The sequence below is a fragment of the Salvelinus alpinus genome, chromosome 27, assembly GCF_045679555.1.
Source record: "Salvelinus alpinus chromosome 27, SLU_Salpinus.1, whole genome shotgun sequence".
Lineage (NCBI taxonomy): Eukaryota > Metazoa > Chordata > Actinopteri > Salmoniformes > Salmonidae > Salvelinus > Salvelinus alpinus.
The window spans coordinates 42092670-42164087 of NC_092112.1; the positions used below are offsets into that span (position 1 = coordinate 42092670).

Consider the following 71418-nt stretch of genomic DNA (forward strand, 5'->3'; position numbering starts at 1 on the left):
CACTTTGGGATTCTGAAAATAAAGGCAAGTTACAAATCAAATGTATTATTACTAAAATGTCTAATAAAAACGAAATAAACTTCTGGATAGATCCATCGTCCAAGTCACGGACTCAAGCAGACAGACCTTGAATCTAGTGTTACTGCTGGGCTGTAAAAATCATGGGCTGACGCACACCCAAAACATTTGGTAGAGGTTCTTACTAACAGAGAGTAAATTGTCAAAAAAGAAAACAAGTTGCACACTATATATAGCAGGGGTACTCAAGTACTATTTGAGAAAGTCCAGTCACACAAATATCCTAGGTGGCAAAGGTCCAAATGGATACTGCCATATATCGGTTTAATAACAAACACGCACCTCGCAACTCATAGGACCCCAAACTGTTAACACCCCATATCTTATGTTCATATACCTGAGTAACGCAACAAAATCAATGGGGACCCCCTAGGGGTCATAGCCCCTAGGCACGTACTCTGGCCATACAAGATCTGGATAGCTGATTAGCTAACATGGGCTAGTTGATCAACTGGAAATTTCTGTCAGGGAATAAAGAGCACTAAGGTCTGTCAGCGATATAGTAGGCCTGCTGTTTCTGAATCTCTCGTGGACAGATGACGTAACAAATAGTACCGTAATCGTTCTTAAATCGAGCATCTGAACAAAAATCACACAAGATTTTAGTTCTGGGTTAGTCGAGAATCCCTGACACAGCTGGTGGTGTGGCAGCATTGTTGATCTAACACTCTGCACAGGATCAGGGAAAAGCCTCTGTTCCATTAACACTCAGTGTGTGTGTGTGTGGGAGGGGGGCATACTCTCTCGGGGGGGGGGGGGGGGGGGGGCTTCCAGACAGGAGCAAGGAGCGTATGTTCACAAGATAACTTTAGCTTAGCAAAGAAAATGGAGGAAGGACATACCACAAAACAATTAAATCAAACAAAAACAGGTTCCAGTGCAGGGAAAGTATTTCAACATTATCATTAACTTAAAGCATCATTTAATAAAAAATAAACAATGCTTCCAAAGCAGCTCTGCCCCAGCTTCACCACAACTGTCGCTTCCCTCTCACCTGCACCTTTCCCTGGGCAGCCACACCACAACCAAAAGAAAGGTTATGAAGGGGCGAGGAAGCACAGTGAGCAAATCACATCGCTCAATGAATCAAGCAATAAACTAGCTCTCAATTAAAAGCACATGGGCAGAATCAGGCACAGTAATTAAGAGCATTCGTCACACCTGTGACATTTATAATACTTGTATGCCCTATAAACAATAATGAGTCGGTAGGACGTCATGAAATGGTAGCCTAAAGTCGTCATGGTCACCTGGAGGTTTTGTCTAGTTCCCGGTTGGTCACGGGGATGTCCCAGAGGATATTTTTAGGACTTTCTTTGGCTATTGTGTCATGGTCCCCTAAAGGTCTCCTGAACATTTGTGGGACGTTGTGTCCCCTGGAGGTTTTTGTCTAGTTCTCGGGTTGTCCCAGGGATGTAACCTGATGGTCACAAAGAAACTAACCCCCCCAAAAATCTAACATTTTACCCAAGGCACGTGCACCCTAGTTTCATTACACATCACCCCTTGTTACTGTTGCCAAGCCCATCAAGGCCCTGATTAATGAATGACTAATCCAGTCACAGTTCAATTTCTTTTGGCAATGCTAGGGACATCATGTAACGGCTGTTGGAAGGAGAGGACCAAGGTGCAGCGTGGTACGTGTCCATATTTAAGAAATGAACACTGAAATAACAAAGAATAACAACCGAAACAGTTCTGGCTGGTGCAGACACACAACAGGAAACAGAAAATAACTACCCACAAACACAGGTGGGAACAGGCTACCTAAGTATGGTTCTCAATCAGAGACAACGATAGACAGCTGCCTCTGATTGGGAACCATACCAGGCCAAACACATAGAAATACAAAACATAGAACAACATAGAACACCAGACATAGAATGCCCACCCAAACTCACGCCCTGACCAACCAAAATAGAGACATAAAAAAGATCTCCAAGGTCAGGGCGTGACACATCAACACACACACAAACAGTGATTTTAATGTACATATTGGACACACTTTGACATACAACATTACATTGTGTACAGTGTCTTCAGAAAGTATTCACACCCCTTGACTTTTTCCACATTTTGTTGTGGTACAGCCTGAATTTAAAATTGTTCCAATTTAGATTTTGTGTCACAGGCCTACATACAATACCACATAATGTCAAAGTGCTATTATGTTTTTCTAAATGTTTTCAAATTAATAAAAAATGCTGAAATGTCTTGAGTCATTAAAGGAAACGGAACGGAGCTAAGCACAGACTAAATCCTAGAGGAAAACCTGGTTCAGTCTACTTTCCAACCGACACTGGGAGACAAATTCACCTTTCAGCAGGACAATAACCTAAAACACAAGGCCAAATATACACTGGAGTTGCTTACTAAGATGACAGTGAATGTTCCTGGGTGGCCTAGTTACAGTTTCACTTAAATTGTCTTGAAAATCTATGGCAAGACTTGAAAATGGCTGTCTATCAATAATCAACAACCAACTTGACAGAGCTTGAAGAGTTTTTTTAATAATAATCTACACATGTTGCACAATCCAGGTGTGCAAAGCTCTTAGAAACTTACCAAGGTAAAACAGCTGTAATTGCTGCCAAAGGTGCTTCTACAAAGTATTGACTCATGGGTGTGAATACTGATGTGAGATATTTCTGTATTTGATTTTCAATGTATTTGCAAATACTTCAAAAAACATGTTGTCACTTTGTCATTATGGGGTATTGTGTGTCGATCGGGTTGGAAAAAGAAAAAGAAAATCTACTTAATCAATTTTGAATTTAGGCTGTAACACACATGTCAAACTCATTCCACGGAGGGCCGAGTGTCTGTGGGTTTTCGCTCCCACCTTATCCTTAATTTAAGAATTAAGGTCACGGGTTAGTAAGGAACTCCCCTCACCTGGTTGTCTAGGTTTTAACCGAAAGAAAGGAACAAAAAACAGCAGACACAAGGCCCTCCATGGAAGGAGTGTGGCACCCCTGCTGTGACACAACTAAATGTGGAATAAGTCAAAGGGTACTTTCTGAAGGTGTATTCATTCAGTAAATATTATTTAACATGTCCTTCCCTGGGACTTCAACTCACAACCGCATTCCAATGTTCCTGCTACTCCACCATGTCTGTATCAATGACTGATTTCACCTATTATACTTATCATAGCAATTCAGAAGTAACATTAAAACAGAATAATATGCCCCACCAACAATAAGACAACTATACTGATAACTAAATGAAATCAATGAGAGACGAGTCAGATTAACCCATAACTAAAATAGCATTTCAGATGGTACTCTCTTCCCAACTGCAGAGATGTATTACAGGTAATTCATGTTTAGGGGACTTCTACAGATCAGCATTCCCCGAATCCAGATGTTGTGAGTTCAAATTCCAGTTGGGATCATATTGAAAAGTCACTAATAAATGATCACGTCAAATACTGTAATTCATTCATGTTTTTTACACTATTTCAGATGAACAGCCTACCACTTATCATAACCCCCCCCCCCCCATACCATTTCATTACTTTACTTATAATGGTTTGGGACACCTGGGGGCCATCAAGTGTTGTCCTAAGGACTAGTAAAATGAAAGTCCTGAGAACATCCTAAAAAAGTCCTGACACGGTCCTCAGTGATGTACTGGTAACTTACAGGGAACTACACAAAGGTCCCCCAGAGAATGTTACCTTTGGACTATCAAGTGACGTTCTCAGAACATCAGTGGGATTACGTTACACCGGAACCTTTACCTAATGGGAACGTCGCCAAATGTCTTCAGGACGTCCCGATTGTTGGGTGTTGCCATGGTGAGGCCTCTCTTAGGATGAAGTTCACCACTTATGAATCATGAACCATGCTGGTGTAACAGTTTAACTTTACGTCCGTCCCCTCGCGAACCAGGGACCCTCTGCACACATCAACAACAGTCACCCACGAAGCGTCGTTACCCATCACTCCACAAAAGCCGCGGCCCTTGCAGAGCAAGGGGAACCACTACTTCTAGGTTTCAAAGCAAGTGACGTAACCGACTGAAAGGCTGCTAGCGCGCACCACCGCTAACTAGCTAGCCATTTCACATCCGTTACACTGGGATGCACCAAGTTCTTTATATTTTGATTTATTGCATTGGGCAATCTTTAAAAAAAAATATGCTAACACTTGCAAAGTTTGTATATAAACAAGACTAGCTTCACATTAATACAATGTGAAATGGTATTTTCTATGGTTCTATTCCACCTGTGCAACTAGAAACGTATACAAAGATCTCCCTCGCCCTCCATTTGGAAATCTGACCATAATTCTATCCTCCTGATTCCTGCTTACAAGTAAAAATTCTAATCAGGAAGTACCAGTGACGTGCTCAATACGGAAGTGGTCCAATGAAGCCGATGGTAAGCTAAAAGACTGTTTCACTAGCACAGACTGGAAGAAGTTCTGGGATTCATCCGATAACATTGAGGAGTTTACCAAATCAGTCACTGGCTTCATAAATAAGTGCATCGACGACGTCCTTCCCACAGTGACCGTACGTACATATCCCAACCAGAAGCCATGGATTACAGGCAACCTCCTCACTGAGCTAAAGGCTAGAGCTGCAGCTTTCAAGGAGCGGGACACTAATCTGGACGCTTATAAGAAATCCTGCTATGACCACCAATGAGCCATCAAACAGTCAAAACATCAATACAGGACTAAGATCGAATCCTACAATTCCGGCTCTAACGTTCGTCGGAAGTGACAGGGCTTGTAAACTATCACGGATTACAAAGGGAAACCCAGCAACGAGATGCCCAGTGACGCGAGCCTACTAGACAAGTTAAATTCAATGCATGAGAGCACCAGCTGTTCCAGATGACTGTGTGATCTCACTCTCCATAGCCGATGTGAACAAGACCTTTAAACAAGTAAACATTCACAAGGCCGTGGGTCCAGACGGATTACCAGGACGCATACTCAGAGCATGCGCTGACCACCTGGCAAGTGTCTTCACTGACATTTTCAACCTCTCTCTGACCCAGTCTGTAATACCTACATGTTTCAAGCGGACCACCATAGTCCCTGTGCCCAAGAACACCAAGGGAACATCTGCAGCCATGAAATGCTTTGAAAGGCTGGTCATGGCTCACATCAACACCATCATCCCAGACACCCTGGACACACTCCAATTCACATACCGCCCCAACAGATCCACAGATGACAAAATCTCTATTGCACTCCACACTGCCCTCTCCCACCTGAACAACAGGAACACCTATGTGAGAACGCTGTTCATTGACTATAGCTCAGCGGTCAACACCATAGTGTCCTCCAAGCTCATCACTAAGTTCAGGACCCTGGGTCTGAACACCTCCCTCTGCAACTGGGTCCTGGACTTCCTGACGGGCCGCCCCCAGGTGGTGAGGGTAGGAAATGACACATCCACCACGCTGGCCCTCAATACCGGGGCCCCTTAGGGGTGCGTGCTTAGTCTCCTCCTGGAGTGCCTGTTCACCCACGACTGAGTGGCCAAACACGACTCCAACACCATCATTAAGTTTGCTGACGACACGACGGTGGTTGGCCTGATCACCAACGACAGCGAGACAGCCCTATACGGAAGAGGTCAGTGACCTGGCAGTCTGGTGCCAAGACAGTAACCTCTCCCTCAACGTCAGCAAGAAAAAGGAGCTAATCGTGGACTACAAGAAACGGAGGGCTGAGCACGCCCCCATCCACATCGACGTGGCTGTAGTGGAGCGCGTCGAGAGCTTCAAGTTCCTCGGTGTCCACATCACTAAGGGATTATCATGGTCTACACACACCAACACAGTCGTGAAGAAGGCACAACAACACCTCTTCCGCTTCAGGAATTGGCATGGGCTCCTTAGATCCTCAAAAGGTTCTACAGCTGCACCATCGAGAGCATCTTGACGGGCTGCATCAGCGCTTGGTATGGCAACTGCTTGGCATCCAACTGCAAGGCGCTACAAAGGGTAGTGCGTACGGCCCGGTACATCACTGGGGCCAAGCTTCCTGACATCCAGAACCTATATACTAGGCGGTGTCAGAGGAAGGCCCCAAAAATTGTCAAGACTCCAGTCACCCAAGTCATAGACTGTTCTCTCTGCTACCGCACGGCAAGCGGTGCCGGAGCGCCAAGTCTAGGACCAAAATGCTCCTTAACAGCTTCTACTCCGAAGCCATAAGACTGCTGAACAATTAATCAAATGGCCACCCATTTGATTAAAGGGCTTGTAAGTAAGCATTTCACAGTAAGGTCTACACCTGTTGTATTAGGCGGATGTAACAAATACAATTTGATTTGATCAAAAATAGAAGTTGAATTGATGTCTGTACAAAGCAGGATGTAGTTGGTGCTTCACTCTGATGGAGGTAATAAAGACTTAACTCCAGTGCTATAAATCTTAGCTATAATACTCCCTGATATCTCCAGTGTGCCGAAAAGTCAGTTCACTCGGTTTAGTCATTCAATGAATACCTGGAAGAGCTATTGAGTGTTACTTTCCATTATCTTCTCAATGCTATCTGATCATAACAAATCCAGCCACCTGCACTCATATTGATCGTATTAATAAGGTAAGTGGTCCCTCTCCATTGTAGCATGTTGAGCTAGCAGGCGCACCCACTAAGCTAAGGTGGCTTTACTGAGCTCTGGCCGAAAGATTGAGGAAGGCCAAAGTTGATAAGACACAACCAGCGAGACGGTTAAGTCACACCAATTACAATTTTTTTATTTAACCTTTATTTAACGAGGCAAGTCAGTTAAGAACAAATTATTATGTACAATGACGGCCTACCGGGGAGCAGTGGGTTAACTGCCTTGTTCAGGGGCAGAACAACAGATTTTTCCTAAACTCTGTTGTGTGGGGGGGGAAGATCTGTGAAAAGAACGTTTCTTTGTGACAACTGTATGGTGTCAAACGGGCTTTGATTGATTGATTAATAATGTTGTTTTGTTCCATATTTTTGGATGATATGCGCTGATTATGCATATGTCTGATGTCTGCATGGATACAGAAATAATTTAGTTAGAAATGTTTTTTAATGTCCCAGATTTACAATCTTCAACAATATTTATTGTTGATATTTTTCTTAAAATGCACTTTAAATAAAGATTACTCGCCTGACGAAAGTGCTCAAACTTCCTAATCCATTTGATCTATCCTTGAGGTTTAGAAAAATCAAACGGCTCTGGAGGCTGTATGCTAAATGTAGCACTTTGGCCTGTATGGGCAAGGATCTGTGCCCCTACCGCCACAATGACATATGTCTTGGACTGTCACCAGCAACGCAAGATAAACATAATGTCTCATCAAGCCTACTAATTTCTACGGGGCACATGTTACGTAGCATGATGGAGACATTTGAATGAACAGACCATCAATATGGCATGAGTGAGGCAGCATAACAAGCAAAGGGACCTGGAAGTGTGAACTCGCATTGTTATCGTTTTAGTTTAATTGCAGGTCTGAACTTTGTTCACAACACTAGGGGATAGAAACAACTCACACCTTCAGAATCAGCTTTCAAAGAACAAAAGGGACCACAACAGTTAGCTGTGTGAGCTGCGTTCAGTACGAAAAAACGCTCAATTAAATGGAAACGGTGCTGTTCTGAACGACTAGTTAAAAACAGGAGGGGTTCATGATTGGGGGAACACTGTCAGCAGGGCCGCTGCACTTTAAATGCGTCAGTCAATGCTTCAAGCCACACCCGCCACACCCACCAAACACACGTACCTCAAAGTCTGCTCAAGAACGTACAGGAACGTTTTGGGAAAGCATGTCATTCAATACAAAACCGTTCCGCAACATGTCAAACGTACACCCCTGTTGTAAAATGGAGGAGAATATAACACCTACACCTTGATAAGGCAATAGGCTAACGCCATGTTATTTTGTGAAATAGGGGTACGCCTAACAAGGCTGGGCAGTTTAGATATGTAAGCCTATCTGCCCTTTTCTAGTCTCAAAATAGAGGGTTATAATCAGATTTGTGAGTGGTTTTCATTTGTAGCCAGAGCTCAGAGCTAAGCAGCTAAATAGATTGTTTTGGTTTTAGTGCAAATATGTACAAAATAAGTCTCTTAGCCTAGCGGTTTTCCTCCTGTACAGAAAGTAGGTCATAGGCCACACGGAAAACAAACAAACTGCCAGCAAGCCTGTCTCTCTGTCACATCCTCTCTTTAGCTAAATGTTCCTATAATGTGCTTCCTTAGGGCTCTCATTGCTTCCTAAACTTCAACTCACTCATCTTCGATCACTCACTGAGAACATGCTTTGCCAGAAATGTAGGCTAACACTCAACACACTTCTTTGAGCCCAGGCAAAATCTTCTATTTTGAGATTGTCTAAGTCTACTCGTTGTTCTAAACAATTTCCATTGCTATCAAATTATTCTCATCAAAACGGTTTTTCTTTTACACAGACCCCAGTGTACTACAGCACAACAGTAGAGTTATTATTGTGCAGTATGTAGGCCATCTGAGGAAGAGAAATGGATCACTTATTTATGTGGTCATTTTTCTTATAGGCGGCGTCGTGTGACACACCAGGGACATTAACTCACTTTAAAGACTATCCCAGATAGGATGACATCCCCCCAGCCTATACCCTATACCTGTGCGTGTGTGTGTGTGTAGGATCAGGAGGCTGATGAGCCATCTGCCTTCAGCCTGTTGCCGGCTTATAGCAGCATTATACTAGTGTTATAGCACCGCTGTATAGGGCTCTCCACAGGGATTTCAGTCTATGCAAACGAAGCTACGGAGCTCTATTTGCATCTGCATCGCTTAAACCGCACCAAATTATGTAGAACTACTGATAGAGCTACACGAATGAACTTCCGTCGAATCCGTTGCCGTTCTGTTGCATAGACAGCGTAGAGCCTTTAAGTATTTTAAGAATCCACTGAAGTGGTTTGCCGGCCTTCCTTTCTGGGGGTCTATTTCTGACAACGACTAAAGCACAAACAGATTTGCTTCCAGGGATGTGCACTTTCAGTAAAGAAGTAGTCGGCTACTTCTGACTAAACATGATTTTTCAGGAGGTGACCATTCGTGCCTCCCTGTTCCACCAGACCTTGTGTAGATTGACAGACACACAGCTGGGAACAATAGGCCTACTAACATGCCTGGCTCTAACCCCTCTATCCCTCTCCTTCCAGACATGGCCCAGCCCATCCAACAGCTCACCTCAGACAGAGAGAGCACAACAGACAGGGAGAAAGCCCCTTTCACACTGGTCAGACGCAAAGAGAAGGTAAGGTAAGCTAAGCTCCTTCTGTGCGCCCTCTGTCGCCATTAGGGAAAGATGGACTAGTCAACAGGCAGTTGCTTTATATAGCCTGTCTTGTATCTGTCACACCCTGATCTGTTTCACCTGTTCTCGTTATTGTCTCCACCCCCTCCAGGTGTTGCTTGTTTTCCCCAGTGTATTTATCCCTGTGTTTCATGTCTCTCTGTCTCTTTGTCTTGTATGTCCAAGCCTACCAGCAGTTTTTCCCAGTTTCCTGCTTTGCCTTTTCTCCTTTTTCTAGTCCTCCTGGTTTGGACCCTTGCCTGTTCTGGACTCTGTACCCACCTGCCTGACCATTCTGCCTGCCCTGATCTCAAGACTGCCTGCCACTCTGTACCTCCTGGACTCTGATCTGGTTATGACCTTTTGCCTGTCCACGACCATTCTCTTGCCTATTCTCCCTTTGGATTTATTACACATCTTAAACTCCAACCATCTGCCTCCTAGTGTCATGATAGTATCCTTGGCTTGAGTTCATTGAGTTTGAGTAAACAGGGGAGAATTGTCAGAGTATTGATGCACGCCTTTGAGCCAGAGAAGATGGCTAGATACAGTATATAGGAACAAATCAGTATCTACAGTACCACTTTCTAGGTCTCTCTCTCTCTCGCTCTATTGCTATCAATCCCTTCTACAGTGCCCTCTGTAAATCATTTTTTATTATTTTGGCTCTATACTCCAAAAGTTTGGATTTGAAACCAAACAATGTAAGGTTAAAGTGACGACTTTCAGCTTTAATTTGAGGATATTTTCATACATATCGGGTGAACCATTTAAAACTTTTTGTATGGATAATTGTGAATAATGATGAGTGAGAACGTTAGACGCACACATCATACCCCAAAGACAAGCTAACCTCTCACCCTTACAATGACAGGGGAGGTTAGACTTGTTGTGGGTCTCCCGAGTGGTGCAGTGGTCTAAGGCACTGCATTGCTGACGTGGTCACAACTGACGTGGTCTTCCTGTCTGGGTTGACGCCCCCCCTTGGGTTGTGCCGGAGATCTTTGTGGGCTTATACTCGGCCTTGTCTCAGGATGGTAAGTTGGTGGTTGAAGATATCCCTCTAGTGGTGTGGGGGCTGTGCTTTGGCAAAGTGGGTGGGGTTATATCCTGCCTGTTTGGCCCTGTCCGGGGGTATCATCGGATGGGGCCACAGTGTTTCCTGACCCCTCCTGTCTCAGCCTCCAGTATTTATGCTGCAGTAGTTTATGTGTCGGGGGGCTAGGGTCAGTCTGTTATATCTGGAGTATTTCTCCTGTCTTATCCGGTGTCCTGTGTGAATTTAAATGCTCTCTCTAATTCTCTCTTTCTTTCTTTCGGAGGACCTGAGCCCTAGGACCATGCCTCAGGACTACCTGGCATGACCTGCTGTCCCCAGTCCACCTGACCGTGCTGCTGCTCCAGTTTCAACTGTTCTGCCTGCGGCTATGGAACCCTGACCTGTTCACCGGACGTGCTACCTGTCCCAGACCTGCTGTTTTCAACTCTCTAGAGACAGCAGGAGCGGTAGAGATACTCTCAATGATTGGCTATAAAAAGCCAACTGACATTTACTCCTGAGGTGCTGACCAGTTGCACCCTCGACAACTACTGTGATTATTATTATTTGACCATGCTGGTCATTTATGAACATTTGAACATCTTGGCCATGTTCTGTTATAATCTCCACCCGGCACAGCCAGAAGAGGACTGGCCACCCCTCATAGCCTGGTTCCTCTCTAGGTTTCTTCCTAGGTTTTGGCCTTTCTAGGGAGCTTTTCCTAGCCACCGTGCTTCTACACCTGCATTGCTTGCTGTTTGGGGTTTTAGGCTGTGTTTCTGTACAGCACTTTGAGATATCAGCTGATGTAAGAAGGGCTATATAAATCAATTTGATTTGATTGCAGTTGCAGTTGCTAGCTGTGCCACTAGAGATCCTGGTTTGAGTCCAGGCTGTCGCAGCCGGCTGTGACCGGGAGACCCATGGGGCGGCGCACCATTGGCCAGCGCCGTCTGGGTTAAGGGAGGGTTTGGTCGGCAGGGATGTGCTTGTCCCATCGCGCTCTAGCGACTCCTGTGGCGGGCAGGGTGCATGCACGCTAACACGGTCACCAGCTGTATGGTGTTTCCTCCGACACATTGGTGTGGCTGGCTTCCGTGTTAAGTGGGCATTGTGTCAAGAAGCAGTGCTGCTTGGTTGGGTCGTGTTTCGGAGGACGCATGGCTCTCGACCTTCGCCTCTCCCGAGTCCGTACGTGAGTTGCGGTGATAAGACAAGACTGTAACTACCAATTGGATACCACGAAATTGGGGAGAAAAAGGGGCAAAAATATATTTTTTAAAATAAGAATTTTCTAAAATATAAAAAAGTTTTAAAAAATTGGTGGAGGTATTATATTAGTGCATCTAACTTTCTCACTCATCATTATTCACGATTCATTCAGGATTATCCGTAATCATGGTAGCATCTACATTCATGTATAAGTGTTAAGAAACATATTATATTCTTATTTACAATACATGTGACTCCAAAATGACACAATACATTATTTATCATTCATTTCTATTGGGCGCAAAATAATCATAAACACAGCCAAATCAAACAGCAAATGCATCCAACAAATGTGTAGAGTCACAAGCTTTATGTAGTCATTTTGTGCTATGAATATGCGACCAAATACTTAACTTTGTATTACTTTAATACCCATGTAAGTGAATTTGTCCCAATTCTTTTGGTGCCCTAAAATGGGGGGACTATGTACAAAACGTTCTGTCATTTCTAAACGGTTCACCCGATATGGATGAAAATGATTTGATTTCAAATCCAAACTTTTGGAGTATAGAGCCAAAAGAAGAAAAAATGCTTCACCGTCCCAATAATTATGGAGGGCACTGTATATCTCGTCTGTCATTTCTCTCTCTTCCGCACTCTCTCCATTTCTCTCACTTTTTCCTTCCCCTTGTCCCTCACCCCATCTTCCTGTTGCACCCTCATTGTCCCTCTCTATGCCCCTCTGAGTCCATTTATCCACCAATCTGCCTTATGCATTGTGCATTGTGCAGTGTGAGAATGTACTGTATGAGAAGCGAATCTACGAGAAGACAATTGAGGCATATGGATTGTGTATGTGTGCCATTCAGAGGGTGAATGGGCAAGACACATTTGTAAGAGCCATTGAACGGGGTATGGTAGTAGGTGCCGGGCGCACCTGTTTGTGTCAAGAACTGCAACGCTGCTAGGTTTTTAACAAATGGTCCATCACCTAAAGGACATCCAGCCAACTTGCCCGACGAATTGAGGCTGTTCTGAGGGCAAAAGGGGAGGCTGCAACCAATATTCACTCTAATTCTTTGAGAAAATGTTTGGTCTTGTGAGCGAAACCTTGAACATTGTGAGAATTGTGTGCAACTTCCAATGCGTTAACAGTGAACACTGAGGCTGTACCCTTGCAGTTTTAGACAGTAGCCAATAGGCTATTGTGGCTATTTGAGCATAATATAGGCCTACCAACAAAACCAATGGAGCAAATCCCAGAACATTTTCACATGGAAATAGCTTTTGATTTCTATGATATAGCCTACAGTAGGGCACTGTAGGTGGTGTTCAATGCAGGCCTACATTGCATGAGACTTTTTAAAAACGTTTTTACATTATAAAGGGCCAGACATGAATTCATTATTGTTTACTTGGTCTGTAACACCATTGGCCAAATAGGTGACTGTACATTGCATTGCATTGTGTTGTAAGAAACCACAAAATAAAATGTATTATTATTACCACACAGAGAATTCGACAATGTAGGCTACCCCTCTGCCTATTGGCTTATTTTCATAATCAAGCCATTCTCAAAATACAACACTGCCCCTTTAATTAAGACAAACTTTTTACCTGGCTGGCAAAGACAGCTTGAAATGTAGCCTACACGTTTTGTGCTCTTGTAAGAAGCAGTAACTCCCCATTGCTGACCAATACGTATCTATCATCCAGCTAATAACTGGCTAACTAGCAAAGAGATGTGCAAACCCGTGGCTCTGCGCTGATCTGAAAAGCGTATTCACTCGCGGGTGATTGAAAGACCGCTCGTGGGCTACACCCGCCAATATAATTCTACTCTGTTGCACTCTAGCTCTGCCTACAACAAAATCACAGGCTCAATCTTGCAAAGTTCGATTTGTTTTGGTTTGTTGCATAACACGTGATGCTATGACCTTGCAGCCCTTCACTCATTTTCAGCACCACCTGCATCCCCTGATTCTTCTCAGGCACTCCGCTGGGTAGCTTCCCAGTGTATACTTGCATAATCCATGCATAGCTTGATTTGGCATCACATGCTGCCCATATTTTGATGCCATATTTTTCAGGCTTGTTTGGCATATACTGTCGGGAAGGGACAGCATCCTCTGAATGGAACAAGGCGTTCATCCACTGTAACATGAGGACCAGGGTTGTACAGTAACTGTAGAATTTCCATCCGTTTGTCCCATACTGATTTCTGATTTCAGCTAGTTTGTCTCTTTCACTTTGAGCTGGTCTGGTATCACGGTTATACAAACGGGTGGAAATTCTACAGTTACTGTACAATCCTGGTCCTCATGTTACAGTGGATGAACGCCTTGTTCCATTCAGAGGATGCTGTCCCTTCCGACAGTATATGCCAAACAAGCCTGAAAAATATGGCCGAGCAGCCGCACACAAACCTAAGATCATCATGTGCAATGCCAAGCTTTGGCTGGAGTGGTGTAAAGCTCGCCACCATTGGTCTCTGGAGCAGTGGAAACGCGTTCTCTGGAGTGATGAATCACTCTTCACCATCTGGCAGTCCGACGGACGAATCTGGGTTTGGCAGATGCCAGGAGAACGCTACCTGCCCCAATGCATAGTGCCAACTGTAAAGTTTGGTGGATGAGCAATAATGGTCTAGGGCTGGTTTTCATGGTTCGGGCTAGGCCCCTTAGTTCCAGTGAAGGTAAATCTTAACGCTTCAGCATACAATTACATTTTAGACAATGCTGTGCTTCCAACTTTGTGGCAACAGTTTGGGGAAAGCCCTTTCCTGTTTCAGCATGACAATGCCCCCATGCACAAAGTGATGTCCATACAGAAATGTTGGTCGAGATCGGGGTGGAAGAACTTGACTGGCCTGCACAGAGACCTGACCTCAACCTCATCGAACACCTTTGGGCTGAATTGAAACGCCGACTGCGAGCCAGGCCTAATCATCCAACATCAGTGCCCCACCTCACTTAAGCTCTTGTGGCTGAATGGAATCAAGTCCCCGTAGCAATGTTCCAACATCTACTGGAAAGCCTTCCCAGAAGAGTGGAGGCTGTTATAGCAGGACAAACTCCATATCAATGCCCATGATTTTGGAATGAGATGCTCGACAAGCAGATGTTCACATACTTTTGGTTATGTAGTGTGTGTATATATATATATGCTATAATAAACAGGATATCTTGGTAGCCAGGCTAACAAAGTATATTGTTGTTGACCGCATATTTTATTGACGCTTTAAAGCTGTGTTTACATTTCATTGCATTCATTAAATCCCTGGCTGTCATTATTATTGTTTTTTTGCCAGTCGATGTATACTGAACAAAAATATTAACGCATCATGCAATTATTTCAAAGATTTTACTGAGTTACAGTTCATATAAGGAAATCAGTCCATTTAAATAAATAAATAAATCACTAATTTATGGATTTCACATTACTGGGCAGGGGTGGGCATGGGCCATGGGTGGGCCTAGGAGGGCATAGGCCCACCCACTTGGAAGCCCAGCCAATCAGAATGAGTTTTTCCCCTCAAAGGGCTTTATTGCAGACAGAAATACTCCTCACCACCCAGCTGTGTAATGATCATGCTGTTTAATCCGTTTGTTGATAGTTTTCACTTCTATTTTCATAGCATTTTATATTTTCATCAGTAGACAGACACGCGTGATATATCAGTCAGGCCTAAACCAGGTGTTTATAAACCTCAGGTAATGTGTTCATGGTTTCTTGACTATTATTTCAGCTACAAACTGTAGTAGGAAGGAGTCAATGCAAAAGTAGTCACTAACGTTTGTCTATTTTTGTTTTTACAAAAGATGAATAAAAAAAACTGTTGTCTGTCTATAGCTTTGCCTCTTGACGGAATACAACTTATTAACTGCTATACAAAGATTTACCACCAAAATTCACTGATTATACAGACTAAGGTGGGACTCTTTAATACACTTCAGTTGTGGAAGAATGAGTTTAAAACACAGGCAAAGCCGGGAAAAGGACTGATATGGTTTCTCTAACACATCTCTACCACAAGGTGGCATCGGAAGGAATTTGATTTACAATCAATTGCAACCCCGTGCACAGTCTTGAAGAACATGTCCGTATATATAATTGACCACATTATCACTTGCAATTTTCTTACAGGTGGTTTCATTAAATGCACATTATTAATTTGCAATATTCAACATGAATATACACTTTGTATTTTCTATTTTATTAATGAAAAAAATACAAAGAACTGCATCTAATGTCAGATTTCTTTGTCAGATTTTGCAATCAAAGTCTAAATAATTATTTTCTGGTCCTGTAAAATATATTTATTAAGCAGAGCACTAATGATGATGATCTCCCTTTGCACCAAGGCAAGCCAAACCGCAAAAAATACTGTTTTGTTGCAGTATGAGAATTTAAGCAGCAGGTTATGAGACGGAGGTTATGGTTGGTGTTAGGGTTAGCGAAAATGCTCTCCTAACCTGCTACGGAAATCACTTTGTATCGAAGTGGCGTGAAAAGTGTCACAAGAAGATTGCGCCTCCGGTCCTCCCACAACGGAGGTGAAAGTTCAGCAGTGCGCCTTGTAAAATGGCGGCTGAATTGACCAGAGAGTGGAGCGATGAGCAGCTCAAAAGTGATGATCTATCCAAAAAAGACGTTATTAAGTTCATTCAGGACAATGCGGCCCACTCGGTATGTTTTATGTTTGATCAATGCATGCATTGATTTAACAGCACTAACTAAAACGCCATTGCTCACTTTTAGTGCGCACGCATGGTGATATCAGTTACCTCCGCATTGGCGCACCACTGCCAATTTAGCTTGATGCTAGCTTGTTAGCCTAGCATGTAACAGTTCAACATGGCATGCATGTATAGTCCCATTCGTTCTGTATATCACCATTCCGTGTCAAGTTTTTTGATACGACTACTTATTTAACTTTGAATATCTTTTTCGCCGGTGGGCCACCCGGTAGCAAATGCGTTATTGCACCAGACCGTAAACAACAAGCTACGAATCAGAGATGGTGTTAGCCCGTTTTGGGTTAGTCTGGCTAACACCTCAAAACCAATGTGTAGGCTAAACAGTAACATGCTTACGTATAGGCCTTTCCCAACAATGCAGAATATTTTTTTTTAAATAATAATTGAGAAGGAAAAAAACTAAGAATAAATACACAATGAGTAGTAATAGCTTGGCTATATACATAGGGTATATTTAGGTAGGTACAGTGCATTCGTAAAGTATTCAGACTCCTTTACTTTTCCCACATTTTGTTACAGCCTTATTGTGAAATGTATTTTTCCCTCATCAATCTACGCACAATACCCCATGGCAATAAAGCGAAAACAGGTTTTTAGAATTGTTTAAAAAATGTACGTATTTATATAAGTATTCAGACCCTTTGCTATGAGACTCGAAATTGACCTCCGGTGCATCCTGTTTCCATTGATCATCCTTGAGATGTTTCTACAACTTGATTGGAGTCCACCTGTGGTCAATTCAATGTATTGTACATGGTTTGGAAAGGCACTGTCTATATAAGGTCCCACAGTTGACAGTGCATTTCAGAGCGAAAACCAAGCCATAAGGTAGAAGGAATTGTCTGTAGAGCTCTGAGACAGGATTGTGTTGAGGCACAGATCTGGGGAAGCTTACCAAAAAATGTATGCGGCATTGAAGGTCCCCAAGAACACAGTGACCGACATCATTCTTAAATGGAAGAAGTTTGGTCCCACCAATACTCTTCCTGGGAGACTAGTCAGAATGGAGGGAAAGATGAATGGAGCAAAGTACAGAGAGAACCTTGATGAAAACCTTCTCCAGAGCGCTCAGGATTTCAGACTTGGGTGAAGGTTCATCTTCCAACAGGACAACGACCCTAAGCACACAGCCAAGACAACACAGGAGTGGCTTCGGGACAAGTCTCTGAATGTTCTTAAGTGGCCCAGCCAGAGCGTGGACTTGAACCCGATTGAGCATCTCTGGAGAGATCTGAAAATAGCTATGCAGCAACGCTCCCCATCCAACCTGACAGCTTGAGAGGATCTGCAGAGAAGAATGGGAGAAACTCCCCAAATAGAGGTGTGCCAAGCGTGTAGTGTCATACCCAAGAAGATTCGAGGCTGTAACTGCTGCCAAACGTACTGAGTAAAGGGTCTGCATGCTTATGTGAATGTGATTTTTAAGTTTTTTATTATAAACTCAGCAGCCAAAAAAAGCATTCCTTTTTCAGGACCCTGTCTTTGAAAGATAATTCGTAAAAATCCAAATAACTTCACAGATCTTCATTGTAAAAGGTTTAAACACTGTTTCCCGTGCTTGTTCAATGAACCATAAAAAAATGTATTAACATGCACCAGTGGAACGGTCGTTAAGACTCTAACAGCTTACAGACGGTAGGCAATTAAGGTTACAGTTATGAAAACTTAGGACACGAAAGAGGACAAGAAAGATGTCCAGGGTCCCTGCTCATCTGCATGAACGTGCCTGAGGCATGAGGACTGCAGATGTGGCCAGGGCAATAACTTGCAATGTCAGTACTGTGAGATGCCTAAGACAGCGCTACAGGGAGACAGGACGGACAGCTGATCGTCCTCTCAGTGGCAGACCACCTGTAACAACAACTGCACAGGATCAGTACATCCGAACATCACACCTGCGGGACAGGTACAGGATGGCAACAACTGCTCGAGGTACACCAGGAATGCACAATCCCTCCATCAGTGCTCAGACTGTCTGCAATAGGTTGAGAGAGGCTGGACTGCGGGCTTGTAGGCCTGTTGTAAGGCAGGTCCTCACCAGACCTCACCGGCAACAACGCCACCTATGGGCACAAACCCACCGTCGCTGGACCAGACAGGATTGGGAAAAAGTGCTCTTCACTGACCAATCAATCAAATGTATTTATAAAGCCATTTTTACATCAGCCGATGTCACAAAGTGCTATACAGAAACCCAGCTTAAAACCCCAAACAGCAAGCAATTACATTCTGTTACATTGTAGACCTCGACATAACCAAATAGTACTTAGTTCTACTTTTGTTTTGATATTCTGCACTGTACACAATGCACTCCACTCTACCCTTTTATTCTAGCCTACAGTCAGTCACAACAACCTTCACCAGAGTGCATCACACAGACAGGGTGAGAGGAGGACAGATGTATCGCCCTGAGTCAATTATACAGAGAGACCAGCCCTCCAGTCATAGCTACTGACGAGTCGCGGTTTTGTCTCGGCAGAGGAGATGGTCGGATTTGCGTTTATCGTCGAAGGAATGAGCGTTACACCGAGGCCTGTACTCTGGAGCGTGATCGATTTGGAGGTAGAGGGTCCGTCATGGTCTGGGGCGGTGTGTCACAGCATCATCGAACTGAGCTTGTCATTGCAGGCAATCTCAACGCTGTGCGTTACAGGGAAGACATCCTCCTCGCTCATGTGGTACCCTTCCTGCAGGCTCATCCTGACATGACCCTCTAGCCTGACAATGCCACCAGCCATACTGCTTGTTCTGTGTGTGATTTCCTGCAAGACAGGAATGTCAGTGTTCTGCCATGGCCAGCGAAGAGCCCAGATCTCAATCCCATTGAGCACGTCTGGGACTTGTTGGATCGGAGGGTGATGGCTAGGGCCATTCCCCCCAAAGATGTCCGGGAACTTGCAGGTGCCTTGGAGGAAGAGTGGGGTAACATCTCACAGCAAGAACTGGCAAATCTGGTGCAGTCCATGAGGAGGAGATGCACTGCAGTATTTAATGCAGCTGGTGGCCACACCAGATACTGACTGTTACTTTTGATTTTGATAATGTGTTCAGGGACACATTACATTTCTGTTCGTGACATGTCTTTGGAACCTGTTCATTTTATGTCTCGGTTGTTGAATCTTATGTTCATACAAATATTTACACATGTTAAGTTTGCTGAAAATAAACGCAGTTGACAGTGAGAGGACGTTTCTTTTTTTTTGCAGAGTTTATTTATATTTGCAAAAATGTATAGAAACCTGTTTCTGCTTTGTCATTTTGGGGGTATTGTGTGTAGATTGGAGAGAGACAAAAGGTTGTAACATAACAAAATGTGGAAAAAGTCAAGGGGTCTGAATACTTTCCGAATGCTCTAGATATGTACATATAGGTAGGGGTAAAATGACTAGGAAACAGGATAGATAATAGACAATAGCAGCAGTGTATATGTCGGCGTGAGTGTGGTGGTAGAGTCAGAGTTACTGCAGAAAGGGTCAATGCTAATAGTACGGGTAGCTGTTTGCTTGGGGGTAGAAGCTGTTCGAGCCTTTTGGTTCCAGACTTAGGTACCGTTTGCCGTGCGGTCGTAAGAGCAAACCGTTTATGACTTGTGTCTTTGATCATTTTTAGGGCCTTCCTCTTACACCGCCTGGTATAGAGTTCCTGGCTGGCAGGTAGTTTGACCCCTCTGTAGCGCGTACTACTTAGTGCAAAGACGCTGTCGGTGTGTTCAAAGCGTTAGCCCTCTGTCCTCCGTCTGTATTGCATGAACATGCTGTAATGGGGCTGCGTGGGGGAACTCAAACCTTCAAAGGTTTTACTTTTTTTTAATGTTTAACTTTTTTTGTTTTGAAGAAGATAAAATAATGTTGCACTGATATGAAAGATACTTTGCTTATGTTTCCAAAACCGTACTACAAGCTATGCGTGTTTAAGTGCAGTCGAGGCTCTTAACTTCCCTGGCCCAGAAGATACCTTCATTAATAGACACAAAGGGTAGTTAGTCTATGAATGGGCTCGCTAACACCTAAATCGACGTCACTGTGTCCCCATGAGTCACGTCAGCCAGGCTTGTTTTTTTGGTCGCCAATTTTGGGAAATAATAATAATGCAAAAGCATCCATTTGCACCAAAGGGTTGAGTGTTGCTTTCATGCCACAATAACCCTCTTTGACGTCATTACTTTTCTTTTCCAGTTTCTTGCCGAGCACAAGCTGATGGGAAATATCAAGAATGTTGCCAAAACGGCGAAGAAAGAGCAACTGATTATTGCCTACAACGACTTGTTTGAGAGCAAGGTAGGTGGACAACATGGATGGAGTGATGCATATTTTAGAAGCACATGGCATGACATAAGATGTGAATTACGAATGATAAGATTGTGTTGTTTTTTTTTGTGCAACTAACAGAGGTTTTTAGGGTCGGAACCCATTGAAGATGTGACAGAGCATGTGAAAAATGTGAAGATTGACGACAAGCCCAAAGAAGTCGTGGATGTCGTGGATGAGGTAAACGGCCCATGTTTGAAAAGCTTTTGATTCAACGTTTCCCGCTGAAATAAGCATCAGGGTAAAAGTGTTGAACAGAATTGAACAAATCTCAAAGTTACTGCAACTCCACTACATCCACGTTCCACTGGTTGTCAGAATAATTTGATTGTTAAAATGGTCACTTGTGTTATGCATTTCCATTCCCAGGGTCCTCCTAAGTTCTTTAAGTCTGTGCTGAAGAAAGGAGACAAGACTAACTTCCCTAAGAAGGGAGACAATGTGAGCTGTTGGTACACTGGCTCCCTGGAGGATGGCACAGTGTTCGACACCAACATCCCTGCAAGTACGTTTTCTCTCTCATACACACACATGCAGACTATCTCTGTCTCAAACGCACATATTGTCACTCTGTCACACACACACTCCCTTCTGCTCAATTACCTTTCTCTCATTAATACCAATAATGATTTTACTGTTTCCTCTGTCCTCCCCTCTCCAGCTGCCAGAAAGAAGAAACAGAGCAAGCCACTGAGCTTCAAAGTTGGCCTGGGCCGGGTCATCAGAGGGGTAAGACCATAGAGAGATTGATGTTGTATTTCGGGCTTCTGAGTGGCACAGCGGTCTACGGCACTGCATCTCAGTGCAGGAGTTGTCACTACAGTCCCTGGTTTCAAATCCAGGCTGTATCACATCCAACCGTGATTGGGAGTCCCATAGGGCTGCGCACAATTGGCCCAGCGTCGTCCGGGTTTGGCCGGGGTAGGCCGTCCGTTGTCAATAAGAATAAGTTCTTAACTGACTTACCTAGTTAAAGGTTAAATAAATAAAAATATATGCATGTATGTGCCTTATTGCAACCATTTCCCTTGTTGAAAAATAGATTGCAACAGTTATCACTAAGTCTTATGAGACATGTTTTTTTCCCACAGTGGGATGAAGGCATCCTAACGATGAGCAAAGGGGAGACGGCCAAACTGGAGATTGAACCAGAATGGGCCTACGGGAAGAAGGGACTTCCTGACTCAAAGTATCCTTTACATTGGAACATCATGGGAACTATGGGCTAATATTTAACTAGGAGATTAAAGTCAAGATGCTTCACTTTCTGCTATGTTTTACACCACCAGTGATCGTCAGGACGATTGACAATCCTCCGAGAGGAGTCTTCTCCTGTACAATGGCTCTATCATAGCTTTCTCGATACTAATTGAATTTGAGCTGGATTTCTTACCACCAAGTCTTTTAAAGTTGAACTATATAATGAATGTCTCCCTCTCTGAATCGATATGCAACTGTTTCCTGTGTGCTTCCCTTAACTCTCCCACCACCAGAATCCCACCCAACGCAAAGCTGATCTTCGAGGTCGAGCTGGTGGCTGTCGATTAACGGCAGAAACCGACTCAGCATGCACTTCTCTCCGTGGACGGGGAAGACGCAGTAGTCACCAGATGGCCATGCGCAAAAGGACAGAAGTGGCTTTCATTGTCAGAACTTTGAAGAAAGAATCTGTAATATATTTTCTTAATTTACGTTTAAGGTTAGTCTGGTTGTTTCAAGTCTTTTTCTGCTTAAGCCAAGTCCTTTATCATTGTCTTGGCATGTTTGGCATATTGTCTGAAGCAGGAACAGACATGGGACCAGGTTAGGGTTATTAGTGCTGAGTTAAGTAGGTGCTTTACTTCTGTCCTTTCCAGCATGGCCAGATAGTGACGACTGGGCAACACTGTACAGACGGGGCATCCTTTCTGACAAGTTACACACCGCAGAGTAAAGCCTCTCAGGATATTCTGTTTTATTCCTGTTTTTTTTGTTGTTTTTATTGCATGTATAATGTTCTTGTAAAGATTAAACCAATTTTGGAGACTAAATTGTCATATGCATCTGAAATTGTGTTTATTGGACACCTTCAGTAAGTATTTGAATGGTCAAGAAAACTGGGCATCAGTGAATGGTTTGGAAATAAGTTCCTGCACTTGAAATCAGACGTATGATCAAGTTTCAATGTCACATGCAGAAGTACAGTGAGATGCATTTCTTTTCACTGAACGTTGTAAATATGTCCCTGGAACTGAATGACCCTGTATATATAGTATGCTTGCTTTCTTGTTCCTCTTATTTCTAATTTAAATGACTTTTAGTATTACATTATTGGGTTTAGAGCTTGCAAGAAAGGCATTTCACTTGTACTTGTGCATGTGACAACTTAACTTTGCAAGCTCCAATGGTATGTCATCAGGTATGTCATCACGTTTTTAACCTGAAGGTGGGCAGTTTCATGTAGTGGTAGCACACAATTGCACTCTGGGCCACAATATATATTTTTTTTTAAACAGCACTGGTTCTGTTGACAAACGTTAACTCCTGTTGAACATGACCCAGTTCCTTTTGGAAATGTATACTTGAAATACTATTTTTAGTATGAAGATTTATACTACACACGAGAACTCTGCCCTCAAGTCACTTTGGATAGCTACCAGAACTATATATAACTCCTCTTGGACTATCACATGGTGTTGGTATTACCAGTTTGATTTTGTTAACATCCCTGAGACTACATCTAGTCAGCAGTTTGAAGTTCCTTGGCGCCCACATCAGAGGACATGGACCAACAGCGCCTCTACTTCCTAAGGCAGCTGAAGAAATTTGGCATGCCAACCAGGGTCCTCTCCAAATACCGCTGCGCCATCGAGAGCATCATGGCCTGGTAAGGGAATTGCTCCATCCACAACCGCAAGGCCCTCCAGCGGGTGGTGAAGACAGCCCAGGTTCCCACCCACTTGAAACGGTGCCCAAGGATGTCCCGCAGCATCAAGGACCCCACATGAGCTGTTCACTCCCTTAATGTTAGGCAGATGGTATCAGACCTCATGCTCTGATAACAGGGTCAGAAAGTCTATCTACAAGCCATCAGACTGCTGAATGACCTGGACTGAATCTCCACTTTAAAACATCACAATTGCTGCTACCAGACTTAAACACTTTCCCCCTTTCTCTGATACATGTACATATTTTTCCTACCTGTATACTTATGCTAAAATGTTTATTATTCTGAGCCATTTACTTTGCAACAATAAGAAATCAAATATGAACATTGTCGATACAAAACCTGCAAGTAAGCATTTCATTGGACGCTGTATACTCCTCAAACTCAACTCTGGACCTTGAAGCCAGTTTCAACTCTTACCCTATGAGGTCCAGAGCCCGCTGGTTCTGTTCTACCTGAATTGCACCCACCTGTTGTCTCAAGTCTAAGTCAGTCCCTGATTAGAGGGGAATAAAACAATGCTGTGATGCTGGCTTCAAGGTCCAGAGTTGAGTTTGATGGTTATACACCATATGTAGCCTTTACATACAACTAATAAAACATTACATTGCCAAATAAACCATTAGAAACTAGAACAGGAAAATTCATATTGACCTCCAAGCCAGCTCAACTGCCAATTTAAATGTTTTCCCTCTAATCAGGGACAGATTTAGATTTGGGACACGGTGGGTGCAATTATCAGGTACAACAGAAAACCAGCAGTACTGCAGCCAGGCTCAATCACTTTTCAATTTGTTGTCCAAACAATCCTTTCTATTACGAGCCATTTATATTATCGAGCAACCCGGTCTCAAAATGCATAAACACCCAAGAAATGACAAACAAGTTCATTAGTCTAAGCCAAATTTTTATTCTGTACAGGAGGAAAACCTTTCAGTGGGTTAAAATGAAAGGGGTGTCATCACAAGTATTCTCCTGAGGGACAGTGTTTTTAGGAGTTGGCGTTGGGGCCCTTCTTCTTGCCGAAGGTGGGCACAACATTGACGAAGCGCCTGTTGTACTGGATGCGGCGCTTGGCGCGACCAGTCTTCTTTTTCTTCTTCTCCTGTTTGTCAACCTGAAGTGATAAAAAGAGGCACAGCGCTACCATGGTCATTACTATGCAGAAATACATAACATTTAGCAGACACTAATCCAGGAGCTATAATGACTTTTAAAACAACCAGACAATGTTACAATTGCCACAAGATCAACTACAAAATCATAGCCAACTAACAATCTAAATATATATTTTTTAAATGCAGAAAGTATCTGCTGACCTTGGGTGTCTGTCCCCTCACTTTACCGGCACGGGCCAGGGAGCCATGGACCTTTCCTGGTGGAGAGAGAAACCAAAGAGTGATTATTCCAAGTGAACATACAGCAATGGAACTAATGACAAAAGAAATTCATAGTATCCTTGAGTAAACGACTGATCCGGAACTGTATGTACAGCAGGTGGCCTAGCGGTTAGAGCATTGCGCCAGTAACCAGAAGGTTGCCTTTTCGAATCTGAGCCGACAAGGTGAATAATCTATTGTTATGCCCCTGAGCAAGGCACTTTAACCCCCCACAACAGCTCCCCAATGTGGTAACCCCCCTGAACTTCCCAGATTCAGACAGGTTCTGTTAAAAGCAAAAGTCAAGTTTCGGTTGGACTGTTTGTGCAATTGACGATACAAATAAATGTACCAGAAAACCTTTTAATAAGTCAAAGCAAGGTGTCCACCCTATTTCTTTCAACAATATCCAATCCTCATGTGTGATTACTTTCAAGGGGGGAAGGAAGCATTTTCAAAGTATTCAAAATCAGGCCATATTTGATGCACCATCATTTTGAGAACTGACCTCCCAGCAGTCTGCCGGCCACCTCCAGGGTGCAGTGCTCAGAGATGCCACATTCCACCAGAGAGGAAGCATCCTCCAGGGGGGAGCCGGCCAGCAACAACACCTGGTCCTCCACTAGGAGACCCTCCAGACTCTGGACATGGACCTGAAACCACACACACAATGGTTTGATCCAGACAATTTACATACATGTAACAATCCAGACAAGAGCATGCAGAATACGATTTGTGGCTGTGGTATTGTAGACTCCAAACAGTACACCAGTTACCATTACACCACAATTAACATTTTCATTGATGTACCCTTGCTTGGCCTCACCTTGAGATCTCTGACAGTCTCCTGTCCTGTCACCTCAAGGGTGTGAGTGTTCTGGGCACGCAAGAAGAGCTGCATCTTGATGCTGTGGATAAGAAGAGATGGCCAGTTAGCTTCCAGTATGAAAACAGCAGGCAGTAAGTGGGGTGTCATTAGTCCACATGTGACTTGAATCCCCTCTAAAAAGCAATAATGACTGAGCTAGGATTGAAGAGAGAACTTAAACAGGCAATATGTCAAACTATTTGTAGACATCTACAAATCAATAGATAGCAATTTAGGAACCAATAACTACAACTTTGCACGAACGAGAGCAATGTTAGCTAGTTAAATAGCAAACTAGCTAGCATTGCAGTAAGGATGAGGAATGAAGAATTTCACTGGCTAACGTTAGCTTAAGTTGTAGTTTGACAGTTAACGTTAGCCCGGCAATAAGTTTGCAAATCAGCAACATGACAAATATGTGAAAATACGTTTGATTATACGACCATATATGTATTATATTACCAAATTTAGCTAGCTAGCTATCCATACTTGTTTGCTTCACGACAGTCACGTAATTAACGTTAGCTAGCTAAAGCTAGCCACGAGGCATGCGGTTTCGGAAAAACTATTAAAATTGCCAAATAAGGCAATCCAAAAAACTATTGTTCATCGTGGATGGTGAAGTACTTACGATCAATATTCCTACCTGATATGTTGTCTCTAAAGGGTATAAAATTCAACATTTCCTCTCATTTTGCACAGGCCTTACCTCGTTTGGTGCTAGTCGTTCAACACTAGGTTAAAAAAGGACTTAGGGAGCGTCGGCGGTGCGCATGTGTCAACGTGTGACGTCGATAAGTAGAGAACCAAAGAGATCCTATTAAACTACTAGAGGATAATTGTCACAAATCCTCATATTTGCATAATTCAGTGTGAATGGCAGCCATCTTGGTCAGGGAGAAATTTCAAACTAGTCTAGTTGGGAATAAATGGCAGTAGAGGCATAGGTGATGCTTTTCCTGCTTTTAATTATGAAGAAAAGTAAAAGGCATGTGATGTATCAGAAATGGTGTAATGGAATATTAGTCAACCTAAGATAGTCATAATTATAGAGTTTATATGGGTCTTATACAAATTTTCTGCATAAGTAGCCTCTAAAATATAGTGAACAGACCATCAATTACTGGAAAGCTGTGAGTCCTATTATATGATACAATATCAGGCCTTGTTGCATTTACAACTTGTCTAAGTCCTATCATTAACTGATTTGAGCCAGTGTATGGTTGTGGATTGACAGCATTGTTCAAATGGAATGTTGCCAGTTCATTTGAAAAAATGCATGGAATCATTCTTCTAAAACTGTCTGGCTAGCAGTTTCTAACAGTGCAGATAAGATATTGTTTAAAACATGAATTTGAAGAATTTATCACAGCACTAGCAAACCATGATCAATATGGATGACCTTGGGACCATCATAAGGGACACGGTTCTTAGAACCCCTTCTAGTACTGCAATTCCTAATTTCTAAACTCAGCAAAGAGAGAAATGTCCACTCACTGTCAACTGCATTTGTTTTCAGCAAACTTAACATGTGTAAATATTTGTATGAACATAACAAGATTCAACAACTGAGACATAAACTGAACAAGTTCCAAAGACATGTGACAAACAGAAATAGAATAATGTGTCCCTGAACAAAGTGGGGAGTCAAAATCAAAAGTAACAGTCAGTATCTGGTGTGGCCACCAGCTGTATTAAGTACCACAGTGCATCTCCTCATGGACTGCACCAGATTTGCCAGTTCTTGCTGTGAGATGTTACCCCACTCTTCCACCAAGGCACCTGCAAGTTCCCGGACATTTCTGGGGGGAATGGCCCTAGCCCTCACCCTCCGATCCAACAGGTCCCAGACGTGCTCAATGGGATTGAGATCTGGGCTCTTCGCTGGCCATGGCAGAAGACTGACATTCCTGTCTTGCAGGAAATCACACACAGAACAAGCAGTATGGCTGGTGGCATTGTCAGGCTAGAGGGTCATGTCAGGATGAGCCTGCAGGAAGGGTACCACATGAGGGAGGAGGATGTCTTCCCTGTAACGCATAGCTTTGAGATTGCCTGCAATGACAAGCTCAGTCCGATGATGTGACACACCGCCCCAGACCATGACGGACCCTCCACCTCCAAATCAAACCCGCTCCAGAGTACAGGCCTCGGTGTAACGATCATTCCTTCAACGATAAACGTGAATCCGACCATCACCCCTGGTGAAACAAAACCGAGACTTGTCAGAGAAGAGCACTTTTTGCCAGTCCTGTCTGGTCCAGAAACGGTGGGTTTGTGCCCATAGGTGACGTTTTTGCCGGTGAGGACCTGCCTTACAACAGGCCTACAAGCCCAGCCTCTCTCAGCCTATTGCAGACAGTCTGAGCACTGATAGAGGGATTATGCATTCCTGGTGTAACTCAGGCAGTTGTTGTTGCCATCCTGTACCTGTCTCGCAGGTGTGATGTTCGGATGTACCGATCCTGTGCAGCTGTTGTTACACGTGGTCTACCACTGCGAGGATGATCAGCTGTCCGTCCTGTCTTCGACGTCTCACAGTACGGACATTGCAATTTATTGCCCTGGCCACATCTGCAGTCCTCATACTTCCTTGCAGCATGCCTAAGGCACGTTCACACAGATGAGCAGGGACCCCGGGCATCTTTCTTTTGGTGTTTTTCAGTCAGTAGAAAGGCCTCTAGTGTTCTAAGCTTTCATAACTGTGATCTTAATTGCCTACCGTCTGTAAGCTGTTAGTGTCTTAATGACCGTTCCACAGGTGCATGTTCATTAATTTTTTATGGTTCATTGAACAAGCATGGGAAACAGTATTCAAACCCTTTACAATGAAGATCTGTGATCTATTTGGATTTTAACAAATTATCTTTGAAAGACGGTCATGAAAAAGGGATGTTTCTTTTTTTGCTGAGTTTATGTAGTGCACTGGCTGAGGTCACTCCCATCCACAACATAAAAATCCAATTAGAACTGCTGGATTAAGACCATGATAAACTACATCATCTTTGTAGTGGTGGGTTGGACTTGGAACAAAAGCCAGCACACACCACATCCTACTGTACCACTCCATGACCAGGGTTGATGTCTGCTGAGTATGACCTATGCTTTCATCTATAAAATGTGTAGAAGGAGTAAGTACATGTCAATTACAGGAATGTATGATTGGAGAGCAAATTGCCTGTACCTACCCAATCTTAACGGTTACGCTGCAATGGCAATGATATTAAAAATGGTTAATTCAGGGAACAAAACAAGAAATAGGATATCAATGTCTTTATTATGAAATTAAGTCAAAATAAAAAAATGAATCTTCATTCATTTCTGTTCTTGTCCCAGAAAACAAAACAAACCTTAATCTTAGGAAAGCAGAGGAGAGGCTCAGGGAGGACTCGGAGCACAGCAGGTACCACTACCTCTATACGAATCTATAATCTGTATCAAACATAACTAGTTTCCCCACACAGAGATATCGAAGAGGAACCAATCTAAAATTAAAAACATATAATTTGGCGTAATTTTGACTGTGGGGGAAAAATAATAATCGGAAGTCCGCATCACCAACACATGCGTAAAGAACACAAAAAGCAGCCAGTCAATGAATGATGGTGAGATGATGATTACAATGAATATGTCAAATGGCCAATGGAAACAAAAGGACATCAAACAACAAATCAAAGAGGATGGTCAAGCTGAGCGGTTGGGCTGGGTAGAAAGTATGCTTCCTCTGAATTTCTTCCTTCAGAAGGATCTCTGCCCATCGGTCTTTGAAACATCATGTTGGTGGAGGGGGGTAGTACTGGTTATACTGCTGGGCATACTGGTTGTACTGTCCCCAGGAATGCTGTCCCCAGTTATTGTACTGTTGCTGTAGAAGGAAAGCAAGGAAAGACAGGGTTAGTTGGCATTCCTGTCAGCGTCACCAGATGATAGAGTTCAACACTATAGTCCTCCCATTTTTTTTTTATTCTAGTGAGAACCAATTGTCAGGGATGGTATTACATGTGTCACCTTGCAATACAAATTGCATGTATAACAATGTTTGACTCCGTTCTATCATAGGACTCACTTGGTACCAGTTGTAGTTGTAGGCAGAGTTATCTCCCTGCATCATGTGCCCTGAGCTGGTGTGGTCGTCTGTACGCTGTCTCTTCGACTCGGGCTCCTGGGAGCTGCAGGGACACGAAGGAACAGGTTCATGTCAATCAAGAGCACCCAACTAAATCAATTCAGGTATGGCGATTCACAACCTGCTATGAAGCATCCTACGGTGTTGTACTCAATGTCGTAAATGTTAAACAGAGAGAGAAGTGAACAAATTCAAATCTTACCCATTCTCTGCTTTCCTCTTTGTCGACTCATGTTCTTTCAGAAGCTTCTGGTGTTCATCGTATGCAGTCACTAACCTGTGAGGACGGAAAAAGAGTACATGGTTGAGATTAGGAGTGCAAGCATGCCATATGGATTCATTGTCATTCATTGACCAATCAGAACACTGGTCAGTGAAAATGTACTCATTGTTTGAGGGTGTAGGTACTGTAGGTCAACTGACTTATTGATGTCGCTGCCAAAGTCCTCGAGGAACTCGAGCTTGCGCTGAGAGAAGGTGAGGCGGCAGTCGAGGGGCAGCGGGCTGCTCAGGGCGCGGTCGAAGCAGGCCAAGATTTCCGCCTCATTCTGCTGCACGTCCCCACTGTACTCCAGCTCTAGCAGGTTCAGGTACAGCTTAGGACTCGTCTGGAGACACACACACACACACAGATTAATGATGAACTCAAATGGTTTCTCTAAACACATTTTCTCTGAATCAATCTCCCTTTGACACCATGTACTGTATCTCAATATCAAGATCCTGAACCAAGTGATTCCATTCATCTAGCTCTGTGATCTTACCTGGTCCTTGTCTATGGTGTCCAGCAACACTTTGCGGGCCTTGGTGAGGCTCCTCTGCACCTTCAGCAGCTGCCGGGCCAGCTTCACGGCGTAGAACGACGTCTCGCTGGCGTTCTTCCCCGATGCCATCGCCTCGCTCAGCAGGGCCTCTGCCTCCTCCAGATTGCCGTGGCGGCGTTCCAGGCTGACCCGCCGCAGACGCACCATGGCCAGACCCGGTACCACCTCTTCCAGAGACTTCAGGATGCCGCGTGCCTCCTCTATGTTCCCTGCAGGGAAACAAAACACCAAAACTCAGTTCCACTTCTGGGTTGAATGTTACTTACTAGTATGTGTAGACCGAGGCTACCAAGGCTTTTGAACTTCTATTACGTGATCGTCTCAGCCTCATTAGTCGAATGCACTTGTTTGTAAATCACATCAGGTAAAGGTCTGACAAGTGAAGTGTGTGAATCGTGGGGCTGGCACAATCGTACAACCAACAATTATGGACAATCACCATGAACCACAATTGTTTTGTCAGAATTGTCTTAACACATTCATTTTAATATGGTGGGGATTCATTTTTATTTTCAAATAGACAAAGTTTACCTAATAATCATTACGTTTTTACAGTTGAAGTCGGAAGTTTACATACACCTTAGCCAAATACATTTAAACTCAGTTTCACAATTCCTGACATTTAATCCAAGTAAAAATTACCTGTCTTAGGATCACCACTTTATTTTAAGAATGTGAAATGTCAGAATAATACACTGCTCAAAAAAATAAAGGGAACACTTAAACAACACAATGTAACTTCAAGTCAATCACACTTCTGTGAAATCAAACTGTCCACTTAGGAAGCAACACTGATTGACAATAAATTTCACATGCTGTTGTGCAAATGGAATAGACAAAAGGTGGAAATTATAGGCAATTAGCAAGACACCCCCAATAAAGGAGTGGTTCTGCACGTGGTGACCACAGACCACTTCTCAGTTCCTATGCTTCCTGGCTGATGTTTTGGTCACTTTTGAATGCTGGCGGTGCTTTCACTCTAGTGGTAGCATGAGACGGAGTCTACAACCCACACAAGTGGCTCAGGTAGTGCAGCTCATCCAGGATGGCACATCAATGCGAGCTGTGGCAAGAAGGTTTGCTGTGTCTGTCAGCGTAGTGTCCAGAGCATGGAGGCGCTACCAGGAGACAGGCCAGTACATCAGGAGACGTGGAGGAGGCCGTAGGAAGGCAACAACCCAGCAGCAGGACCGCTACCTCCGCCTTTGTGCAAGGAGGAGCACTGCCAGAGCCCTGCAAAATGACCAGCAGACCACAGACCTTGTGGGTAGCCTTCCCACAATAAATTGGGTGAATTTTGGCACATTCCTCCTGACAAAGCTGGTGTAACTGAGTTAGGTTTGTAGGCCGCCTTGCTCGCACACGCTTTTTCAGTTCTGCCCACAAATTTTCTATAGGATTGAGGCCAGGGCTTTGTGATGGCCACTCCAATACCTTGACTTTGTTGTCCTTGAGCCATTTTGCCACAACTTTGGAAGTATGCTGGGGGGGTCATTGTCCATTTGGAAGACTCATTTGCGACCAAGCTTTAACTTCCTGACTGATGTCTTGAGATGTTGCTTCAATATATCCACATAATTTTCCTCCTCATGGTGCCATCTATTTTGTGAAGTGCACCAGTCCCTCCTGCAGCAAAGCACCCCCACAACATGATGCAGCCACCCCCGTGCTTCACGGTTGGGATGGTGTTCTTTGGCTTGCAAGCCTCCCCGTTTTTCCTCCAAACATAACGATGGTCATTATGGCCAAATAGTTCTATTTTTGTTTCATCAGACCGGAGGACATTTCTCCAAAAAGTACGATCTTTGTCCCCATGTGCAGTTGCAAACCGTAGTCTGGCTTTTTTTATGGCAGTTTTGGAGCAGTGGCTTCTTCCTTGCTGAGCAGCCTTTCAGGTTGCCGATATAGGACTCGTTTTACTGTGGATATAGATGCTTTTGTACCTGTTTCCTCCAGCATCTTCACAAGGTCCTTTGCTGTTGTTCTGGGATTGATTTGCACTTTTCACACCAAAGTACGTTCATCTCTAGGAGACAGACAGCTCCTTCCTGAGCAGAATGACGGCTGCGTGGTCCCATGGTGTTTATACTTGCGTACTATTGTTTGTACAGATGAACATGGTACCTTCAGGCATTTGGAAATTGCTCCCAAGGATGAACCAGACTTGTGGAGGTCTAAAACTTATTTTCTGAGGTCTTGGCAGATTTATTTTGATTTTCACATTATGTCAAGCAACGAGGCACTGAGTTTGAAGGTAGGACTTGAAATACATCCACAGGTACACCTCCAATTGACTCAAATGTCAATTAGCCTATCAGAAGCTTCTAAAGCCATGACATCATTTTCTGGAATTTTCCAAGCTGTTTAAAGGCACAGTCAACTTAGTGCATTGTAAACTTCTGACCCACTGGAATTGTGATACAGTGAATATAAGTGAAATAATCTGTCTGTGAACAATTGTTGGGAAAATGACTTGTGTCATGCACAAAGTAGATATCCTAACCAACTTGCCAAAACTATAGTTTGTTAACAAGAAATTTGTGGAGTGGTTAAAACAACAAGTTAAAATTCCATAACCGTCACAGCTTTATGTGAATGTGATGTTAAGTGGGAACTAGAAACACCACTCACCCTGCTGCTCCTCGAACGCGGCCCACAGCAGGTGAATGTTGGGCTTCTTGGATAGGTGGATGGTACACGCCTTCTTGTACACATGTCGCACTCCCTCAATGCTGTAGCTCTCTAGATATTTTGCGTACTTCAGTATGAAGCAAGAGAAAGAGAGGGTTGGAGAAAGAGGGGAGGACGGGGTGGATGGAGAGCAGGAGGTGGAGAGAAGACGAGGAAGGGAAGGTGACAACAACATTTTAAAACACCCATTTCCGGTTTGCTCAACCAGTGAATTTCTTCATTGACAAGATCGTGTTTTTAGAAATGTTCTTTGTAAACCCATCAGCACCTTCATGGAACCAATAAGATAAGTTTCTGTAAGGTAGTGGGAGACGGAGAAGATGCAACGTAGTAGTTGGCAAATGCTGGAGTCAAATCTTGTGTGGCAAAGCTGGCCATCCCCTAATACAACAGATACAGTGATTAACAGATCAACGTTACACGCAAAGAAGAGATGTTCAGGACGATTTACTGTTGTCAGGAAGTGATGCAATCGTTGATGGGGGAAGTGCGGGGGTCATTATTTTTGAGGTGGGGTTGAAGATCAAATGTTATGGTTGGGTTACCTTCATCCAGAAGTCCTCGTAGAGAGCACAGGCGATGAGGCAGCGTTCGAACAAAACGACCACACGTTCGGGAGTGCCATTCTCCATCTCAAAGTCCAGATACTCCTTCCAGTTGCTGAGCTGGGTCTTCTCCAGGGCTTTAACGTGGAAGTAGGGCCGTTTTATCTACGAGGGGAAAAGGGAAACACGGCATTCAAAATGGCGGCGGACCAAAATGTACAACCATTTCAAAAGTAACGTTATTAACAATGGAAGGAAATTAATGAGGGATAGTTCACCCCAAAAATCAACATATATTTTCATACCTCGTATTCCATCTACTGTGTAGACATCTGTAGGCCTCAATCCCAAATGAATGGGAAAGAGTGGCACCATCCAATTCCATCTCCACCCAGCTTGACAAAGCCCACTTTAGAGGTATGAAAACTTTGAGGTGAACTATTCCTTTTAACATTATGAAATACAATTGGATGATATTCTGATCATTAAAAAAGACAGATGTCAGTACTCACCCCTTCCTCAAAGGCCCAGCGTTTGCTGACCTCCTGCTCGTTTTGGTTGAACACCTCCTGGCGTAACTCGATCACCTTGTGGCGCATGTTCTCAATCTCCGTCACTCTCTAAACATAACACAAGACACCCAACGTTAATTGCTTGACTTTAAAACAATCTCGTAACCATCTCATTCTCCACTGATGTGCAAACTGCATGTCCTGCTGCCAAGGTTATTTACATCACCCTGAGGCTGAAAGAGAGCCAGAGACAAGCAGGGGCTCTGCCTGTCGAAGGTGTTGGGGCCTACCCAGGGACCGAGGCCCACCCCGGGACAGGGTATGTACCATATACACCCTGTCTGTAGGCCAGTCCTGGTGCTGGGGACTGGAGAGGACGAGGGGAGTCACTCAACTAGGCCAGCCAGCCCACGATCCATCCATTCCAAATCCCTGACTGGATGATGCCCACGTACTCATTGGCTTGGCTGCTGACGGAAAGACACCTCTTCAAACCTGCACAGATGTGTGTTTCACCCCATGGATGATGTCTCCATGGGTGATAATGAAGAGACAAGGGCCTCCTTCCTAACCCTCTGGCATGTTGTGGTACATCAACCCCCCTGAAGGTGAGGCGGCGGAGTCGTACCTTAGCAGGATCTGGGAGGTCCTCGGTGCCGGCTGGGAGACCCTCGGGCTCCGCGGGTGTTGCTTCCTCTCCTTCCTCATTGACGGTGACTGCATTGGCTTTGGCTAGCTCCACCCGGAGCTGGACAAACTCCTCCTCTGACAGGAAGTGTTTGGGGTTGTTGTTCTGCACATGCTCTTTGAACCTGAAGAATGACAATTAGTACATCACTAAGAGAACAAAAAGTACGACCAGAAAATAGTTCCCCTGAAAGTAAGTGTGGCTGGTTAGAACTAAGGTTAACACTGGCATTAGAACTAATGCCAGTGTTTCATTTCTCTGAGCTACCCACTACCTGAGATGTAGACCATAACCCTCATGGACGGTTTATCAAAACCTATTGTGAATGAGCTGAACCGTCATACCTCTGGAGGTGCTGGGAGTAGAGCTGGGTGGGTATGCCCAGGATACGATCGTAGATGGCCGTGACGTTGGCCAATTTCTCCTGCTCCGTCTCCCAGTTGATGTAGGCCTCCCACAGACGGTCAGAGCGGAAGTCTGTCCCTGCTGCCAACACAGCATGCTCATACGCACTGTAGGAACACAGACGACATGATTAACAATCAGGGTTGGGTAGGTTACTTTCTAAATGTAATTTGTTACAGTTATCTGTCCACATTTATCAGTAATGTAACTGTTGGATTACCCAAACTTAGTAACGTAATCTGATTACTTTCCCTTTAAAAAGGCATTAGAAGAAGACAAAAAGGATCCATGTGTGTCATCATAGTGGTCTTTGACTTGTCAGACTAGCTCAGGTGGAACAAACTTAAACTTGCACCCTTTTTCAATGCTGAATGGAAGATCAATGAGAAAACAAAGGTGTCAATACATTTTTTCTGAATATTACTATTTTTCAAAAGCATTTGTAATCTGATTAGTTATGTTTTTGGAAAACAAATTACTCCCCAACCCTGTTAACAATACACTATGACCTGTAAAATCGGTAAAACACTTGGTTTTGGAATTGTCACAAGGCTCTCGCGCACCTAACTTGTGGATATACAGGAGTGTGTGTGTTGAGGTGCGGCGTTTCACTTTTCAGTGAGGACAGAGCTCTTTACTCACGCTCTAATGCGTGACGGTGTCTCTGGGTCTTCAGGGTCAGCGTTGTCCTTGATGAAGGACAGGTAGTGGAGCCACAGGTCCACACTGAGGGGGATGGCATGCACACCCCGCCGGTACACCTGGGGATAGGAGGCAAAAACGACATTGGGGAATGAGACAACCAGTGTGAAAAGCCGAATGAATGCCACAGCAAGAACCCAAACAGTAGACAGAACAAAGCTCCAGCCACTAACCCTGTCAAGCCCTTTCAGATCAGGACAGGAGGAGAAGATGTCCATTTACACTATTAAATACCACTGCATGAGCCCAGCGATGGAAGACAAAGACTTACCTCCTCTGCCACCTGTGCATTGCCATGTTTCTTCTCAGTGTCAGCTAACTTCTTCCAGTAGCCGTAGCAGTAGGGGTAGCGCAAGAAAAACGCATCAAACGCCTTCCGCACCACACCTAGATGATTCTGAGGCGGCAAAAAAATGACATTTACAACTTGCTTACTGACAGAAAAACCTCAATGTTTACATGTAGTTTAATAGAGCAGATAAAACCTAGCCACAATAGAAGCAAGGGTCAACATAAAAATTCCAGGACTTTTCCACACTCACCTCTTGCTCCACATACTGCAGCAGGTAGACCCAACCATTGAAGTCATCAGGGTTCTCCTCACACCCTTTAGCCAGCTTCTCATACTCAGAAGGGATAAGAGGCTCAGTAGGGACAGCTGGTTCTTCAACAGGTTCCCCCTGCTCTGTCTCTTTGGATTCGTCAAGTTCCATGTTAGCTGGGCTACCATCTTCTGCAACCATTGGTGGCTGGGCTTGGACTCGATCTTGTTGCTGTTCTACAGCGTCGGACAACTTGTCGCTCTGTATCAGAGGCTCTGTGGCTGTGTTGTGCCCATCCTGACTCTCGTCTGACGATGCCTCCATTTGGTTCTGTTGTTCTGCCTGTGGAGAACCAGACTGCTCATCTGAATCCTCATGCTCCCGACGCTCCTCTTGGAAGAGTTCAGCACTCGCTAGCTGGAAGTGCTGCACCGCCTGTTCAACAGATCCAAGATCAGACTGCTGGACCTGGTGCTGCTCTATTACCTCTGGTGACGATTGATCTGACTCTGAGTCCGAGTCGTGGATAACCGTGGTGAGGTTATGGGGATCCTGGTCAAGGGGGAAGGAAATTATTACCAACAAGCAACTAAGAAAATAGGTAAGGGACTGCCTCATGTTTGAGAGAGCACCACTATTGAAAGATGGAAGTGTTGGTGTTTAGACCTACTAGTAATGCAGGCAGACAAAATAGCATTTGCTATGAATAATAACAAAAGGGATACATTGGCTTTGTCATTACAACTACATGAAGGGCAAAAGAGGTCAAACCCCACGTGCATTTCCCACACTGACCTGATCCATGGTCCATTCAGCAGCATGCGTGAGGACAGGCAGGTCGGGGAGGAAGTCCTCTCCGTTGCCCTCCATGGCTGGGGAATCCACACTCTCAGGGCTGTCTGTGTCCAACATCCCCGTCATGGGCTCGTCTGAGAGGTGCAGGTCTGGGGAGAGGAACACACAATGCACGTCAATATCACAAAATCGAGAAGGGACAGTAATTATTAGTTAGTATTACAGGAAATTGATGTGGAATCAGTTCTGACTGGGTGATATGGAAGTCCCATGTTTAATGAAATGTCACAGAAAATGTCCAACCTAGGAGTGTGAACCAAGTTGGGATCCTTAACGTTAATATAAACCTCTAACCAAAAAAAAACGGTCTTCACCCACTGCACGTAAATATAATCACAGTTCAGTTACACAACCAACATTTATTTGTATTATTTTTTTTTTTACATGTTATAGCCGATAGGCTATAATGGCCTGTGGAGATTGTGTAATTCAAATAAAACCAGAGAGGAAGAGGCAAACTTTAGGCTACTTGGTGAATTTGCAAGGCATGCAAGACAAGATATTGCGAGATGCAGATTACCAAAACATATGAGCACGCTTCTTCTGCCTCTCTCAATCCCGCCGTCACGCTGGCTTGCCTGCGCTGTCTCTTCACTAATGATGCAAGTGTGTGTTCAAGCACGGGGTAGCCTACTCATAGTTTTTGCCGCATGAAATCACAGTAGACTACCGGTAGCATGTATCGATTACGCTTTTCAGGCGTAATGGAATGTGGCCCCTTGAAAGTGCCTCGGCTACAGCATATCTGTCTGTTAGGGTAGGCTACCCTACGTTTTATTGTTTTATGCCAGCACAAAACCTTCTCTGGTGATATGAACAGACATTTTACTTGTCTGTAAAGGAACGCCACTTCTGAAGCCGGACTAAAGTCCATCACTAGGCAACCAGAACTGTCAACCAAATAAATCGAGCTGCTTCGTGCAGCCTGCACGCAGATCACTCTTTCCTAAAAGAAAGTACTGTTTGTAAAATACCAAGACATTTAGTAGAAATACAACATCTAGCTACCATAAAAATAAAAAAGGTATTAAAACACAACAGCAGCACATCAATCAGCAACCTTTGTTGTAAAAGGAAAAAACTGAATATTTTAAGCCAGAGAAGAATTCTACCATCTGACAATAGTACAAAGATTTTTTATAACTAACCCAAGAATGACTACAGCATGTCGTTTCCAACGGGAACAAATGAGTCAGTGGGCAGAACAAGGAAGTTGGAGATTCAATTGGTGCGTTCTAGCATGCATTTGCATATTTCCATTAGGGAACACCTACTCTGAAGTGTGCAATAACTCAATTTACCATTGTACTCCTAAACTAAATAAATACACATATATATATATATATATGTATTTATTTACTTGGCACACAGTGAAGTTAACAAAACTTTGCCCCTTTGTTCATAACAGCTTCTAGTTTTGGGAACAGAAAACTGTATTGAGATCAATTGTTTAAAAATCGAGGAGAAAATGTGTAGAATGTCTGCCGAAATCCATCTTGTTCCATCTTCGGTAGCGAGTAGAAACGCCAAGTGGATGCTTCACATTTATACATCCCGTGAAATATCTGTCTCATTGTTCTGTGGTACAGAACTGAGGCACCACTTTCTAAAAAAATTCTGAAAAATGGTATCAATTGTCGCTATTAGGGTTGCACATTTTGTGGAATGTTCAGAGGTCGAAACTTTCCGTGGGTATTAATATTAAAACCATTTAAATGTAGATGTTTATTGCATTGGATATATTTACCATATCATATGGAGACAAACATAAACCTTTAACATTATCATAAGTAGACATAACTGCAAGTGATTAAATCCTTCCAATAGAAATAAAATAACAATTTAGTTACAAATTGAACTTTAAATGAGTTGACCTTTTACATGGGATGATCTCACTGAACAACAAAGGGAATATTGAATGATCCCCCAATGATCCATCGCATCTCCCCCCCAAAAATTCGACATACATCTGTAAAATGATAGTCCAGAAACTAAAGCTTTGGTTGTCTTCCTCTCAGGCTTCCATGTCTTCTCCCTGGACCTCCTCAATGTCCACCTCTTGAACATCAGACTCTGAGGCCTCATCTTCACTGTCACTTTCCAACCTTGTTGAGGATGGTTCGCTGTCGGGCTCACAAAGCCTCAAATTTGCCCAGATGGCCACCAATTTTCAACCCTTGTATTGGTCAGCCTGTTGCGTGCTTTGGTGTGAGTATTCCTAAACAAGGACCAGTTGCGCTCTGAGGCAGCCGATATTCGTGGGATTTGGAGGATGATGGAGACAACAGGGAAAAGAGCCTCAGATCCACAAAGTCCCTTCCACCAGGTGGCTGATGAGATATGTTGGCACGACGGCCACATTGCATCTCCATCCCAAAGCCCTTGCTTTGAAGTGTACTTCGCCAGACTACCAAGAACCTTTGCCCTCATCCAGGCCAAGGTGGCGAGACAGTAGTGATGACACCATAGGCCTTGTTGATCTCTGCACCAGACAGGACACTCTTGCCAGCATACTTGGGGTCCAACATGTACGCTGCAGTGTGTACGGGCTACAGGCAATAGTCTTCACGCTTTTTGATGTATTTCAAAACTGCAGTTTCCTCTGCTTGGAGCAACAGGGAAGTGGGCAGGGCAAAACGGATTTCTCCTCTTACATCTGCAAGCAGAGTCTGAACATCAGACAGGATGGCATGGTCAATCCGTGCAATGGCTATTGCAATAGGTTTCAGGAGTTTCAGGCTGCTTACCACTCTCTCCCAAAATACATCACCCATTTAAGCAAAATTCCACAAATTTCAGGGCTTAAAACTTCTTATGGATAGGGGGCAGCATTTTCACATTTGGATGAAAAGCGTGCCCAGAGTAACCTGCCTCCTACTCAGTCCCAGATGCTAATATATGCATATTAGTAGTAGTATTGGATAGATAACTTCTCAAGTTTCTAAAACTGTTTGAATGATGTCTGTGAGTATAACAGAACTCATATGGCAGGCAAAAACCTAAGAAAAAAAATCCAACCAGGAAGTGGGAAATCTGAGGTTTGTAGTTTTTCAACTCAGCCCCTATTGAATATACAGTGGAATATGGGTCACCTTGCACTTACATTTACATTACATTTAAGTCATTTAGCAGACGCTCTTATCCAGAGCGACTTACAAATTGGTGCATTCACCTTATGATATCCAGTGGAACAACCACTTTACAATAGTGCATCTAACTCTTTTAAGGGGGGGGGGGTTAGAATGATTACTTTATCCTATCCTAGGTATTCCTTAAAGAGGTGGGGTTTCAGGTGTCTCCGGAAGGTGGTGATTGACTCCGCTGACCTGGCGTCGTGAGGGAGTTTGTTCCACCATTGGGGTGCCAGAGCAGCGAACAGTTTTGACTGGGCTGAGCGGGAACTGTACTTCCTCAGAGGTAGGGAGGCGAGCAGGCCAGAGGTGGATGAACGCAGTGCCCTTGTTTGGGTGTAGGGCCTGATCAGAGCCTGAAGGTACGGAGGTGCCGTTCCCCTCACAGCTCCGTAGGCAAGCACCATGGTCTTGTAGCGGATGCGAGCTTCAACTGGAAGCCAGTGGAGAGAGCGGAGGAGCGGGGTGACGTGAGAGAACTTGGGAAAGTTGAACACCAGACGGGCTGCGGCGTTCTGGATGAGTTGTAGGGGTTTAATGGCACAGGCAGGGAGCCCAGCCAACAGCGAGTTGCAGTAATCCAGACGGGAGATGACAAGTGCCTGGATTAGGACCTGCGCCGCTTCCTGCGTGAGGCAGGGTCGTACTCTGCGAATGTTGTAGAGCATGAACCTACAGGAACGGGTCACCGCCTTGATGTTAGTTGAGAACGACAGGGTGTTGTCCAGGATCACGCCAAGGTTCTTAGCACTCTGGGAGGAGGACACAATGGAGTTGTCACTTCCTAGGGGTTCCACTAGACGTCAACAGTCTTTAGAACCTTGTCTGGTGCTTCTACTGTGAAGTGGGGCCGAATGAGAGGGGAATGAGTCAGAGGTCTGCCAGCAGCCACGAGCTGACCATGCACGTTCACATGACAGGTAGCTCCCGTTCCATTTGCTTTTCTGAAGACAAAGGAATTCTCCGGTTGGAACATTGAAGATTAATGATAAAAACATCCTAAAGATTGATTCTATACATCGTTTGATTTGTTTCTACGACCAGTAATATTACTTTTTGGAATTTCCATCTGACATTTCCGCTGGACTTGCCCGCGCCTCGTGGGTTTCGATTTGTTTACTAAACGCCCAAACAAAAGAGGAGGAATTTGGACATAAATGATGGACTTTATGGAACAAATCAAACATTTATTGTGGAACTGGGATTCCTGGGAGTGCATTCTGACGAAGATCATCAAAGGTAAGTGAATATTTATAATGCTTTTTCTGACTTATGTTGACTCCAACATGGCGGATATATTCTTGGGTTGTGAATGTCTGATCGCCGTACTCAGATTATAGCATGGTTTGCTTTTTCCGTAAAGTTTTTTTGAAAACTGACACGGTGGTTGCATTAAGGAGAAGTATATCTTTAAATCTGTGAATAACACTTGTATCTTTTATTAATGATTATTATGAGTATTTCTGTGATTTGATGTGGCTCTGTGCAAATTCACGGGATGTTTTGGAGGCAAAGCCAAATGTAAACTGAGGTTTTTGGATATAAATAATAACTTGATCGAACAAAACATACATGTATTGTGTAACATGTTGTCCCGGGAGTGTCATCCGATGAAGAATATCAAAGGTTAGTGATTCATTTTATCAATATTTCTGCTTTTTGTAAAATAATAAAAATAATAATAATAAATTAAACAACCTTTTTATTATTATTTTTTTTTAATCGCTGTATGCTTTCTGTGACTAGTTGCTGACCTAACATAATGATATGTTCTGCTTTTGCCGAAAAGCTTTTTTGAAATCGGACACTGTGGTTGGATTAACGAGAACTTTATCTTTAAAATGGTGCCTAATACTTGTATGTTTGAGAAAATTTAAATATGAGATTTCTTTTGATTGAATTTGGCACCCTAAATTTCATTGGCGAGTTAACTTGCGGTAGATAACGTCATCGCCCGGCCCTAGAGGTCATACATGCGTAATAGCACCATTATTCAGCATTGTAAATTTACTTGGAATTTATGAGTTATCATTTTAATGGAAAACCGATTAAGAAAATAGCAGTTTAAGTGTTAAGCAAAATTGTCAATTTGTCACAGCCCTATTCCATATGCACAAATATCTTATTTCTCAAATCGCACTTTTTTCCTACGTTCTCTAAATAAGCTTTTTTTTTTTTTTTAACAATGAAAAGGTCAATACACTGCATTTCAAACAGCCAGGAATAATGTAATTAATTCAGGGCGTCTAAAATTATACCGTGGCTAAATATAGGCTTTCCACAAACATAAGACCCACTAATATTGTAATTATTTTAACAAAATAAATTGGATCTGCTTTTTTGCAATAATCACTGATCTGGCTTTCAAGTCTATGAAAATGCAATTTTTGTTACAAATTTAACCAGAACCATGCACAGCCACAAATAATGACAAACTTCTAGCAGCAGGCATTATAGAAAATTATTAACACAGGTACCATAAACACTCAAGTGAGTAACCAGCTAAACTTTATATTTAAAGTCTAGCCAACTTGGATCTACTTGCTTGCCAACAAGGTAGAATAGTTAAACTTACGAATACACCTGTCCATCACTAACTACTTGAACAACAGCCTGTTCACTTTGTTTAGACACTGAAATCAAGTGGCCTACCTGTATAAAAAGATGCTTAGGCTATTTCTCAGAATGAGAACGAGTTGCCAATGTCTTATATAAATGCACCTTATGCTCATTTATAAAACACAGACAATACATTTAGCACATAAGTATGTGGCTAAAATGCTGCTAGCAGTACGTTGTGAGACAGAAACTGAACATACACTTTCCACAATCATGTTCTACATTTTGGGAGTCGAGACCAAAAAAAAGTATCGTTAGAAAAGATTCTCAACTATTACAGTAAAATAATGTCTAAGTGTTTCGGAGTCCATATGCCCAAATCTGTTGGACCAAACCTCAACCGCAAATAGCGAGTTTAAACTGTTCGTTGTCAGAGAGGAAGAAGTTATCTTTTGTCATTGTGTTTGGCAGGGGCTTGGTGTCTGTGTAAAGTCCCTACAGCACAGGAGCGAAGGAGACAAAAATGATTAAGGCAGGAAAATGTCAACCTTGATACTTGCAACAATGCTCTAACACATGAATTTTAGTTAATACGATATGGTCGCCCAGCCCTCGAGTAAGAAGTGGATCCAGACAGTGTTGACATAAAATGCAATGCCAAAGGTCACATTGACATAACTGGGTTATGCGTAGCCTCCTTTCCGAATCCAAGAGTGAAATACTAACATGTAGGCTCAGCATCCCTGAACAGTCCATTACAAGTAAGAATGCTGAACAAACTTAATTTCAACTTTACTTGTTGTCCCCCGATTTCGGCAACATATTGTAGGTAATATAATACAAAATATCTACAGGGAAGTGTTATCAACATGACTTTCAGTACGCTGATCTGTATATCGGTTTGTATTTCCGTTTCAGAATTTGTAATACTAATGAAATTTGCACTTATACAAGCACCTGCACAATGTGGTTGAGCCTAACCAAACAGGAATTCAAAATCTTCCAGCTGATTGCGAGGAAACATACATCACGTGCAATGCCTCAAGAGATTGAAAATACAAGCTACAGAACCTTCAATGCAGTCGGAAAGTATTCAGACCCCTTCACTTTTTCCACATTTGTAACGTTACAGCCTTATTCTAAAATGGATTAAATAGTCCCCCCCCCCCTCAATCTACACACAATACAAAAAAACTGATTATACATTTTTTATTTGCCAACATTTAAGTGAAATCACATTTACATAAGTATTCAGACCCTTTAATCAGTACATTGTTGAACCACCGTTGTCAGCGATTACAGGCTTGAATCTTCTTGGGTATGACGCTACAATCTCGGCACACCTGTATTTAGGGAGTGTCTCCCATTCTTCTCTGCAGAGCCTCTCAAGCTCTGTCAAGTTGGATGGGGAGCGTCGCTGCACAGCTACTTTCAGGTTTCTTCAGAGATGTTCGATCAGGTTCAAGTGCAGGCTCTGGCTGGGCCACTCAAGGACATTGAGAGACTTGTCCCGAAGCCACTCCTGCGTTGTCTTGGCTGTGTGCTTAGGGTCATTGTCCTGTTGGAAGGTGAACCTTCACCCCACTCTGTTCCTCTATCCTGACTTGTCTCCTAGCCCCTGCCGCTGAAAAACATCCCCACAGCATGATGCTGCCACCACCATGCTTCACCGCAGGGATGGTGCCAGGTTTCCTCCAGACGTGACACTTGCAATGCAGGCCAAAGAATCTTGTTTCTCATGGTCTGGGAGTCTTTAGGTCTCTTTTGGCAAACTCCAAGCGGGCTGTCATGTGCAGCCTCCTTTTACTGAGGAATGGCTTCCGTCTGGCCCCTCTACCATAAAGGCCTGATTGGTGGAGTGCTGCAGAGATGGTTGTCCTTCTGGAAAATGCTCCCATCAGGGTTTTGGTCACCCCCCCAATACCAAGGCCCGACTCCCCCATTTGCTCAGTTTGACTGGGCAGCCAGCTCTAAGAAGAGTTTTGCTGGTTCCGAACTTCTTCCATTTCAGAATGATGAAAGCCACTGTACTTGGAGACCTTCAATGCTGCAGAACATTTTTGGTACCCTTCCGCAGATCTGTGTCTCGACTAAATCCTGCCATGAAGCTCTACGGATAATTCCTTTGAACTCATGGCTTGGTTTTTGCTCTGACATGCACCGTCAACTGTGGGACCTCATATTGACAGTTGTGTGCCTTTCCAAATCATGTCCAATCAATTAAATTAACCACAGGTGAACTTCAATCACGTTGTAGAAACATCTCAAGGATGATCAATGGAAACAGGATTTACCTGAGCACAATTTCGAGTCTCATTGCAAAGGGTCTGAAATAAGGTATTTTTTTGTGCGCTAAAATTATCCAAAACTTACTTTCGCTTTGGCATTACGTGGTATTGTGTGTATATTGATGAGAAAACAAATTATTCCATTTTAGAATAAGGCTGTAAAATGTGGAAAAGGTGAAGGGGCCTGAACACTTCTCGAATGCACAGTAACGCAAAAAAATTGGGTAAACAACATTATTTCCACGTCCTACCACCAAAAAGGACCAAGAGCATGTACAACTGGTTAAGTACGGATACATATTTTTATTAAACATTCTGGCCTGTAAAGAGTATTGCGTCTTTTTAGGGCGACTTCGATCAGCCTGAAAGTCCATGGAGCAACCATGGTAACAATTTGATGTTTAGGCAGGGTTATAGGTTCCTGTGGCATCTCTAGTAATGCACTAAAACAGATTTTTTTATATATATATATATATATATATATTTATGATCCAAATGTCCACATATGGCTAACTAAGTAAACTGAAAACGTAACAAAATAAATGTCCAGATTAGTAACCTGAACCATTCAAGTCACGCTCAACTTTATTCAAGTAGTTGTAAACCAAAGAATCCCCACCGACCGCAGCTCCTGACTTTTTCAGTCACACCGACTTGTGCAAGCATGCGTACTTCCGTGTTTAGGAACATAGCTAGCATGTCAGCTAGCACATGCGCGCGTGTTGGCGTATAGTAACGTTAGCTATCATATATAACTAAACATTTTACTTGCTCAATCAACAACGACCAAAATAGCTTACTATCTAGCTAGCACACTTGTAATGATAGCTAGCCAGACATCATTGAAGCACGACGCGGTAAACACAACAGTGAAGTTGGCTTAGTAACCTAACTAACCGTAGCTAGTTAATTCAAACGGATCTAAATACCTAACTTACCCACTGACTGTATATCCTCGGAAATAAGACGTTAGTAAAGTCCACATATGCTGCGTGTCATTGTAATGATAGTAGGGAAAGGCGACCGTTTAATTTTAATCCAATAATTGGCTGAAAGTCTTACAAACAGTACCACAGCGTAGTTATGTCTTCAACCCTGCCTTGGTTTGGGCCTAACGACGTTAGCTGCTAGCTAGCCAGACCGCACACGTCCACCACCATCTTCACATTACAGCAAGCGGAGTGGTAACAAGTTCAGGGGAAAACATGTATAAAAATAAATAAAAAATCCCAACTTACCAGTATCTTCCATGAAATTCAGTTTAGACAAATGTGTATTTCTGTTACTTTAAACGTATCTAACCAACAACATGTAGCCGCGTTTCTACTCTCATTCTCCAGCGACAACTTTGAGGAGGCTTCGGAAGGGCAGACAGAATGTGCGCATGCGTAAGGTTCTCAATAGTTACCACAAACACAAAGTCAAAATGGCTATATCGTAAACATTTGCTTTTGGTTTAAGGTTTGGGTCAGGTATAAGGTTAGCAGTGTATTTCATGTTATGTTTAAAAACAGATTTAAATTAGATTCATTGTAGAAAGAGGCGGAGTTTAGCCATAATGTATTTGTGGCTATAGTAACTAGTGACGACCCATGCGTACTGTAGGGGGGCGGATCCACTAATATAATGGCTGTGTTCGAGAGGATCAAAATCGTAATATATCATGGCTAAATTGTGACTGACTGATCTACAAAAAATAAAGAGTAGTTATTTATGATATAATGTTCTTTGTTGAGTAGTCAGTCGACAGTCGCCTGCAGCCGGCTCCAATGTCGAACAAGCCCAAAGTAACCAAGAATGGTTACACTGTATATCTGTCGACTTGTGTTTGTCTGGCTACTTTGTAATGAATCCAACAAACGTAGCCAGTAGAGGCTGCAGTCACGGATTTATGCAAAAAGGTGAATAAGAATAAGATAATAATATACCTATTTGTCATTGGCTTTGTTGCCACTATTTTACATGATTTAAAAAACAAACATTTATTTATCATTGAACTGTAGAAGAATTTAAATGGGAGCATAGATTTGACTAAGGTATAGATTAGAAATAATAGAAAAAATCCATTGTAGGCGAGTGTATTAACTGACATTTAACCTCTCCCTGACCTACATGTTTCAAGCAGACCACCATAGTCCCTGTACCCAAGAAAGTGAAGGTAACCTGCCTAAGTGACTACCGCCCCGTAGCACTCACGTCGGTAGCCATGAAGTGCTTTGAAAGGCTGGTCATGTCTCACATCAACACCATCATCCCGGAAACTCTAGACCCAAAACAATTCGCAAACCCCCCCAAAAGATCCACAGATGATGCCATCTCAATCGCACTCCACACAGCCCTTTCCCACCTGGACAAAAGGAACACCTATGTGAGAATGCTATTCATTGACTACAGCTCAGCGTTCAACACCATAGTGCCCTCAAAGCTCATCACTAAGCTAAGGTCCCTGGGACTAAACACCTCTCTCTGCAACTGGATGATGGACTTCCTGACCTGCCGCCTCCGGGAACAGCTGATGCTCTCATGCATGTTTCAGTATTACTTGCCTCGAAGCAATCATAGAAGTAATTTAGTTTGTCTGGTAGGCTCGTGTCACTGGGCAGCTCTCGGCTGTGCTTTCCTTTGTAGTCCGTAATAGTTTGCAAGCCCTGCCACATCCGACGAGTGTCGGAACCGGTGTAGTAAGATTCGATCTTAGTCCTGTATTGATGCTTTGCCTGTTTGATGGTTCGTCGGAGGGCATAGCGGGATAATCTTATAAGCTTCCGGGTTAGAGTCCCGCTCCTTGAAAGCGGCAGCTTTATCCTTTAGCTCAGTGCGAATGTTGCCTGTAATCAATGGTTTCTGGTTGGGGTATGTACGTACAGTCACTGTGGTGACGACGTCATCGATACACTTATTGGTGTAGCCAGTGACTGATGTGGTGTACTCCTCAATGCCATCGGAGGAATCCCGGAACATATTCCAGTCTGTGCTAGCAAAACAGTCCTATTGTTTAGCATCTGCTTCATCTGACCACTTTTTTATTGACCGAGTCACTGGTGCTCACTGCTTAAATTTTTGCTGATAAGCAGGACTCAGGAGAATAGAATTATGATCAGATTTTCCAAATGGAGGGCGAGGGAGAGCTTTGTACGCGTCTCTGTGTGTGGAGTAAAGGTGGTCTAGATTTTTTCCCCTCTGGTTGCACATTTAACATGCTGGTAGAAATTAGATAAAACATATTTAAGTTTCCCTACATTAAAGTCCCTGGCCACTAGGAGCGCCGCCTCTGGATAAGCGTTTTCCTGTTTGCTTATGGCCGTATACAGCTCATTGAGTACGGTCTTAGTGCCAGCATCGGTTTGTGGTGGTAAATAGACAGCTACAAAGAATATCGATGAACTCGCTAGGTAGATAGTGTGGTCTACAGCTTATCATAAAATACTCTCCCTCAGGCAGGCAAAACCTTGAGACTTCCTTAGTCGAGACTTCCTTCCTTAGTGCACCAGCTGTTGTTTACAAATATACATAGACCGCCACCCATTGTCTTACCAGAGGCTGATGTTCTATCCTGCCGATACAGTGTATAACCCAGCCAGCTGTATGTTATTCTTGTCGTCGTTCAGCCACGACTCGGTGAAACAAGATATTACAGTTTTTAATGTCCCGTTGGTAGGATATACGTGATTGTAGTTCGTCCACTTTATTATCCAGCGACTGTACGTTGGCCAATAGTACCGATGGCAAAGGCAGATTAGCCACTCATCGCCTAATCCTCACAAGGCACCCCGATCTCCATTCGCGATATCTCTGTCTCCTTCTCCTGCGAATGACAGGGATGAGGGCCCTTTCGGGTGTCTAGAGTAAATCCCTCTCGTCCAACTCGTTAAAGAAACACCATCATTAAGTTTGCTGACCACACAACATTGGTAGACCTGATCACAGACAACGATGAGACAGCCTATAGGGAGGAGGTCAGAGACCTGGTGGTGGGGTGCCAGGACAACAACCTCTCCCTCAAACTATCATGGTCCAAAAACACACCACGACAGTTGTGAAGAGGGCACTAGAACACCTTTTCCCCCTCAGGAGACTAAAAAGGTTTGTCATGGTTCCCTAGATCCTCAAAAAGTTCTACAGCTGCACCATCAAGAGCAACCTGACCGGTTACATCATCGCCTGGTATGGCTACTGCTCGGCATCCGACCGCAAGGCGCTACAGAGGGTAGTGCGTACGGCCCAATACATCACTGGGGCCAAGCTTCCTGCCATCCAGGACCTATATAATAGAGTACCCCATGGTGAGAGTAGGGTTATGGTATGGGCAGGCATAAGCTATGGACAATGAACTCAATTGTCTTTTATCGATACCAATTTGAATGAGCAGAGATACCATGACGAGTTCATGAGGCCCATTGTTGTACCATTCATCCGCCGCCATCACCTCATGTTTCAGCATGATAATATACAGCCCCATGTCGCAAGGATCTGCACACATTTCCTGGAAGCTGAAAATGTCCCAGTTCTTCCATGGCCTGCATACTCAGGAATGTCACCCATTGAGCATGTTTGGGATGTTCTGGATCGACGTGTACAACAGCGTTTTCCAGTTCCCGCCAATATCCAGCAACTTCGCACAGCCATTGAAGAGGAGTGGGACAGCTATCCATAGGCCACAATCAACAGCCTGATTAACTCTATGCGAAGGAGATGTGTCGCACTGCATGAGGCAAATGATGGTCACACCAGACACTGACTGGTTTTCTGATCCACGCCCCTACCTTTTTTGAAGGTACCTGTGACCAAAAGATGCATATCTGTATTCCCAATCATGAGCAATCCATATATTACAGCCTAATGAATTTTATTAAAATTTACTGATTTCCTTATAAACTATAACTTGGTAAAATCTTTGAAATTGTTGAATGCTGCATTTATATTTTTGTTCAGTGTATATAAACAGTACCAGTCAAAAGTTTGGACACCTACTCATTCCAGGGAATTTCTTTATTTGACTATTTTCTACATTGTAGCATAATAGTGAAGGCATCAAAACTATGAAATAACACATATGGAATAATGTAGTAACCGAAAAAGTGTAAAACAAATCAAAATATATTTTATATTTGAGATTCTTCAAAGTAGCCACCCTTTGCCTTGATGAAGGCTTTACACACTCTTGGCATTGGTGTGCCTTGGTGTGCCTTGTTATTTGTGGAATTTCTTTCCTTCTTAATGCGTTTGAGCCAATCAGTTGTTGTGACAAGGTAGGGTTGGTATACGGAAGATGGTCTTTTACCAAATAGGGCTAAGTCCATATTATGGCAAGAACAGTTCAAATAAGCTAATAGAAAGGACAGTCCATCATTACTTTAAGATATGAAGGTTTTCAAGAACTTTGAATGTTTCTTCAAGTGCAGTCGCTACACCATTTTTTTATCGCTTTCAAATAGGCACATTCTTCTCTTCTCCTCTACCCTGCAACTCTTCCCTGGGTCCTTGGTGTAGAAGATATGTGTTTTCTGTCAATATGCCTGGTAAAATAATGGTTAATAAACAACTCTAAGGGGGCCCCATAAAATTATATGAGGTATTTTCCTGCATTCTGTTTTTTCTCTCCTGGACATTTTTCACACTAAATATTACAATTATTCATAGAGAAACAAAATACATTTTAGACAATTTTATGTCTTTTTTTGGTGTAATTCCCCTTTAATTGGGCATCTGGTTCATGGTTATAAATAACTTCTATGATCTAACGAGATTGGAATGTGTCATCTAGCGATGTTAGGCCTACTGCTGCAGAACATACCATGGCAGAGTTTGCAAAACAATCGGCACCCAATTGATTCAAATCATGATATAGTTCTGTCAGGTAAGCCGTCTTTGCAGTTAACGTTCAACTGAGAAGGTTTTTGAGAAAAGTCTATCTACCCACAAGACAGTTATCATCATTGGGGCTCCCGAGTGGCGCGGTGGTCTAAGGCACTGCATCTCAGTACAAGAGCCATCACTGCAGTTCCTGGTTCGGATCCAGGATGCATCACATCCGGCCGTGATTGGGAGTCCCATAGGGTGGTGCACAATTGACCCAGGGTCGTCCGGGTTTGGCCGTCATTGTAAACAATAATTTATTCTTAACTGACTTGCCTAGTTAAATAAAGGTTAATAAAAAAATATTTTAAAAAGTGGCTAATTGGCTACATACAGTAATAGACAAACGTGCACACCAAAACAAACAGGTAGAAATGAATTGGCAGTGTTACATTTGGCTTTTTAAGGCAATAGTGGCTAACCAGGGATAGGGTAATGTCAATATGGCTTGATTGTATAGTAGCAGGGAGCTTTATGTTGAAAAATGGCAAGCTCCTCATAGGTGGGCTGCAAGCTAATCGTAGCTCGTGATCTATCTGTTGGAGATGCCTGATCTAGACTCTGAAGCCTACATGCTTACCCTTTCAAAGTAGGAGGTACATATGCAAATAAAAGATGACTGATCATTGGTCAGAATATTCAGATCAGATTGTGATGTCATGATCTGGGCAAAAAACTCCATCCCACCTGAACAGGCTGAAATTCCTGGCATTTAAAAAAACAAATGTTAACAAACAGCTCTTACACAAAAAGGGCATTATCATAATTTTCACAATATCATTTATTTTTTTAGTCTCTCATGTTTTTAACTTCACTGCCCCTTTAAAATAATCCAGAGCATGCAAACAGAATTAGCCTAACCATGTGTATTGGGATTTATAATTAGTTGCATTGGAGTTTGCGCGTAAGCCTTATACTATATGCAATTTGTTACGTTAAATGAATGTTCAGGTACACAGCAGGGACAAGTATTTCAGTAATTGTAACATCAAGATTTCTCAAAATCCTCATGACTATTAACCCAATAGCCTACTCTGAAATACATCCACATTTTCTGTGTGTTTGTAGCCTACCTACAAACAGACAGAGTTGGAAGCAAGCGTATTCTCTGCATACATTGTTACAATGTGTGAACCGTTTTGACTTGGAAGCAAGCGTATGGTAAGCTTGACATTACACCTAGGTGTAATGTCAAGCTTACCATACGCTTGCTTCCAAGTCAAAACGGTTCACACATTGTAACAATGTATGCAGAGAGTCGGGAACAAGTTCAGGGCGTGAACACTTTTAACAAACAAAACAAGAACCACTAACAGCGCACCGGCATGAAACCGATACAGAAACAATAACGCCTGGGGAAGCAACCAAAGGGAGTGACATAAATAGGGCAGGTAATCAAGGGAGTGATGGAGTCCAGGTGAGTATCAATAAGCGCTGGCGCGCATGACGATGGTGACAGGTGCGCGTAATAATCAGCAGTCTGGTGATCTAGAGGCCAGAGGGAATGTACGTGACAGTACCCCCTCCCTGACGCACGGCTCCAGCCGCAGGGACGTCCCGGGGATCAGGAACGGACCGGCCACCTCTGCCAAAGCGCGGGAACCTGGCGAGCCAGCTGTGGCATGGGAACCTGCTGAGCCTACCGAGTCTTGAAAACCTGACGAGCTAGCTAAGGCATGGAAGCCTGACGAGCTAGCTGAGGCATCCTCGGTAGAGTCAGCAAGGGACGCTTGACCCGCCAACCGAGTCTTGACACTCGATGTACCAGCTGAGGCATGAAAAGCATGACGAGCCGGCTGAGGCATCCTCGGTTGCTCCGGCAGCGGAACCCAGACCCAACATCTCCAACACAAAAATACAAAAACACTCCCTGATGCTTCTCTTGGGTGAGGCGTTATTCTGTAACAATGTACGCTGAGAGTCCGGAAGCAAGTTCAGGGAGTGAATACATGTAATAAATGAACAAAACAAGAACCACAAACAGTGCAACGACATAAAACAGAAACAATAACGCCTAGGGAGGTGTGCGTAATAATCAGCAGTCTGGTGACCTAGAGGTCAGAGAGGGAGTATACGTGACACACATACAGCGCCATCTGAAAGTATTCAGACTCCTTGAATTTTTCCACATTTTGTTACGTTACAGCCTTATTAAAAAAATATATATCTAAAATCCTCAGCAATCTACACACAATACCCCATAATGACAAAGCAAACACTGTTTATTTTATTTTAGCGAATGTATTAAAAATAAAACGTATTTACATAAGTATTTAGACCCTTTGCTATGAGACTTTGAAATTGAGCTCAGGTACATCCTGTTACCAATGATCATCCTTGAGATGTTTCTATAACTTGATTGTTGTCCACCTGTGGTAAATTCAATTGATTGGACATGATTTGGAAAGGCACACAACTGTCAATAGAAGGTCCCACAGTTGTTAGTGCATGTCAGAGCAAAAACCAAGCCATGAGGTCGAAGGAATTCTCTGTAGATGCGCCGAGTACAGGATTGTGGAGAGGCACAGATCTGGGGAAGGGTACCAAAACATTTCTGCAGCATTGGAGGTCCCCAAGAACACAGTAGCCTCCATCATTCTTAAATGGAAGAAGTTTGGAACCACCAAGACTCTTTCTAGAGCTGGCCGCCCGGCCAAACTGAGCAATCGAGGGAGACGGGCCTTGGTCAGGGAGGTGACCAAGAACCCGATGGTCACTCTGACAGACTTCTAGAGTTCCTTTTGTGGAGATGGGAGAAACTTCCAGAAGGACAACCATCTCTGCAGCACTCCACCAATCAGGCCTTTATGGTAGAGGGTAGAGGGGCCAGACGGAAGCCACTCCTCAGTAAACGGAGGCTGCACATGACAGCCCGCTTTGAGTTTGCCAAAAGGCACCTAAAGACTCTCAGACCATAAGAAACAAGATTCTTTGGCCTGAATGCCAAGCGTCACGTCTGGAGGAAACCTGGCACCATCCCTACGGTGAAGCATGGTGGTGGCATGCATCATGCTGGGCGACTAGTCAGGATCGAGGGAAAGATGAACTGAGCAAAATACAGAGAGATCTTGATGAAAACCTGCTCCAGAGCACTCAGGACCTCAGACTGGGGTGAAGGTTCACCTTCCAACAGGACAACGACCCTAAGCACACAGCGACGACAACGCAGGAGTGGCTTCGGGACAAGTCTCTGAATGTCCTTGAGTGACCCAGCCAGAGCCCGGACTTGAACCTGATCGAACATCTCTGGAGATACCTGAAAGTAGCTGTGCAGCAATGCTCCCCATCCAACCTGACAGAGCTTGATAGCATCTGCAGAGAAGAATGGGAGAAACTCCCCAAATACAAGTGTGCCACGCTTCTGGCGTCATACCCAAGAAGACTGCCAGCGAATACCACATCGAAAGGTGCTTCAACAAAGTACTGAGTATATTTCCATTTTTTATTTGTAATAAATTTGCAAACATTTCTAAAAATGGCCTCCCGAGTGGCGCAGTTGTCTAAGGCACTGCATCGCAGTGCCAACTGTGCCACTAGAGATTCTGGGTTCGAGTCCAGACTGTCGCAGCCGGCTGCGACCGGGAGACCCGTGGGGCGGCGCACAATTAGCCCAGCGTCGTCCGGGTTAGGGGAGGGTTTGGCAGGCAGGGATATCCTTGTCCCATCGCGCAATAGCGACTCCTGTGGCGGGCATTGTCAAGAAGCAGTGCGGTTGGGTTGTGTTTCGGAGGACGCGCGGCTCTCGACCTTCGCCTCTCCCGAGTTCGTACGGGAGTTGCAATGATGAGACAAGACTAACTACCAATTGGATACCACGAAATTTGAGATTTTTTGTAAACTTTTTTCTAAAAACCTTACATTATGGTGTAGATTGAGGTGAAAGAAACAATTGAATACATTTTAGAATAAGTTTAACGTAACAAAATATGGTTAAGACTTTCCGAAGGCACTGTATGTTATGACAAAATTGACCTTTGTTAGTTTTGGTCTTCGGGTGTTTTTTTGGGGGGCTGGTGGTGCGCACAGAGATTGGTCAACAGTACTACTCCAAATAGTAATCAACGAGATTACTCATTTTCATGCAGTTTTTCACTTGGGAAATACTGCACCAAACATCTTGGATATAAAATTGCAAACATTTTGGCAAAAACTTTCAAATGAAAGATGTCTTGAGCTGCAAAAACATTTTGGGCGACCTGACCAACTTCACATAGAAATGCATTATCTGTAATTCTCATTGAAAGTGAGTCTAAGAAGTGGTAGATCTGTTCTATTTCTATGCTTCCCGTTCTTAAGTTTAGTTTTTGCGTCTTTTACTTTCGGTTTTGTACACCAGTTTGCAAAAGCTGAAAATAATATTTTTGGTTGTGGAAAATATATTTCACAGCAGTTGTCACCAACTGAAAATAAGTAAACTATTTTTTGCAACCAGGAAATGGTGGAAGGATTTCTGCATAGCTCATCTTTTAATTCTGACTAATTTGAGGAAGTGTTACTAGCTATGTTGTTGCTACAGTGTCTCAAGAGGGTCAAATAGTAATATTGCTGCTTTTTTCCCCTCATTCTTCAAGCGAAGGTCTTTTTAGGGGAGTATGCAAGTTCGCTTCTCCTAACCAAGTTCTGGTAGAAGCAAACTGAACCTTGTAACTATGTGCGCTGAGAATCGGGAAGCAAGTTCAGGGAGTCAGTGATTTATCAATAAGCGAAACAGACATGAAACCAAAACAATGACGACTGGGGAAGGAACCAAAGAGTGACATATATATATATATATATAGCACGTAATCAAAGAGATGATGGAGTCCAGGTGAGTGTCATTATGCGCGTAACCATGGTGTGCGGTGTGAGCCATAACGAGCAGCCTGGTGACCTAGAGGCCGGAGAAGGAGCACCCACAAACCTAGTCAAATTGACTTGTTATAGATCAAAGGCTGTTTGTGCTGACAAATTACTTTTTGCGGTTAAATTCCCATGTACCGAATAAAATAAAAAATACATGTGTTTCCATCGCCTTTAACTCTACTGATGGTTTTCTCACAAAATGTAGTATTGGCACGTGCGCTCTAGCCAACAGCTCTCAGAAATAGTGCTGGTGAGAATATTATGTATAAAAGAGTAATATTTTAATGCTACCAGAATAAGACCCTCAACATTTATTGGAAAGGAGTATAAAGCTCATCACCTTGCACTTTCACCAACCTGTGAAGTTCATGTCACGTGTGCTCCCTCTCCGGCCTCTAGGTCACCAGGCAGCACCTCATGACACTCACCTGGACTCCATCACCTCCTTGATTATCTTCCCTATATCTGTCACTCCCCTTGGTTCTTTCCTCAGGTGTTATTGACTCGGTTTCATGTCAGTGTGTTTGTGGTTCTTGTTTTACGTACCGGTTATTTACTAACCATTCACTCCCTGTACTTTCTTCCTGACTCTCAGCGTACATCGTTACAGTTCATCATAACTTATTTCACCTGTAGCCTAAAACTGCATGGTTTCCCGAGTCATAGGAGGAGGAACACACACCATATAAATATACAGTACCAGTTGTTACGTTCCCCAGTTTCTGTGTTGTGGGTTTGTATGTGTGTGTATTTCAGAAAATGGCTTCCTGGATTCCTAAAGCAGCTGATTGGTCGGCCCCATCGCTGATTGGAGCTCTGACCCCTCCCTCTCGTCAGGGATACAGCTGTCTCTTCAATTACTAACTCCTTCTCCAGCTTGATAATAGCCAGTGTTCCTTTATCATGGAAGAGAGATTCTTTTTATGTCTTGTGTTGGTTGTTGTGGCAAAGTTTCTTTATATTTTTTTGTAGCCGCTCCTTCAGAGGTATGTGTATGTAAATAGGACTTAGTGTTTTTGGTTAATGAAATGTTTCACTTAAAGTTTTGGTAATCATTGTTTCATTTGGGGGGGGGGGCTAAACACCTTGGGGAGTGTTTAGGCAAGAGGCCTGCGGGCATACGTAACCCGTAGCATTTAATCTGTCTATGCACACTAGATAAGACCTGGGCGGACCACCCCCTGAACTTTGGTTAGCGCACCAGGTGGTGCTAAAGGTTGGGTAAGAAGTGGGAAGGCAGGTAAGGTAGGAGAGGGGACGTTAACTTTTCATTTCTTTGCTTTGGTTCTATCCAGCCCCCTTTCCCCACTTTACTGTGTTTAGGAATAATAAATTCCCTGTAAACGGTATTTTTCTCTGCTTCTGTCGTCCTTCCCCGCACCTATCACATACTTTTTTCACTCCACGGGGAGTTGAGACGTGGCGGGGTGTTGAGTTCACTCCAAGACGCCTACGTAACAGTCAAAAGTTTGGACATACCTACTCATTCAAGGGTTTAATTTATTTTTACCAATCAAAATATATTTGAGATTCTTCAAAGTAGCCACGCTCAGCATATCGATTGTGCTACCAGGGCTGGTAAAACCCTGGATCATTGTTATTCTAACTTCCGCGAAGCATATAAGGCCCTCCCCCGCCCTCCTTTTGGAAAAGCTGACCACGACTCCATTTTGTTGCTCCCAGCCTACAGACAGGAACTATAACAAGAAGCTCCCGCGCTCAGGTCTGTTCAACGCTGGTCCGACCAATCTGATTCCACGCTTCAAGACTGCTTCGATTTTTTTTTTTTTTACCTTTATTTAACCAGGTAGGCTAGTTGAGAACAAGTTCTCATTTGCAACTGCGACCTGGCCAAGATAAAGCATAGCAGTGTGAACAGACAACAACACAGAGTTACACATGGAGTAAACAATAAACAAGTCAATAACATGGTAGAAAAAAAGAATCTATATACAATGTGTGCAAAAGGCATGAGGAGGTAGGCAATAAATCGAATAATTACAATTTAGCAGATTAACACTGGAGTGATAAATCATCAGATGATCATGTGCAAGTAGAGATACTGGTGTGCAAAAGAGCAGAAAAGTAAATAAATAAAAGCAGTATGGGGGGGTGAGGTAGGTAAATTGGGTGGGCTATATACCGATGGACTATGTACAGCTGCAGCGATCGGTTAGCTGCTCGGATAGCAGATGTTTAAAGTTGTTGAGGGAGATAAGTCTCCAACTTCAGAGATTTTTGCAATTCGTTCCAGTCGCAGGCAGCAGAGAACTGGAAGGAAAGGCGTCCAAATGAGGTTTTGGCTTTAGGGATGATCAGTGAGATACACCTGCTGGAGCGCGTGCTACGGGTGGGTGTAGCCATCGTGACCAGTGAACTGAGATAAGGCGGCACTTTACCTAGCATAGCCTTGTAGATGACCTGGAGCCAGTGGGTCTGACGACGAACATGTAGCGAGGGCCAGCCGACTAGGGCATACAGGTCGCAGTGGTGGGTCGTATAAGGTGCTTTAGTAACAAAACGGATGGCACTGTGATAAACTGCATCCAGTTTGCTGAGTAGAGTATTGGAAGCTATTTTGTATATGACATCGCCGAAGTCGAGGATCGGTAGGATAGTCAGTTTTACTAGGGTAAGTTTGGCGGCGTGAGTGAAGGAGGCTTTGTTGCGAAATAGAAAGCCGACTCTAGATTTGATTTTGGATTGGAGATGTTTGATATGAGTCTGGAAGGAGAGTTTGCAGTCTAGCCAGACACCTAGGTACTTATAGATGTCCACATATTCTAGGTCGGAACCGTCCAGGGTGGTGATGCTAGTCGGGCGTGCGGGTGCAGGCAGCGAACGGTTGAAAAGCATGCATTTGGTTTTACTAGCGTTTAAGAGCAGTTGGAGGCCACGGAAGGAGTGTTGTATGGCATTGAAGCTCGTTTGGAGGTTAGATAGCACAGTGTCCAAGGAAGGGCCAGAAGTATACAGAATGGTGTCGTCTGCGTAGAGGTGGATCAGGGAATCGCCCGCAGCAAGAGCAACATCATTGATATATACAGAGAAAAGAGTCGGCCCGAGAATTGAACCCTGTGGTACCCCCATAGAGACTGCCAGAGGACCGGACAACATGCCCTCCGATTTGACACACTGAACTCTGTCTGCAAAGTAGTTGGTGAACCAGGCAAGGCAGTCATTAGAAAAACCGAGGCTACTGAGTCTGCCGATAAGAATATGGTGATTGACAGAGTCGAAAGCCTTGGCCAGGTCGATGAAGACGGCTGCACAGTACTGTCTTTTATCGATGCCGGTTATGATATCGTTTAGTACCTTGAGCGTGGCTGAGGTGCACCCGTGACCGGCTCGGAAACCGGATTGCAGAGCGGAGAAGGTACGGTGGGATTCGAGATGGTCAGTGATCTGTTTGTTGACTTGGCTTTCGAAGACCTTAGATAGGCAGGGCAGGATGGATATAGGTCTGTAACAGTTTGGGTCCAGGGTGTCTCCCCCTTTGAAGAGGGGGATGACCGCGGCAGCTTTCCAATCCTTGGGGATCTCAGATGATACGAAGGAGAGGTTGAACAGGCTGGTAATAGGGGGTGCGACAATGGCGGCGGACAGTTTCAGAAATAGGGGGTCCAGATTGTCAAGCCCAGGTTTTCCAGCTCTTTCAGAACATCTGCTATCTGGATTTGGGTAAAGGAGAAGCTGGGGTGGCTTGGGCGAGTAGCAGCGGGGGGGGCGGGGCTGTTGGCCAAGGTTGGAGTCGCCAGGAGGAAGGCATGGCCAGCCATTGAGAAATGCTTGTTGAAGTTTTCGATTATCACGGATTTATCGGTGGTGACCGTGTTACCTAGCCTCAGTGCAGTGGGCAGCTGGGAGGGGGTGCTCTTGTTCTCCATGGACTTTACAGTATCCCAGAACTTTTTGGAGTTAGAGCTACAGGATGCAAATTTCTGCTTGAAAAAGCTGGCCTTTGCTTTCCTGACTGACTGCGTGTATTGGTTCCTGACTTCCCTGAACAGTTGCATATCGCGGGGGCTCTTCGATGCTATTGCAGTTCGCCACAGGATGTTTTTGTGCTGGTCGAGGGCAGTCAGGTCTGGAGTGAACCAAGGGCTATATCTGTTCTTAGTTCTGCATTTTTTTGAACGGAGCATGCTTGTCTAATATGGTGAGGAAGTAACTTTTAAAGAATGACCAGGCATCCTCAACTGACGGGATGAGATCAATATCCTTCCAGGGTACCCGGGCCAGGTCGATTAGAAAGGCCTGCTCGCAGAAGTGTTTTAGGGAGCGTTTAACAGTGATGATGGGTGGTCGTTTGACCGCGGACCCGTAGCGGATACAGGCAATGAGGCAGTGATCGCTGAGATCTTGATTGAAGACAGCAGAGGTGTATTTGGAGGGCAAGTTGGTCAGGATAATGTCTATTAGGGTGCCCATGTTTACGGATTTAGGGTTGTACCTGGTGGGTTCCTTGATGATTTGTGTGAGATTGAGGGCATCTAGCTTAGATTGTAGGACTGCCGGGGTGTTAAGCATATCCCAGTTTAGGTCACCTAACAGAACAAACTCTGAAGCTAGATGGGGAGCGATCAATTCACAGATGGTGTCCAGGGCACAGCTGGGAGCTGAGGGGGGTCGGTAGCAGGCGGCAACAGTGAGAGACTTATTTCTGGAGAGATTAATTTTTAAAATTAGAAGTTCGAACTGTTTGGGCATAGACCTGGAAAGTATGACAGAACTTTGCAGGCTATCTCTGCAGTAGATTGCAACTCCTCCCCCTTTGGCAGTTCTATCTTGATGGAAAGTGTTATAGTTGGGTATGGAAATCTCAGAATTTTTGGTGGCCTTCCTAAGCCAGGATTCAGACACGGCAAGGACATCAGGGTTGGCAGAGTGTGCTAAAGCGGTGAGTAAGACAAACTTAGGGAGGAGGCTTCTGATGTTGACATGCATGAGGCCAAGGATTTTTCGATCACAGAAGTCAACAAATGAGGGTGCCTGGGGACACGCAGGGCCTGGGTTTACCTCCACATCACCCGAGGAACAGAGGAGTAGTAGGATGAGGGTGCGGCTAAAGGCTATCAAAACTGGTCGCCTAGAGCGTTGGGGACAAGGAATAAAAGGAGCAGATTTATGGCTGTGGTAGAATAGATTCTGGGCATAATGTGCAGACAGGGGTATGGTGGGGCACGGGTACAGCGGAGGCAAGCCCAGGCACTGGGTGATGATAAGAGAGGTTGTATCTCTGGACATGCTGGTCTCAATGGGTGAGGTCACCGCATGTGTGGGAGGTGGGACAAAGGAGGTATCAGAGGTACGGAGAGTGGAACTACGGGGTCCATTGCAAACCAAAACAATGATAACTAGCCTGAACAACAGTATACAAGGCATATTGATATTTGAGAGAGACATACAGTAAGGCATAAAGTGATTGCAGGTCTTGATTGGGAGAGCTAGCTAAAACAACAGGTGAGATAACAGCAGCTAGTCAGCTAACACAGCAACAGCAGGTAAAAATGGCGACGACTAGGCAGAGAGGGTCGGATTGACTACACACAGAGCCTGAGTTAAAACACAGAGCCGACAGATAAAACACAAATAAACAGAAAGGAGTACCGTGAATTAATGGACAGTCCGGCAGGCATCAGCTATGTAGCCAAGTGATCATAGTGTCCAGGGGGCAGCCGTAGATGGAGCAGGGGAGCCGCCACTAAGCTAGCACGCGGTGTTTAAAGTTAGTAGCCCGGGGGGGTGGTCTGCTCAGACGGAGGGGGTCTGCTCAGACGGAGGCCGGTTGAGGGCACAGCGGATGGGGTATACGTCTGCAGACCAGACGTGGTCGTGTCGACAGAGAATCCAAGCCGGATGGCGATGGCGAAAGAGAGGTTGTGATTGTAGAATTGTGTTTGCTAACTGATGCTAGCTTCGTGGCAGTAGCGCTAGCTGCAAGCTAGCTGTGAGGATCAGAAGTAGTGGCTCAGGGATTACGGCAGGAATCCGGCGTTGTTGTCGAGAGACAGTCCGATGCTGGTAAATTGGTGAGTAATATCCAGGCTAATAACAGGGCTGGTGTCTGTGCAGAAGGTAAAAGCTGCTAGCAGCGGCTAAAAATGGCTAAGTAGCTTGTAGCTGATTAGCTGGTTAGCTACTGGGGGTTCTTGAATGTGTTCCAAAGTTAAAAAAATAATAGCGATTCCGTATCACATTGGGTGAGGTAGGTTACCGGAAGGTATAATCGAGTTAAAAATCGAAAAGAGATAGAATTTTTTTTTAAATATATACAAGAAATACGAAAAAAATACAAATGTACACGAGAGGACTGAACAGACACGTCTACACTGCTACGCCATCTTGGATTCCAGTCGATCACGTGGATTGGGATATGTTCCCCATTGCGTCCAACAACAACATTGACGAATACGCTGATTCGGTGAGCGAGTTCATTAGAAAGTGCATCGGTGACGTTATACCCACAGCAACGATTAAAACGTTCCCAAACCAGAAACCGTGGATTGATGGCAGCATTCGCGCGAAACTGAAAGCGCGAACCACTGCTTTTAACCAGGGCAAGGTGACCGGAAACATGATCAAATACAAACAGTGTAGCTATTCCCTCCAAGGCAATCAAACAAGCTAAGTGCCAGTATAGAGACAAAGTAGAGTCGCAATTCAACGGCTCAGACACAACAGGTATGTGGCAGGGTCTACAGTCAATCACGGATTACAAAAAGAAAACCAGCCCCGTCGCGGACCAGGATGTCTTGCTCCCAGACAGACTAAATAACTTTTTTGCTCGCTTTGAGGACAATACAGTGCCACTGACACGGCCCGCTACCAAAACCTGCGGGCTCTCCTTACTGCAGCCGAGGTGAGTAAAACATTTAAACGTGTTAACCCTCGCAAGGCTGCAGGCCCAGACGGCATTCCCAGCCGTGTCCTCAGAGCATGCGCAGACCAGCTGGCTGGTGTGTTTACGGACATATTCAATCAATCCTTATCACAGTCTGCTGTTCCCACATGCTTCAAGAGGGCCACCATTGTTCCTGTTCCCAAGAAAGCTATGGTAACTGAGCTAAACGACTACCGCCCCGTAGCACTCACTTCCGTCATCATGAAGTGCTTTGAGAGACTAGTCAAGGACCATATCACCTCCACCCTACCTGACACCCTAGACCCACTCCAATTTGCTTACCGACCCAATAGGTCCACAGACGACGCAATCGCAACGACACTGCACACTGCCCTAACCCATCTGGACAAGAGGAATACTTATGTGAGAATGCTGTTCATCGACTACAGCTCAGCATTTAACACCATAGTACCCTCCAAACTCGTCATCAAGCTCGAGACCCTGGGTCTCGACCCCGCACTGTGCAACTGGGTACTGGACTTCCTGACGGGCCACCCCCAGGTGGTGAGGGTAGGTAACAACATCTCCACCCCGCTGATCCTCAACACTGGGGCCCACAAGGGTGCGTTCTGAGCCCTCTCCTGTACTCCCTGTTCACCCACGACTGCGTGGCCATGCACGCCTCCAACTCAATCATCAAGTTTGCAGACGACACTACAGTGGTAGGCTTGATTACCAACAACGACGAGACGGCCTACAGGGAGGAGGTGAGGGCCCTCGGAGTGGTGTGTCAGGAAAATAACCTCACACTCAACGTCAACAAAACAAAGGAGATGATTGTGGACTTCAGAAAACAGCAGAGGGAGCACCCCCCTATCCACATTGACGGGACAGTAGTGGAGAGGGTAGTAAGTTTTAAGTTCCTCGGCGTACACATCACGGACAAACTGAATTGGTCCACCCACACAGACAGCGTTGTGAAGAAGGCGCAAGAAATTCGGTTTGTCACCAAAAGCACTCACAAACTTCTACAGATGCACAATCGAGAGCATCCTGTCGGGCTGTATCGCCGCCTGGTACGGCAACTGCTCCGCCCACAACTGTAAAGCTCTCCAGAGGGTAGTGAGGTCTGCACAACGCATCACCGGGGGCAAACTACCTGCCCTCCAGGACACCTACACCACCCGATGTCACAGGAAGGCCATAAAGATCATCAAGGACAACAACCACCCGAGCCACTGCCTGTTCACCCCGCTATATCATCCAGAAGGCGAGGTCAGTACAGGTGCATCAAAGCAGGGACCGAGAGACTGAAAAACAGCTTCTATCTCAAGGCCATCAGACTGTTAAACAGCCACCACTAACATTTAGTGGCTGCTGCCAACATACTGACTCAACTCCAGCCACTTTAATAATGGGAATTGATGGAAATTTATGTAAAAATTTATCACTAGCCACTTTAAACAATGCCACTTAATATAATGTTTACATACCCTACATTACTCATCTCATATATATATACTGTACTCTATATCATCTACTGCATCTTGCCATCTTTATGTAATACATGTATCACTAGCCACTTTAAACTATGCCACTTTTTGTTTATATACCCTACATTACTCATCTCATATGTATATACTGTACTCTACCATCTATTGCATCTTGCCTATGCTGTTCTGTACCGTCACTCATTCATATATCTTTATGTACATATTCTTTATCCCTTTACACTTGTGTATAAGGTAGTAGTTGTGGAATTGGTAGGTTAGATTACTCGTTGGTTATTACTGCATTGTCGGAACTAGAAGCACAAGCATTTCGCTACACTCGCAATAACATCTGCTAACCATGTGTGTGTGACAAATAAAATTTGATTTGAATTGGGTTGAGGTCAGGTGATTGTGGAGGCCAGGTATTTTGATTCAGCACTCCATCACTCTCCTTCTTGTTCAAATAGCCCATACACAGCCTGGAGATGTGTTGGGTCATTGTCCTGTTGAAAAGCTAATTATAGTCCCACTAAGTGCAAAACAGATGGGATGGCGTATCGTTGCAGAATGCTGTGGTTGCCATGCTGGTTAAGTGTGCCTTGAATTTTAAATAAATCACTGACAGTGAGTTTGACCATGAAGGCCTCATGAGAGCCAGTTTCATCATAGTGCTTAATGGCTCTTGTGAATGCACTTGAAGAAACTTTAAAAGTTAATGAAATTTTCCGAATTGACTGACCATGTCTTTAAAGTAATGATGGACGGTTGTTTCTCTTTGCTTATTTGAGCTGTTCTTGCCATTTTACCACAGAGGGCTATCTTCTGTGTACAACCCCTACCATGTCACAACACTACTGATTGGCTCAAACTTATTAAGAACTAAAGAAATTCCACAAATTTATTTTGTTAATTGTAATGCATTCCAGGTGACTACCTCATGAAGCTGGTTGAGAGAATGCCAAGAGTGTGCAAAGATGTCATTAAGGCGAAGGGTGGCTACTTTGCACAAATCTCAAATATAAAATATATTTTTATTTGTTCAACACTTTTTTGGTTACATGATTCCATATGTGTTACTTCATAGTTTTGATGTCTTCACTACTATATATTTTATTTTACCTATATAGTTGAGAACAAGTTCTCATTTACAACTGCGACCTGGCCAAGATAAAGCAAAGCAGTTCAACACATAACACAGAGTTACACATGGAGTAAAACAAACATACAGTCAATAATACAGTAGAAAAATAAGTCTATATACAATGTTAGCAAATGAGGTGAAATAAGGGACTGTTCTACAATGTGGAAAATAATACAAATAAATAAAAACCCTTGAATGAGCAAACTTTTGACTGGTACTGTATATCTCATGACTAAGTTTCTGCCACCATTTCTCGCATCATTAATTTTAACACAAAGATCCTACCATGTCAAACGAACAAATGATCTGTCTGCATTCTGCATGAACAACCAAAACTATCGTTTTCCATCACAGCTGTAGTGATTTTTTGTTGTTGTTGGTGTATGACTTTACTCGCATAAACTGGATGGAAACGTAGTTAGCTGACATTGATTCTCTCAATTTGGGCATGGCAACAAATCTTGCATTACTTGTGTCATTATTTAAACTCAACGTCTAGTGAACAACCATGACGTCATAATGAGGCGCATTATCACGGAACATGACGTAGACAATAGGGAGATCAGATTGGTTTCTAGATCTGTAAACACAGAACCAGATAATCACAACACAAAATTAAACCGTGCTGTTTTCGTAATAATACCCAACAACTGGCGTCCATTTCAACTATCATACGATCGTTTTGCTGTTGAATCTCTCGGTGTGCGCATGCCAAATGGCGTAGTGCATGAGCAATCGAGAGGAAGTGGCGGGTGATCTGGGTCCGCACCTTTTCCGGTAACACAGCACCGCCACCGCTTTGACTGAACGACAGTAGAGAGAGGCAAGAGCGGGGAGAATCAACCTGGGGACCGGGGGTTGCCGCAGTTGTAGGTAAGCTACCTATCACATTTTCCAACGCGACGCCTTTTGTGTAAGCTTTAAAATTATTTTGCGCGCTATTTTCAGGCTGGAACAGTGCACTTTTGACATAAGGGTAGCCGATTAAAGTTGTTCTCTGTCTGTCTGACACCCCTCCCTTTTCTGAATTGCTCTTGTGTTACAGGGAGAGAGAGAAGAGAGAGGAAGAGCGTAAAGTCGGATGAATCAATTACCTTTTGAGCATTCTAGACCTGGTTGTCCCCGGCGAAGATACGACTGGGGGTGATCTTATTTGTCTCCGGTACAATGAACTCCCGAATAGAATCGTTATTTTGAATCCGCCGATTGGAATAAGGGCAAGTGGACAGCCGGCAGACAAGGAGGAAGTCGGAACTACTACGGGCTTTTGAGAGGGCCTACTTTCTTAAACGCAACTATTAGGCTATATTTTTGGTATTTCTTTCTACATTATTGAAAACACCAAGGTACGCACCGGGACCTGAAATTTAGATTCGCTAATCGTTTGAATCAAATAGACTGAATTATAGTGTTGTGGATTATGAAAATATTTCCCCACCCTCTCCCGGCACCTAGACGTCAAATTCTCAACCACTTCAATTTCCCTTTGCACACCTCTCATAGTTCCTAGTTATTTTCTGACAGCTGTTAAGGTAACGGAATATTTGTATTTTTCAGTGAATAATTTTCCATTGCTTGCCCGCCATTCTAGACACGAGTATCTGGAACAGTCGTTTGTAACTGCCACCGTCTTTAAAAAAGTATACTTGTGTCAACCTACCACTGATAGACTGTCACGTGGACGTCTGCTGTCAGGCAACCTGCTACCGCAATAGAAACGAAACCTGTAACTTTTTTTTTAAATAACGATTTCTGCTCTCTTGAAATCATAGGGAAGCTATTTAGATTTGTTTTCTAAGGAAGTGGATTGTTCATGCACAGCCTACAATATGGGGAAAATGCTCTCGAAGATCTTTGGCAACAAGGAGATGAGGATATTGATGCTTGGACTTGATGCTGCTGGCAAGACCACCATCCTCTACAAACTAAAGCTGGGCCAGTCCGTCACCACCATTCCCACTGTCGGCTTCAACGTTGAGACGGTAACCTACAAAAACGTGAAGTTCAACGTGTGGGACGTCGGGGGCCAGGACAAGATCCGGCCGCTGTGGAGGCACTATTACACCGGCACCCAGGGCCTCATCTTTGTGGTGGACTGTGCCGACAGGGACCGGATAGACGAGGCCCGCCAGGAGCTCCACCGGATCATCAACGACCGGGAGATGCGAGACGCCATCATCCTGATCTTCGCCAATAAGCAGGACCTGCCCGACGCCATGAAGCCCCACGAGATCCAGGAGAAGCTGGGCCTGACCCGGATCAGGGATAGGAATTGGTACGTTCAGCCATCGTGTGCTACCACCGGTGATGGACTATACGAGGGCCTGACCTGGCTCACCTCCAATTACAAATCTTAATGTTCATCACTTCTATGTTCAGCCTGGACTGTTTAGTTACAACAAGCAAAAAATAAGTGAAATGAACAAGAGATGGAAAAAATTACAAGCTGAGGCAATTAATGAATAATATGACTTCTCAGATGATTAAATGAAAAGTTTGATTATACTTTTTTTCTTTTGATAATGACTTCCCTATAACCCACATTTTCTTTATAAACAAAAATACTATTGTTTTGGCTGGCTTTTCTTTCATATTTTTTCCCGCTTTGGCTCTGTAATATACTTCGCTCACATTCTTATCACTCAATACTTTGCTTTCAGAAGCCCTGAAAGATGCGTGTTCACAAACAAAATCTCTTGTATGATGTTTTGGGGGATAGCAGGGTTCTATAGATACATTAGACAGCCTTTTCATACAGTATTCTCATGTCCCAACTTCCACCCAAAAGATGGGAAATGCCCCTTTGAGGACGTTACCCATTCATATCTGTGCCGGAAACAAAGGGGCAGCATCAGCATATCAGTTCAACTGCCACCATGTTTTTTTTTTAAGGATTAAGATTGTGTATTACGGACATGTAAGGACCTTGCGAAGAAGTACTTTTTTCACTGTTGATTGATTGTATAAAACAAAAAATGAAGAAAATGTTAGTACGTAATTCCTTAAACAGTGATTCCATCCATGATGTCTGCTAGGGAAGTTTTCTAAAAAGACACTATATGGATGCTGGAATATATGGAAACTGACATGGATGGATATTGTTGTATTTGTGTTCTGTTTTCGGATCAGAATCTTTTACCACTGGTCTCGTTTTGCCTCTATTCTTCCAAGCGCTTCCATTTGCAGCTCTGGCTGGCTTTTGCGAAGCCCTGAGTTTTATAGGTGCACCAACAGACTGACAGCATACTCATAGCTGAGTCTGCACTATAGGTGGGGGGGACTACCTTATCCATGAGAGGATGAGAAGACACATACTATAGGCCCCTTGACAAAGTGCACACTTGACTCTTGACTGACTCTTGGACCCCAGTAAGCGTTTACTTTTCAACCCCCCCACCACCATACCACTTCAATGGTGCTCTGCTCTCCAGTAACTGGGGCCTTCTGCGCTGCTCATTCACATCAGCTGTACAGCTCGTGTCATGCAGTCAGACAAGACTGTACTTTCTGTTCAGTATAGATAAGAAAATGCTTTGTTTTATTTTTTTGTTCAATTTGCTATGCTGACTAAATAATAAAGATATCCAGATCAACATGGAAGTGGAGCTTTTTCAATATGATGCCTTGTTGACTAACATGTACATGCTTAAACTATTTGAATGTCACAAAAGAGGAAGTAAAATTTGGCTGTTAAAAAAATTGATGTGTGAACTGTGAAGTCTGTTTGGTGTGTTTCCGTTGTGCTCTTTCATGGCGTGAGTCACAGGCTTTGAATAAGTGATGATCTCTGGTTTCGGGTTGTGATTGTCAGGTAGCTTAGACCTTACTTTCAAGGCCTCTATGTATCCCATAGTCCATTAGAATACTGTAGTAGGAGTCTCTGGTGTATTTAACCCAAAGTGCTTTTTGACATTTAGGGCTGTGTAAGCAAATCATGCCCAAGCTGTTTTTCTTTTGTGAATTTGTAAGGGGTTATAGTCAAACTCAAGTTTCTAAAATCAATTTTCACACTTGAAGTTGAAGAAAGTTAGTCCTTAAGTTGGTGTTGGTTTGAACGTAGGAGACTGCTGACAGATTGAACCCCACCACCTTGTCAATTAGCCTCAAATGGCCACAGATTGACAGACGTTGACTGGATGGCACTGACTGACACCGGTCTACTTGTGTACAGAGATGGTAGATTTAAAAAAAATCTGGTTATTTTTTTTAAAATGGGCCACTCAAACAAAGCCTTGTCCTCAAGAACAAACAACACTCAGTGTATTTGAGTATGTACGTTGACACTTTCAATTGTATACATTCACAGATTTAAATAATACATAAGGCAAGGGAAAAAGGTTGGTCATATTTGAACATGCCCTTAGTTGCTCAAAGCAAGTTACTGTTATGGCAAATCTGTTGGCAAGTGTAACGTAATGCGTTTGTGTTCACACCAATGAGAACCTGCTTGGCGTCTTGGTTGGAGAGTGATGTCATCCTTCATGCTCATGTGACCCGTAGGGGGTGTCAGCCACACAAAAGGCCCCAGCCAGCCTGGCTGGCAGCTCGCCCTGGGTAGACTATGCCCTTAGGTACAGATCTAGGATCAGTTTACCCGCTCCCAAATCCTAACATTAACCATTAGAGTGGGGGAATAAGAAAACTGACATTAGATAAGCGTCTATTGGCAAGTTCATCCCCAAAAAGAGAGGGAGTGTGAATGATTGGTATGACATCAGTGACTGAAGTCAGAAAATGCTAGAGGGAGACATGCATGTCAGTGTGATCGTCGTTTGAGGTGTGGCACAGTTGTTCCAGAGAGAGCAGTCAGCCAAATGTGAAGCTTCAGTTTTGAGCTTATAGATGAGCGCTTATATGAACGTTCAGTGTGACCTTTATGATAAAGAAAAAAAACAAGGAGCAGTTTAAGGTATTACATATTTGCCGTTTAGTATGCAGTTTGTGCAAATGTATTACCACACAATAATCCAGCAGCTAGTGCCCAGCACTTCTGGTTCTCTGTGAGGGAATGCCTTTCTCTGATGAAATGGAGGCATGGCTACAGTGTTGGCTAATGTGTTGTTTGTTCTGCGTCTGTTGGTTTGGAGTTTGACCTGGCTGTCGCTGTGTTGAAATGATCGACTTCCCTGTGACCCGGGCAGGCTGGACGAAGGAGGTGTAGTTAAACTGAAATCCACACCAGGGAGGTCAAATGGAGCTGCCTGCTATCTCCTCAAGACCGCTGCGCCACTCGGGATGGTTCAAAGGCACTGCATCACAGTGATAGAGGTGTCACTACAGACCCTCGTTCGATCCCGGGCTTTATCACAACCGGCCTTGATCGGGAGTGCCATAGGGCGGCGCACAATTGGCCCAGCGTCGTCCGGGTTAGGGGAGGGTTTGGCCGGGGTAGGCCATCATTGTAACATAAGAATTTGTTCTAAACTGACTAGTTCTAAACTGACTAGTTCAATAAAATATCAAATAAAACATGCTTTCACCACTGATGCTTTTACAACCGTCTTTAAAAC

General features: G+C 43.9%; 4 protein-coding genes across 6 annotated transcripts; 2 read left to right on the plus strand and 2 right to left on the minus strand.

Moving 5' to 3' along the window:
• Nucleotides 1-16066: 16066 nt before the first annotated feature.
• On the plus strand, nt 16067-22727 carry LOC139556585 (peptidyl-prolyl cis-trans isomerase FKBP3-like). Its single transcript, XM_071370715.1, has 7 exons — nt 16067-16313; nt 20560-20661; nt 20773-20871; nt 21061-21196; nt 21353-21420; nt 21783-21880; nt 22185-22727. The coding sequence occupies exons 1-7, from the start codon at nt 16209-16211 to the stop codon at nt 22237-22239; spliced, it is 663 nt and encodes a 220-aa protein (XP_071226816.1). The 5' UTR covers nt 16067-16208; the 3' UTR covers nt 22240-22727.
• Nucleotides 22728-24507: 1780 nt separating this feature from the next.
• LOC139556586 (ubiquitin-like FUBI-ribosomal protein eS30 fusion protein) lies at nt 24508-26801 on the minus strand. 2 transcript variants are annotated; one of them, XM_071370716.1, is made up of 5 exons: nt 26574-26801; nt 25823-25904; nt 25505-25649; nt 24937-24992; nt 24508-24734 (listed from the first exon to the last, which is right to left on the minus strand). In XM_071370716.1, the coding sequence occupies exons 2-5, from the start codon at nt 25895-25897 to the stop codon at nt 24609-24611; spliced, it is 402 nt and encodes a 133-aa protein (XP_071226817.1). In that variant the 5' UTR covers nt 25898-25904; nt 26574-26801; the 3' UTR covers nt 24508-24608. The 2 variants fall into 2 exon arrangements, with proteins under 2 accessions (XP_071226817.1, XP_071226818.1); XM_071370717.1 differs by having other exon boundaries at nt 26511-26608.
• A 2321-nt stretch (nt 26802-29122) lies between these two features.
• On the minus strand, nt 29123-47128 carry LOC139556584 (pre-mRNA-processing factor 39-like). Its single transcript, XM_071370714.1, has 15 exons — nt 46971-47128; nt 37695-37843; nt 36900-37451; nt 36629-36754; nt 36298-36416; nt 35595-35762; nt 35191-35374; nt 34563-34670; nt 34051-34215; nt 33446-33572; nt 30755-31023; nt 30414-30598; nt 30193-30267; nt 29931-30033; nt 29123-29729 (listed from the first exon to the last, which is right to left on the minus strand). Exons 1-15 carry the CDS (start codon nt 46981-46983, stop codon nt 29637-29639), a joined length of 2436 nt encoding a protein of 811 aa, XP_071226815.1. The 5' UTR covers nt 46984-47128; the 3' UTR covers nt 29123-29636.
• A 19448-nt stretch (nt 47129-66576) lies between these two features.
• On the plus strand, nt 66577-69501 carry LOC139556587 (ADP-ribosylation factor 6). 2 transcript variants are annotated; one of them, XM_071370719.1, is made up of 2 exons: nt 66577-66781; nt 66954-69501. In XM_071370719.1, the coding sequence occupies exon 2, from the start codon at nt 67738-67740 to the stop codon at nt 68263-68265; it is 528 nt and encodes a 175-aa protein (XP_071226820.1). In that variant the 5' UTR covers nt 66577-66781; nt 66954-67737; the 3' UTR covers nt 68266-69501. The 2 variants fall into 2 exon arrangements, with proteins under 2 accessions (XP_071226820.1, XP_071226821.1); XM_071370720.1 differs by having other exon boundaries at nt 66626-66777.
• Nucleotides 69502-71418: the final 1917 nt, after the last annotated feature.

Bases quoted from the DNA above. Each gene is read 5' to 3' on its own strand.
- LOC139556585 (XM_071370715.1), top strand. From the start codon at position 16,209: ATGGCGGCTGAATTGACCAGAGAGTGGAGCGATGAGCAGCTCAAAAGT. The intron at 16,314-20,559 runs GTATGTTTTATG...TTTCTTTTCCAG, and splicing joins AGGACAATGCGGCCCACTCG to TTTCTTGCCGAGCACAAGCT. The intron at 20,872-21,060 runs GTAAACGGCCCA...TTCCATTCCCAG, and splicing joins TCGTGGATGTCGTGGATGAG to GGTCCTCCTAAGTTCTTTAA.
- LOC139556586 (XM_071370716.1), bottom strand. From the start codon at position 25,897: ATGCAGCTCTTCTTGCGTGCCCAGAACACTCACACCCTTGAGGTGACA. The intron at 24,993-25,504 runs GTCAGTTCTCAA...TCTCTCCACCAG, and splicing joins GGCCGGCAGACTGCTGGGAG to GAAAGGTCCATGGCTCCCTG. The intron at 24,735-24,936 runs GTCAGCAGATAC...TTATCACTTCAG, and splicing joins TGAGGGGACAGACACCCAAG to GTTGACAAACAGGAGAAGAA.
- LOC139556584 (XM_071370714.1), bottom strand. The intron at 36,755-36,899 runs GTGAGTGTGGAA...TTGCCGCCTCAG, and splicing joins TGCAGTATGTGGAGCAAGAG to AATCATCTAGGTGTGGTGCG. The intron at 30,268-30,413 runs GTCAGTTGACCT...CCGTCCTCACAG, and splicing joins TTTGGCAGCGACATCAATAA to GTTAGTGACTGCATACGATG.
- LOC139556587 (XM_071370719.1), top strand. From the start codon at position 67,738: ATGGGGAAAATGCTCTCGAAGATCTTTGGCAACAAGGAGATGAGGATA.